Source organism: Clytia hemisphaerica, unplaced genomic scaffold, assembly GCF_902728285.1.
Source record: "Clytia hemisphaerica strain Z4C2 unplaced genomic scaffold, Clytia hemisphaerica genome assembly, whole genome shotgun sequence".
Classification (NCBI taxonomy): Eukaryota; Metazoa; Cnidaria; class Hydrozoa; order Leptothecata; family Clytiidae; genus Clytia; species Clytia hemisphaerica.
The window spans coordinates 1,073,135-1,145,223 of record NW_027103638.1 but is presented as its reverse complement, the minus strand read 5'-3'; the positions used below and the strand labels follow the sequence as shown (position 1 = coordinate 1,145,223).

Genomic DNA, 72,089 nt, shown 5'->3' with positions numbered 1-72,089 from the left:
CGATCGCTAGTCTACTGCCATGCTTTCTAGAAAAATAAGGACTATTAGTATTAAACAGTGTTTCACTTTACCTTCTAGAAAGGTATCAAGCGACTAACTATACACAAAGGTTTGTCTAAAATTATCATAGAAAGTTTGGTCTTATCTATATAAGCCAGTAATCATTTTTTGAAACAGAGCTGAGACCAATATTAATCTGGCCTGGATTGGACATTTTGATGGATATTTTCATATTTAGGCGTAAATAACATAACACCGTTGACCAACTTTTACTTTAAACGCAATTGTGCTATTTTCTCCGAGATTTAAAAAGTGAATATAATACTAACGAATATCTTTGTATTGGCTTGCTTCGTACGGTATCACACAGCCCAGAAGCCAGGAACTTCTTTTGAAAACCCATCCCGGTGGCATCACATACAACAATATCAGGGACCTTGCCACATTTATCGCAGTCGGCACTTGAGGTAAATGACACGTCAAGAAGTTTCAGATATGCGTACCAAGACGAACGGAAATTGTTGTACGAGAATCTCTTCTTCAATTCCAAATCTCCACTATCTTTCTGAACAGCCATCATAACTTCATAATAACTGAACATGGTACAACTGAAGAAATTGTTGTTAAAAAGCAATTGTTAGAAAAATCATCAATGCCATGTTCAATATATATCATAATTAGGATTTCCCTAAACAAATGAGTACGAGTCAAATTTTATCTGTAAAAGCAGAGTCGATAAAGTTTTCTTTTACCTGCATGGTGTCCTCCTGGGTTGCTTCCCCCTAGTAAAAATTGAAATTTTTCTCGAATCCCCCCTCTTTTTTTATCCCCCACCATATTAAAAAATATTTAGGCTCTCTCCTCTTTTTTGCTTTCCCCCTGTTATTTGACGATTTTGCGGTTCCCCACAAGGTTAACATAAAAATGCCTTAAATCAAGTTTAAAGTTTTCAATCAAAATTTCCAAAATTTATGGTTCCCCTCTCTTGGTTTCCCCCCATTTGAAGTTTTTCATTTTCCCCCACACTTCAAAAAATTGGCAAAATTAGAACATTTATAAAGGGGGAGGAAACTATGTACCTGTTTCCATTCAGGAAATGAAACATATAATCTCTGAGGACCGTGTGATGGATGAGAAACTTCTCCATGTTGATAATGGAATCGTCCAATCCATCATATGGCAATTCTTTGTGACAAGAAAGACACACTTTGTTGACAACTAGAAGGGATAAAATATAATTCATTAGCAAAAATTTGGAAATATGGCAATATTTTTCAATATATGAAAATTTTATTTTGTAACTTATCTCTTGTTGAACGTAGATCAAAATTATTTAATAAGTAAGTCGTCAGGAAGAAAAGACACTTTCTTTATTATGGTACTGGCAGTTTTATGCCACTTTGGTGAAAATCTTCAAAAAAATAATTTTCATAGGAGAAAAAATCTTGTTTCAAATAAAGCCGCTTTACTATAAGCCGCAATTTTACTATAATTTAGAGGACGAAATATAAATATTTAATTTGTAGGATGTAAAATTTATTGAAGTGAATGTTTTAACAAACCTTTGCATGGAAATGAATTGTTTTTGTAATATAACACCATGTCTTTTAGCGAGGAAGTTGCCAGAGTTTCTCTCTGACAGTAGAAGCAATCCTTTGTTATATCTTCACAGAAGTATACGCCATGTTCATTTCGAAGATACTCCGACGGTGGTTTCATTGTCACAGTATTCGACACGGTGAAAGGTATTTTTCGTCTTGACAAAGAGGCTTTCACCTTTGAATGGTTGACCTCACTTTGTTTCGCAAAAATCTCTTGAAGATAATCAGGCAGGTCCTTTTTCTTTTTATTTTTGATCTCTCTCATGTAATTTGTATGACAACAATGGGGCTTGTCACAAACAAAGCAAGAAAATTTGGTACCGTTGAAATGTACAACGCCTATGCTTCCTCCAGCCGTTACCACAACTGTGTCTTTAGCAAAAGTGATGTCATTCACCTCTTCAGTCTGAAAAAAAAACACAAGATCAAGCAACGATAACGCTTCACTTATTTTTATCGGTGATGGGAATCGTTGGATGAGGTTAAAATAAAAACAGGTAAACAATTGTTGATAGTTTAATAACAAGTTACTAATGCAGACTTGATTGATTTCTGTTAAATAATTAAATCTTAACAATTTCAGTTCTAAGTGATGGTAACCCTAGTCTCAATCGGTATGTGCAGTGTGTCGTGACGTTCCCCTTCTTCTANAAACATTCAAATTCAGCAACAACTACCAAGAAGTGGTGTATTTACCCCCTGATTTGCCCACAGCGACCCTGATTACAGACAATGAAAACCACAAATAACTTTCCCATTGCTCCTACTACAAAATTATCCTTGTTTCAGTGGTCAGAAATAAAATTGGTACACCCCAGTGGGCACAAGACGTCCTAAGGACGTCCTTAGAAGGTCCATTTTGGACGGGAGGACGTCTAGCGGGGACGTCTGTTGGACGTTCTATGGACGTGCAAAATGAAGTCACTTCCGTCCGTCCGAATTTGGTCCGAAAAAGACGTCCTAATTGGACGCGAAATGGACGGTATGTGGACGTTTCTTTTAATTTAGACGTCGGAAGGACGTTTTACAGACGTCACATGGACGTCTAACTGAGTCACTCCAACACGTGGACGTCAAAAGGACGTTTTACAGACGTCTTTTAGACCCAAACACGAGTGAGCTACAGACGTTTTAAGGACTTTTTATAGTCGCCATTTAGATGGCAAAACTTTCTCCATTTTTAGTTTTTATGAACGGATTGTTTTTTTTATCAAGACATTAATGACAAGACATTATATTATCAAATTCCTGATTACCAATATAACACAATCAGTTTTTTATACCCATACCTATATCGAAGACATGACATGATATATCGAAGATAATTCGTTCGCAAATCGAAAGGCAAATTTGTATAAGTATTTCGTAATATTTTCGAGAAAAATAAATAGAAATGTACAATTCTATATATGATATACATATATTACAATTATATTACAATAATAACAAGATAATTCGTTCGAAAAGGCAAATTTGTAAAAATATTTCATAATATCTTAGAGAAAAATAATTAACGATTAAATGAAAATAAAATAAATAGATACAATAGAATATGTTAACCTAATATTTGAAAAGGGATAGTTGTTCACTTCATTTACATAAAATAGGTATTTATTTGGGGTTCAATCTCTTTCCCCACTATCGAGGATAACAGAGTACTTGAAAGGTATGAACTGAAGTATCAAAACTCGACAAAATAAAGTAACGAAAGGAAAGGATTACTACAGCAGCTTTTCTAATTTTTGAAGATAATACAAAGTTTCTTCAATTTTTCGGGTCATGCGGCTGTGGTTGCTTAGCATTCTAGCTCATTCTGAGAAATTTGCTTTGACCACCTCCTCTGATATTACACCATATTTATGCTTATTGGATATCTAAAACCTTATACTTTAGGAGATAGTGAAATTGTCTAATTTCAGGGCTGGAACACTAGCAATTTGGTTAAAAAATATGTACACTAAAGTTTCCATAACTCATCGCTACAGCAAACGCAATTCTTATTAAACTTTGGAGATTTATGAAATGTCTTTTAGATAAGTAAGGTTAAAGTTACGGAAAGTATTTTTTCGACTTTACAGCTTAGGTGGGGACTAATTTTTCACTGTTTAATTAGAATCGTTGTCATTTGCAGGATTGTCAATTCCACAAGCAGCTTGGTCTGATGGCTCTGATTCTTTGTCGACCGCACGTTTAATAACATCCACCAAAAGTCTATTGATCTCATCTTTTTGGTACTTTCGAATTAATACAGCTGTAAAATAAGATATTTAAAAAGGTACAACACCCGAACAACATGTTCTTTCAATTATTTGTTCACCAATATCTTATTCAATCAAGTTCTAGGATATATTTACACTTTTTCAGTTGCAAAAATATCTACGAGAAGGTTATAAACTCCATTCCATCATGACTCTATATCATCAGTTTTTCGATTTTGGAAAAAACAAGTCCGGTCGAGCCCGTAGAACAATAAATTAATATAAGTTTCAACTAATAATGTCTTACCTTCCATACACTTTTGATGCTGCGTGCCTGTAAATTTTTTCTTCTTCTGCAGGCCGTCCTTTGAAAATTTGCTTTGTAGCTTTCTCGTCATCATAACGTCTAAAGCTTTCCGGACGGCGTCCCGCGTACACTTTCCACCAGCTTGCTGAATGATCATCCGCTAAGAGGAAAAACATATGAGTTTTTGTTTTTTTAATTATCCTTATTTTTAATTTTCCGATTCAAAATGCAGGTCGTCCTGCTCTGTGGCAATTTATCAATTTTCGAGGTCGTTATTCTCCCACTTTCAATATAGTCGTATTAAACTTTACTCGTTTTTCCTTTAAGACTAGTGTATTAAATTCACCCAACTGCCAATTTAGCTACATCATAGACAACATCGAGATATCGATTACATACCTTTGCCCTTCTCTTTCTTTCGGATCCCTCCAGTTCCGCCTCCTCTTTCATAAATTCTGCCATGGTATTCAAAGGTTCTGGAACCTCAGTACCAAAACCCGTTTCATCACTCGTGCACTGCTGATCCTCCAGGAATTGCAGAATCCGATCTTGGTTCCTTCGAATAGTTTGCATCTCCATCATAACAGAGTATTGGAATTCTGAAGGGGGTAAAAGAAAGAACTGTGATAAGTAAATGCCTAGTGTATCAATACAGTCTGAAAAACAAACAAAGAATTCATATATTTATAAACACTTGAGCACACAGAGGATCCATTATTTACTTTTTACTCTAACAAAATTAAATGATCAAAAATTTAAAAAAAAGTGCACTTCTGTGATCTTATGGACCGAATTGATCACATATGGTGTATAAAGCGAGGCTAAACTGATTTATTGTTCTACGGGCCCGACTGACCCTAAATATTGGTTTGCTTTTGACAAACCCGTACACAAATAAAGAAGGTTTTAGAACATCGTGACTCTCACTATTTCTTGCTTTGTCATTATATCTGTTTTTCAAGATTCTAAATTTATTGGAAAAAGAATGATTTCCAAAGTTGTGTACTTACGTTTGTTTGGCATTTCCTTAAAGCTCTTTCCGCCATTTCCATATTTCGAGCGTAGGTTTGACTGGGACGCTATAAAGATAATCATTAAAGATATATAACATTAGTTTTTTTAAGGCAAACTTTCACACAATGAGTTTAAATATTGACCTAACTCTTTTTGCAGTGATCGTATTGTGGAGATACTCCAGGAAAATCGAAACATTTGGATCTATGTTCAATTTTCACAAAAGATTTGTCTTGGCAGAAACTTGGAAATCATTTTGATTATCTTTCGGAAAGCAGAACAGAATTAGTATCAAATTAAATCCTCACAGTCGATAAGGATCTTCATGACCTAATTACCCGTGTTGGTGCATGAAAGAATTCAAAACAGAAAAATCTTACGGTGTTTCGCACTTTTGCCATTGCTATGGTTCGATTTTCGCGATGGTGTGTTGATTGTGCGAGAAACTATGGAGAGAGTTTGGTAAAATATCACATAATAGCTCTTCTAAGCTAATAACTTTAAAATTAGACATTTAGTTCTGATAATTTTAACTTAAAAGTAAAAAGTATATCGTCCTCAAAGTAAACTACCCCTAAAATATGTTCAAAATTAGTTGAAAGTGTTTTCTTGGGCCCGGACCAAAAGATATCGAACAAAAAATACTTGCTGTGAAAGAAAATAAGAGAGAAACTCCAAAATTATCTACCAATAATAAACTGGCAATGTTGACGTTCTTATAAAGCTCGGAAACAGAGATAGACTGAAAAGACAAAGTGGTAAACATTCTAGCTGAAGTGATCATATAACATACTTGTTCCAGAACTGTTTGGAGAATAAAGATCTTTCGGAGGATTAAGATCGTTCGGAGAACCAGAGTTGAAATCGATATCTTAAAAATGAAATGACATTTTAAATGACAATTTAATTCCGTACGTTTTATTTTTGATATTCACATGAAAACCTGGGTGTCGTTTAGGTGAAAACTCGTGACCACGCCCAGCATCATGTAAAATACCTTTAATGTTCACTCAATTCATAAAGTAGCATCGTTAAAAATCATAAAAGATCAACTTAAGTGTAAAAACTATGAATTTTATGTTACAGAAATAAAAAAACAGTGAATAAACTTACGGTGTTTTGCACTTTTGCTATTTCCACAGTTTAACGAAGTTGGTGAAGCACGAGAAACTATAGAGAGATCAAGTTTGATACAGGTATAGAAAAGCAATGTCCATATACAAAATTTTAGCGCAGCAGACAAAGACCATTAAATTCTGTCAGTATATTCTCAGGTACCTTAATAGCCGGGGGGGTTGGAATAAGCGGGGGGGGGGGTTGGTATAAAAATGTCCTGGGTGGAAAAATTTTGAAAAGGAGGCTAATACAAAAGAGGAAACTTTCAAAAACATTTTCCCAAAAATCGATGAGCGGAAAATTAATTAGTGGGGGGGACGGCTATTAGGTACCCGAGAGTAGTAAACTAAGTCAAAAGTAACATAAAATTGATAAAATCTGTTTTCTTAAATTTCTTAAATACGAAGCTATTTGGAAGAGTATTTGATTGAAAGAGTATTTGATTGAAAGACTCAATTAATTAAATGATCATTAAACATACCTGTTTCAGAAGGTCTGTTAAGGAGGTCAGGAGCGATGCAATCTTCTGGATTAAAATTGTCATCTAAAAAGCAATAAAAAGTTGTTGTATGAAAAGCTGTCGAAATTTCTTCATCTACCTGTTATGCCAATGCTCACTCATAGAGCAACACTTCAAACTACGTAAAATTACTAGAATGATATAAGACTATATAATTTTTGTAAGGTGAATGTTCTTCCGTGAGTTCAACAGAATTCGAATATACCTAGAGGCTGTCTTCGTCTTAGAAAATAAGTTTTCATTGTGAACAACAAAAAAATACCTGTTAAGTTTATCATTGACGACAATGGTATAAAACTGTCTTCAGCAGCTCTCGGTGAGTAACTGGAGCGCACAATATTTTCATTCCTTCTCCTTATGAAAAAAAAATGTTGCTATACTGAATTGTGGCTCGAGAGTATTTTGAAAATATGAAAAATCTATGTTTAGCTGTCAACAAAGCGGTCAATCAAATCTTAATATACGTACTTTTGATTGAAGGAGATAAATTTTGTGTTCCACAAGCACCGGGCAGAGACTTCGTAAATGAATTTGTGTAGCTGGACGACAGCTTGACAAATTGTGGGCTTGACGTTCTTTTCGGTTCTGAAACAAAAAAGAAACAATAAACAATAAAACAACGATATTAACGACCAAGCTTTTGCATTGTAATTTAAACTTGATGGTGGGTTTGAATACAATCTCATGTTTGTAAAAAAGAAGCAATGTTAACGGGGAATCATATCAGGGAGCCGTAAAATTTAAATTCAAATAATTCTTATACTAACCAGTAGGCTTTTTTTTGATAGGACTGTCATCTTCTGTCGTAGAATAACAACATTTTGATAGATAATTGTAGTCGCCTTGTTTGGTCTACCATCGTCCGGGGTGATATCGAAAATGAGCAGTCGATATCTATAAAATGCTCCAGACGGACTTGCGTAATATATAGCCTATGGTAGTCAAGTCCACTCCAACCTTCTCGTGGTGGGGCTGTTTAGACCGATAGGAGTGGGCGAAAGGCGGGTCAACTGGCGCCATAACCAGTGCTCCGGGCAGGATAAGCTCGTTAGCGTTGCCAGCAGTTATCCTAGGAGAAGGAAAATCTCTGATTTCAAAACCCGGGTTGGATAAACTCGTTAGCGTTGCCAGCAGTTATCCTAGGAGAAGGAAAATCTCTGATTCCAAAACCCGGATAGGGTGAGCTCGTTAGTGTTGCCAGCAGTTATCCTATAGGAGAAGGAAAATCTCTGATTTCAAAACCCGGGCAGGATGAGCTCGTTAGTGTTGCCAGCAGTTATCCTAGGAGAAGGAAAATCTCTGATTTCAAAACCCGGGCAGGATGAGCTCGTTAGTGTTACCAGCAGTTATCCTAGGAGAAGGAAAATCTCTGATTTCAAAACCCGGGCAGGATGAGCTCGTTAGTGTTACCAGCAGTTATCCTAGGAGAAGGAAAATCTCTGATTTCAAAACCAAACAACTTCTATCTCTTGGGGGTAGTCGTAGTGTCAAAGGCAGGTGTCAACATATCGACTCTTTGGCTGTGTTCACATTGCAGCTCTTTTGGTGCACTGCTCTGAGACAGAGCACTCCAAGGCAACGACAGATCCGGCCAATCATCGTTGCATCTCATCGGCTACAAGAAAACATGATAATGTCTCAAAACAGCACCAGGGTTGAAGCCCCTGAATTATCTCGTTCTATACTCATGTCTGATCGTGTCCAAAGGACTCGTAATGAAGTTGATATCCAAAACCCCTTTGGGAGGGTAAAGACTGATGTCAGAAAGAGAAAAGGACTCTTAAAACAAACCTCTTATGTGTTTATTGGTCAGCTCAACTGCCGCACCCTCAACTCTTTGTCTGCAAAAAAAGAGCTACCAATTATGGCCCTCAAATACAACATCTCAATCTGTGCTGTACAAGAACATAGAATAATGCACTCCGCTGGTGACCCGCCTATATGCACCAATACTATAGGTCCATATACGCTCTTTACAGCCTCAGCTTGGAAGTCTTCAGTTAACGCGACCATTGGCGGTGTTGGGATTCTAGTCAAGTCGTCACTTCTCAGTCTAATACAATCAATCGACAAGATTTCGGATCGCATTGTGTCTATCACATTTAAAGGCAACCCAAAAACAACAATCATCTCCTGCTATTCGCCTCATTCTGGCCACTCTGATCTTGAAGTCGAACAGTTCTTTGAACCCCTCACGAACCATCTAATATCTATTCCTCGTCACTCTTTCGTATCTGTTTGTGGTGATTTCAATGCCCATCTCAAAGGAGCTTTTTCGTACCATTCAGAAAACAACAGGAACGGTTCGTATCTACAGGACTTCATGAACGAATGCAATCTTCTCGCGTCTAATACTTGCTTTCAAAAGAGGAAAACTAGCCTCTGGACATGGAAATCACCTTCCAACCAGTTATCACAAATTGACTATATTCTATGCCGAAAGCGCTGGAGAAATAGCATCCACGACTGCCAAGCCCACTCATCATCCGATCCCGTTGGATCAGATCATCGCATCGTCGTTAGCAAATGCAAATTGAGCCTTCGCTCTACCAAGAAGAAACCTTTAAATAGACTCAACTGGAATATACTAGAAAACCCCGCCATTGCCACAGCTGTTGAAAATGAAATTCAAACCAAATGGACTGAATGTACCACAAAAGATTATAAGCACTTCTCAGAAATTGGTATGGCTGCTTGTATGAACCACCTACCAGTCAAGAAAAAGACCAAGGACAGTGAACCCATATCAATAACAAACGCACGCACACAGGTCTTACAGTCCAAAACTACCGACCTTCAGAGGAACCAGACCAATCTGAAAAACGTCTATGTCAGAGAAGAAGAAAGAAGGATAACTCATATACTCAACCAGGCAAACAAATCAGAATCTACTGATGGTCTAAGAAATGCTTGGAAACTTGTCAAGGAGTTAAGCGGGAAGAAAAAAGCAGCATCTATCTCTATCAAAAGTGACGACCCAAAAAAGTCGTGGAAAGATCATTTTGAAACCCTTCTAAACAATATTCCTAAAAACATAAATGGTGAGGCCAACGAAATTGATCCAGTGTTCCAATTGAACGAGGAAATCAATATTGATGATTTTACTCTTGAGGAAGTCAACAAGGCACTTAAACAGATGAAAAACGGAAAAGCTGCTGGACTTGATGGTTTACCTCTGGAATTCTGGAAACTTGATTCTCTCAGTACCGTTCTTCTACACTTCTGCAATGCAACCCTAAACGGTGAGCGCCCAGATGAATGGGGCCTATCCTGTATTGTACCTGTGCCCAAAAAGGGTGATTTAACCAAAGTTGACAACTATCGCGGTATTAGTCTAACTCAAGTTGCTGCCAAACTCTACAACAGACTAATATTAAACAGAATTCGCCCTGAGATTGATCAAAAGCTTCGTTTCAATCAAAATGGTTTTCGTCCGTCCCGATCGACATCATCACAAGTTCTTGCCCTTCGGCGCCTTGTAGAAGAAGTCAACAACCATAAAGTTGAAGCTGTATTAACATTCATCGACTTTAAAAAGGCGTTTGATAGTGTTAACAGAGAGTCAATGTTCAAAATCCTCCTAGCCTACGGCATTCCAGATAAGCTTGTTAACGCAATCCAGATTATGTATACCAACAACAGAGCCAATGTAATGACATCTGAAGGAGAAACCGAATTCTTTGATGTCGTAACTGGTGTGCTTCAAGGTGATCCATTAGCACCTTACCTTTTTATTATTGTGCTCGATTATGCTCTGAGGACAGCCATTACTTCTGAAGATGGATTCACTATTGAAAAACGCAGAAGTAGACGACATCATACCGAGAAATTAGCAGATCTTGACTTTGCAGACGATATATCTCTTCTAAATGAAACAGTAGTCGAAGCTGAAAACCTCCTACACAAGCTAGAGATATCAACTCAATCTATCGGTCTCTTTCTCAACGCCAAGAAAACCAAATATATGCACATCAACCCTACAACAAACGATGGCATCCAATCTGTTAATGGTATCGCCCTGGAAAAGGTTGACGATTTCAAATACCTCGGAGCTTACACAAACTCTAACCATGACATAGAGATAAGACTTGCCCAAGCTTGGTCGGCACTTAATTCACTTGAGAAAATCTGGAAATCAGAAGCTTCACTCAGTATAAAAGTGCAACTCTTCAAGTCAACTGTCGAGTCCATCCTCCTATACTCCTGTGAATCATGGTCACTAACGTCTACTCTGACAAAGAAACTAGACGGAGCGTATACGAGAATGCTGAGAAAAGTCAAAAACATCCAGTCTAATGTCCACATTACTAACAAAGTGTTGTACGGCAAGCTGCACCGATTGAGCAGTCTTATCCAGAAAAGAAGATTGCAGTTAGCAGGTCACGTCATCAGAGGAAATGAGCCGGCATCTAAACTTCTCCTTTGGCAGCCAACATTCATAACAAAGAAGAGAGGTCGTCCACACAAGACACTACTCAAAGTCTTAGAACAAGACACTGGACTTGACAAAGGCGAGATGGTTCGTTTGGCGCACAACAGGGTCAGATGGAAAGACATGGTCATGTCATCACTTTCAAGTGGATGATTTATATATATATATATATATGAAAAAAAATCAAACCATATTTTAGAAGTTAACCTAAGTTAACCTGTTTAAGTATCACAAACTAGAAGTCATATTCAAGGTCTCATACAAAAGTTCCATAAGTTATAATTGGATTAGTGTCTTTCATAGACAATGATAAAAAATTCATCCATACCATGATATTTCTTAATTTCTGCTATATCATAAGCAGGCCAAGTGGGTTCCATGGGAGCATTCTCCAAAGCCAGCTGCTTGGTGGCATATTTAGGCCAGTAAACTTTTGAATCCTTGATCCAACGTGTTGGTGCAACGCATTCCAGAGAATTACCATTTTTCTCGACGATCTTGAATAGTGCGTAGGACATTTTGCTAAAATGATGAAGAAATAAAGAAAATGAGCAAGTTCCAAAAACACATGTTACCAAAGATCAGTTTCAAAAATTGTAACTTACTATATACAAAAGTGTTTGTAATAATGAAAACGAAAAGGTATCTTTTTGGACTAAATTAAATAAAAAGTAAGTCGCTTTTGTCACTTAAAACCCTTTATATCGTGCTTAAAAGACACTAAGTTAATGTTCATTGCCATTCTTATGTAGACTACTAAGCATAAGGTGCCCTGCTTCTATAAGGTATAATGTTAAGGTCCTCAAAATGTCACACACTCAGTACTGAATTTTTTAAACTGATCCAAAATTTGAAATTCAGAGCCAAGAAGATCAGAAATTAGTTTTTCGTCTTCATTATTTTTCCTACTTTTTCAAAAAATTATTTTGTCTTGAAGGATTATTTCAAAGCGACTTGACTTGCAATTTAGAATAAGAAAGCAGCAGAGGCAAACAACTTTTTTAAAACAATATATCTTTGGAGTTGAAAGATTTCGAAAATTCCAGGACATTTTGACAAATAGCAGAAAGCTCTGACAGTAAGATATAAATTGACAAATTTTGATTAGAACAAGTGATATTTTTATGGACCTACCTGTTTATCAAAACTAATCAAGGAACATTGAAACAATGAAACACATAAGACAACTGGTCAAAATACAAAAAGATATAATGTAAGCATATCTATTGGGAGAAACTATCAAAAAGTAATTCTATGCCTAGTGACAAATAGTCTTTCAACTTACGACTTTATGAGTAAAAAGACATATCTGGTCGAAAAATTGAGTAATTTAGTTAAGAACATTGATCTATGCTTATAAATAATGATTATTATAGCTAAAGATGCATTTTTTTTTGAAAATCTGATCGAGCCATCTTTTACCTATGATGGCACTTTCATGCAAAAAATTCAAAAAAAATTGAAAAGATTAATAATCCAAAAAAAGCACCTTTGTGCAAAAAATCAATCCAGCCAATCTCTAGAAAAGCTGGTAACGAACGTACTAACCAACTAACTAACGAACATGGGTAAATTTATAGGACCTCCAGGTAGGTCTAAAAATATTCAAATATAGTGACCATAAAATAGGAAATAAATTTGTTACATAGAGAAATCCTCAAAATCATTTCGTTTGAATTGTAGCATTTGTTGTTTTTCCTTTGTTGATTATCGAATTTGAAGGAACATATGCATGTGGATACACATTTTATGGAAACGAATTTACTGAGAATTTTTCTCCGTCTCAAATTTACATTGTGTGATACAAAGTGCAATCTATTTACAACATTGAAATAATTGCAAAGTCGTCTTTATATGGTAGACAAACGCATTTCTTTTGCAACTGCTCTTTATTAAAGTTAAATTGGGACGGTTTCAAGTTGCCTTTCAAAAGGTATATCCCGAGCACTTTCGAATCGATGTTAAAAACATTGAAGTAGGATGACAGATCAGATAGTTTATAAGTATCACATCGAAATGTTCTGGTATGTCCTATTCTTTTCTTTAATTGGATTAGCAGATCAAATGCAATGAACCATGAATCTTTACCATTCGGTTCATACTTCAATACAAGTGGTTCAGTCAGGTAATAGCTTGCATCGAGCTCATCGCATCGCTTAACAATCTGACTGAGTGGGTTATTTCTTCCTCTAACAAGACGTTTAATCTTTTGAAGATGGTTTTCGAACTGGAAACATGAAAATTTAATCAAAGGTAACTGAAATCTAACTACATCATCTGGGAGATGTTCCACATTATGCACGTTATAAACACAAAATGTTTCACCGTAGTAAACATGAGAATTGTCAACGAAATATTCTAAAAGACGTCGAGATGCTCCAATGTTTTGGTTTCTAATAATGTTATCTTCTTCACTGAGCAATCGAATAGCGATGGAAAAACTAAGAAAATGCTTGAAAGCAGAAGCTGATAAATATGGTCGTAAAACTACTAATCCGGTGTACAATAAAAACGACTTAAGTTCGGTAGCTTTCCATCGATCTAATTCAGTCAAGGCTCTTGCCTTACGTGCAAATTCAGTTGGAAGCTTAATGGAATTCAAATCGTTGGAAATGGCGTTCAAATAAGCAGCAGACAACTTCCCAGCTTTGATCTTTCGGTAGGAACCTCTCATGTAATACAAAATTCGCCTGGTGATACCAAGGTAAACCAAGTGCATGGGGTCAAGAGTAATATCTTTGATCATATCGATTGGTAGGTCGGTAAGCTCAGAGATGCCAATTTGATGACGTTTTCCATCTTCGTCAGGTATAGCGTACACATTCTCGCGAAATAGTTCATCGGTACGTTCTTCATCAGCTCCTTCTTGGTCTCTATCAAATACAATTCTATTCTTGTGACTCACGCCTCTGATACCACACCTTTCACACGAAAAAAATCCAGTGTGTTGGATGATACCTTTCATTCCCGACCGTGCTGGTGCATCTGATGTTATGCAAAACAAGGAAACAGGATAATGAAGATTGTTGAACGTGATGCCATTATTAATTAAATTTTTCATTTCAACTACAAAATCATGCATGAATTCGTTGAAAGGAGGCTTGGATTTCCCGCAAAAGAAAGCAACAGAAATCGGTTTAAAATTGTGAAACTGGACGAGAATAGGCCACAAGTTGATTGTACTTGACTTGAAAAGAGGGAGACCGTCCATGTTAACAAATAAGGTGATGCAGTCCATATTACAATCATATGCCACAGTTTGGTAACCCTATTTTCAACGCCAATATAAATGTAATTTCCAAGACCCATTGCTGTTTGAGTAACTGTCCTTTGCGTTTTCAAAAGTGTTCTCTTATCCTTAGGAACATTACAGCCAAGATCTCCTACAATGCCTAGAATTTCATTTACGCAAGCTCTTGTACAGTGGTTTTTCAATGACCATTGTTTCAATCTTTCACACAAGATACTGTCGAACCCATCCTCTAGACATTCTAAGTCTGATTCTAAAGAACAGGATGAAGATTCCAAAAGAGAAGGGGAGGATGATCCACCAGATTGTTCAGATACTCCAGCAAGAAAAGCAGGTTGATCTAAGGGCTCCTCATTATCATCAACTTCAGTCCGAATGGACGTACTATCTGATACTATTAACTGAGAGCCATCAGAACTCATGTTAACATCCTCATCATCATCAGAACTCATGTCAGCATCCTCATCATCCACAACCTCATCTCTTGGTGGGATAACAGATGTATCATCGTCATCATCATTATTGAGGTTGGAAATAGCCTGAACACATTTTCTTCGATTTCTCCATGATTTCAACCTTAAAATTTAAAAGTGTATATTCTAAGCTGTACGACATCTAAAATAAATTTAAACTTTCCTCAAAACATAAAAAAGAATTTACTCTATAGTATTTCTAATATGTGGTCACTCTATTTCTTTAGAGACAGCACTTCCTACTCCTAATATTATTTATGGAAAAGATAAGGTTCAAGAGACTTCAAAAGAAACTGTACTGAAAAGTGGTCTACTGCTCGATTGCATTCTTCATACTTGTGTTTTGGGATTTTTAATTCTGAGCTTTAAAACTTGTATCTATTTCAAATGCTTAGAATATAACTAAATCACCTGTCTTTTTTCTTGTCCTTATTCATGGCATGTCTATTTGAGCTTTGTTGAATGCTGAAAGGCTGTTCAAATAGTAGTTCAAACTTTACTCTTGTAATTAGGAGATGATTAAATATGATCAGCAAAATAAAAAATAACTTTGAATGAGGACTTTTTGCATAATCAAGGGTGTGAACATACTAATATTGAACCTTAGGCAATAAATTAGAGTGAGCTGACATAATTGGTATAAAGACCCCTTTCTACACCATCCAACCAAATAAAAAAAACCCTATAAGGATTTAAATATTTCTAGATTGAGCTAAACTTAATTTAAATAAAACTCACCTCATGAATACTGTGCGAGAAATCAATTGGCTTGTGGATCAAGATATATCTAAAATCAAAATGATACTGGTCGTCATTGTCTTTTTTTGACAGCGTTAGACCTGTTCTTAGACTTCATTGTCCAAGAAAAAGGAGCATAGTCATAAAGGGAGGTATAGAGAACCTGTACAATATATATTTAGAGCTTCTCACAAGTGAAAATTTTCTAAGCTGCCTAGTTCCATCCCTAACTGGTACTGATAGAGATTTCAGTTATAAAGACATACCTTAGCGAGATCAAGGATATTCAGGGTCAGTCACTGAGAGCCACAAAATTCAGCTTGCACAACCTGAAGAAAAATTAAACACTTTGAAATATTGTAAAATCTCCAAGAGGTGAAACAACTAACATCATTTTCCTGCAAAATTATTCCTAAAACATGACTCTGGCTCTACTTAGTTAAGCATAGTGGTGGGGGGGGGGTTGGAGTTTGAAAAAGCTATAGCAGGAATGTCTCTTTTGGATTGATAAAAAAAAATCAAAACTATAGAAAAACAATAACTCAAAGGATCATAAATTTGGTTGGCTTAAAAACAGGCTGCTTCCCAAATGAGTTGTAAATTTTTTGGGTGACAAGAGTAGTTTTTTAACATTTTTTTGCCTTGAATTTTCATCAATATGATTTTTGATATTTTTTTGAAAGAATTATGACATGTTTATATAGTGATGGAATTGCACTTTTATTGCTAATTATTGAGCTATAAACTTCAGCCTTGCATAAGATCCTTCTTACCGCACTAAGATTTGTAACTCTGCTATACCCAAAAAAAAGAAGAAAAAACAGATGGAATTTGAAAAATGAGTTTGTAAAAATCAATTTGTAAGTAAGGCGAAAATAAAAAAATGTACGTGTTTCCGGAAACCGGCCGGGTAAAAAAAATATTTTTTCTGACCGTAGAGTATGGGTTCAATCCTATATGGTTCATCATAAAGAAAATCAAGTTGACCGTTCAAGCTATCAAACGTCGTTTGGTTAGATACCCCTGCTTGTAAATCAAGTTTTGTTTGTAAGTGGTTGATACATTAGTATTCAGGGCTTACTTCATAATAGGACTATTTCAATGATCTTAAGTTATCAAAAAGAGCAAAAAAATTATTCCGGCCGGCCACATGAGAACTTTTTTCATTCATCTGCATTCCGGAAACACTACATTTTTTTATTTTCGCCTAAGCACAAGATTTTTCCATAACTTCAGAAAAAAGCTCTTTCTAATAGTTGTTTTGGTGAACGTGACGGTCTATTGAATTACAAATTACTCCACGTATACATTTCTTTCCTTCAGCTAGGTACAAACAGGATAAATTATTTTGTCCCTAGACGTACTCCTGTGTTGTAAAAGACCGAAATAAACAAGAAGACATTACTATTAAAAAAAATTCTGCAGGAGTAGTTAGTTATTAGACCATCGTATTCTCCCAAATGATTATTTCATACCGGTTATCCTCAGAAAAATGGCGGAAAATTTTCAAAAAAGGTCAGGAAAACATTAGTACAATCGAGCTGGAAATCTTATGCAAAATGATTGAAGTCTATTATTGATTGGAAATTTTTTGAGCCCTTTTGTCTAATACTCAAAGTCAAAATGAACCACTCTTAATAAAATAATGACCAGTTGACGAGTATGTGCTGAGTAATATTGCCAGAGGTGAAAACTGAGCTTGCGTTGTTCTAGTTCTATTAATTAATAACATAATACATTATTAACGTACATTATCATACTGTTGCCTCCACCGAGGACAATATTTTCAGTACAGCCCTCACTAACCAGTCATTATTTTATTTGTTAACCGTTTCCTTTTTTAACTTGGTCGATTATTCGAAAAGACTGGGGAAGACGACTGAAAAAAGATTAAGACTTGTGTGAATTTCTAACGTCTGAAATGGAAAAATTAAGAAAAATGATTTCAACGCCACTCAACGCAGTGTCTATTTTCTTTAAAAAAATAACATCACAATGAGTTTTCCGATGTATATAAGCCTGTCTTTAAGAGAAAAGAACCAATCACATTGCATAAAATGTTGTGCACGTACAAGCTGGTGTTAAAAAAAAAACGGTTAACAATACGCATTTACTTGATACAAGGGCTAACTTTTTCCAATCGATTGATGGATATCAATTTATTCCAATAATCTATGGGTCATCAAGAGGCTATTTCAAAATCATCTTGAATATCGGTTATTGATGATTGTTATTTTTCATCAGTCATCTTTGCTCTAGAGGCTATTGATGAATAATCAATGAACTAGGTGTAATCAAGCCTCCCAGCCTTAAAAACCTGATTATTATCAAAATCAATTTAAGTCCAATCCATATATATATAATCTGACAACGGAAAAGTTATCGATTGTATCAAGTGAGAGTGGAGATTCCGGAATGAATAAAATATGGATGCAAAATAAAAATATTTGTGATTGCCAGCCTTTAACTTCCATAAGTTTGGTGCACAATATTTTGGTTCAAGGGTCCAATGGGCATTTCTTGGTGGTGGTATCAGGATAAATTCAATAATCATAAACCAAACAATCATCGACACCAAAAAGGACAGGGAGTTCCTTATCCCCTGAACAAAGGGAGTGCTACAGATTAAACACTGGCATAATAAACTTTAGTCTTAATATGTTAGCAGCACTATCCCAGGTAAAAGGAAAAACAAAAAACCACTCCATTTTGGAATAATCAAAGTTATAGCAGAAGAGATTTTTCATTTCAAAACAAACTTAAACTTTGGACCCACTTTCTGCTCTGAAGCTTAGTATTATCTCTTTCGGAACAAAAAAAGAAATATAAACTCACCTTTACGATGAAAAATCTGGTAGATTGACAAGCTCCACAACATAAACTCTAAAAAAGTTTTTTTACTAGTATTATTATTGAAACAACGAAATTTGATTGAAAAGTCTTTGATTGATTGATGTTCATCAGAAAAAGCGTCTGTCTATCTTTGAAAAAACTAAGATTTAATTCTCGTCGGAAGTTTTGCGCGCTCTTTTTAAATGACAGAATACAAAACCGGGGGTAAAAGTTAATGCTTTGTAAATAAAGAACAGTTTATATTAAAAGAAAATTATACAGAAAAATAAAAAATTATGTTACGAATTTAATATATAGTTTAAATTATCGTTTCAGATGTATAAGACTCGAATATTAACTCAAGAATCATGTAGTTTATACTACTTGACCCCCGTATTATTTTTATTTATGATTGAAAATCGCGCGGAACCGATGGGTTAGAAGGACGTCCGTTAGACGTCCTATAGAAGTCCGACGGATAAAGGTCCGCTACAGGCGTCTATAGGACGTCTTTTTTGGACGGGGACGGGACATGGACGGACGGACGTAATTTAGACGTCTTCAGGACGTCGGTCGGACTTTCTGTGCCCACTGGGACCATAAAACCGCTTTATGGGTGAAATAGGTCCAAAAACGATAAAAATCGCCTAAAATGGGCATTTTTACCCCCTGGTTTGTCCATTTGCACCCTGGTTTTGTTAGTTTTAAGTCAGCATTGTAATCTTTCAGGATATATTACACAACAATCAAGTTAAAACTATTTTTGATAACGTTTTAACCAAGATTAGTGGTGAAAATTGCTCAAATAAGGTAAAAACCCATAAAAATGGGCAATTTTACCCCCTGCAGCCCTGAAATAATACTAACTATTGTCTGTTTGAAATTTTTCTGATGTATTGCATCAAAGTCTATCATAACACCTAGTTTGTGTCTCATTAAAAGTTATTTGGGTAGGTCCCAGACTTAAAAAGGGTCAAAATTTAGTTAAAATAACCAAATTTTCCCTTTTTTTCCCCAGGCAAACCTATAAAAATAATTTTTCAAAAAAATTTTTTGCCGAAAATAATCATCAGCCTACCTTGAAACTTTTTTCAAAGTTTCAAAGCAATTGGTCAACTGATTGACTAGATACAGCAAATTATATCATCCCTGGAATGGCATTTTCCTTAACAAATCCTTATAAAGAGTAAAAATACCCCCTAAACTCGGGCCCAGTATGAAAAATTGACCAGGAGTTAGCTTTGGGGACCGACCATTTCCAAAACTAGGATAGTTGAGGATTCCAAAAATGTATAGTTTATCCTGTAGAATCTTGGGTTAAGCAAAAGTGCTAATTTAAGGAGATATAGGATTTGGCTCCCGGACTATTTAGGATCCCTGGTCTCTCCTCATTCCCTAGATCCTATATTCGATCAAAGACATTATGGTTTATAGAACGTCGTTGGATTTCTACTCTCATCCCAAGATTTTGAGGAGTATGACTGTTTTGATGTTCATGATGCTACTTGACTCTTCAATATGGAGTGAAAAGACTTTATCTGGAATATGGTTATTCACTGTGGTTTTAAGGAGGGTAACGTGTCAAGGCGTCAGCGCCTGAAACTGGAGGCTCCTGGTTCGAATCCCCGCTCCTTCAAATATTCCCTTCAGTTCATAGATAGTCGATCTGGTTAACCGTGGACCACGTGAAAACAATCGAAAGACCGTCTATTCACGTTCAATAATAACTCTATGTAATTTTTCAATTTTTCAGGCGGTGACAGGTGTTCATTTGAATTCACTGGATACTGGTTATTTGCACGACACTGCTCTTCACATGTTGGCCAATCATCAGAGAGACCTGGAACGAGTAGAAAAAGAAGAAGTGAGTGCCTATTTCTTTCTTTTTCTTTAGATCTTAAATTTCCGTGCTTAATTGATTAATAACACTATCATGATAAAACGTGTAGGAAAATTGTCCTCAATTACCCAAAGAATTGGAGAACTCGTAAAAATCTTAAAGCATATTTTATTGCTCTCAAGAAACCTGGACTTGATGACTAATTAAATTACTCTCGAAAAAACTGAATTTTTAGATGTAGATAGAAATTTGTGTAATCTGATAGAACACTTGTATTTTTTTATAAGCTTGAAAATGGTGATACCACCGAAATATATCGCTTGACTGTTTTTAAATTTTAAACTTTCTAAAGCAAAAAGTAATTAGGTTTTGCTTGTTTTTGCTGAAAGTCATATCGTCACATTCGCCACAACCGTTTATAGCAGAACGTCATGTGAGCAGAAAGGATGTTTTGCTATTCTATATTTCCCTTCCAATTTTTAGAGCGGTGATACAATGACTTTTTCATCCACAACCACCCAAACACCACCGCCCACAACGCCCATCCAAGATGAAGATGACGAGAGCGGTTATCAAACGTTTGATGTTCATATGAGCGGAGACGAGGATGACGAACAATCGTATTATATGCATTATGAACACGACGAATTTTAAATGTGTAGGCTCGCAATTGACCTTTTCATAAATTATTTTAAGTGCAACGGTTGCCTCGTTTTGAAACCATTTCCAAGGTGATTAAATGCCTTAAACTTCTTATGAACTCCTCTGGGAATAGATCACCATAGGAATATTTTGAAAACGAGGTAAGCGTTGCTCGTGACATAATTTATGGAAAGGTCTATCGTTTTTTTAAGGATTAAGCCTTTTTTATAGAATTTGAACACATTCAAAAATAGAAAACTCAAATCGGTGAATAATTTCACATAGGAAGCAAGTTGAAGTTGTAAAATTGCAGGACTTTAACCCGTGGTCGGCAGCCAATTGATTGACGTAACCGTTTTTGAAAGTTCGTTTTAGATATTATACCGGGTGTCCCAAAAAAACTTTAGATGTCTTCAAATGCTAATATATTGACGTATTTTTGTTTAAACACTTCGAACTTTTAAGGGTTTCTCAAGAATTCATATTTATATCTTTGTGCGAAATTTCAGGTAAATTTGATTTGTTGATCGAGAAATAGAGTAACAGGAGGTCTACAAGCAAACCTGCAGAAAAATAAAAAATTGACGTCGTTTTTTCGATTTGATTTTTTTATTAAAAAAACTTTCTTTTAATCAATGATTTTGGGACACCCGGTAGTTTGAGGGCTTCTGTGGTACATTATTTGATCAGGGATTAAGTGTTCAATTTTTTGGCATATTCAATCCACATGAACATATAGCTTCTTAATTCAACATTGAAAAGAATGACGCTAGTGATGAACTCTGGCCCTAGCCTGACAGGATTTCAATTTGGCCTGTTTTTAGTATCGAGGATTGCGAATTTTATGAGAGCGTGAACTTCTCATTTTTTTATCAAGATTTCAATAAGAATACAATCTTTTGATTTCTATATCAAAGGGACTTTTTTGTTATTGATAAAACTGCTCCATGTTAAAGTCGCTATTCTAGATGCTAAAGATCTCTAATATTGTGGACGGTGATTGAAAGTTAAGCTTTACCGGAGGAGAAGCTCTTTGAATTTGAAAGATTTATGAAGAACATTCATATTTTAAATTGTCATACAAAGGAGCATTCAAAAATGAAATTATTTTTCGAAATTTAGGGAGAGTTATAGCGGTTAAAGACAGAGGCAAATTTTAGGTATGAAAAGAATATGTTAGGATAGCCTCTAAAACTAGGAATAGCAATTCAATTTTTGTAGGTGGAATTGAAAAATAAATGAACTTGAAAAACAATATTTTTAATACTCATTTTATTTATTTCATATATTTAATAATTTTATTAGGTTTTTATCAATAGGTAATTTTTACAATAATTAATCTGTAGCTAATAATTGCAGAGCGGTGGTAAAACCTTGAAACGGGAAAGCTCTCATAAGAAAGTTTATACGTGGGTCAAGGCATCGAATCTGGTGACTTAGAATTTTTAGATTTCAGCAGACTTTATAATTAACACACATACGATTAATTTTTAGTCAATATTTATAGTAATTCTGTAACCTATTTTAAGTGGCTACCGAAATATTGAAAGAAATTCAAAAATGAAATGGATTCTATTATCATCGTGTGTTTCTGGAATTTTTATATTCGTAAGCTTTAAGACTACGCTTAAATTTTAAGAAGAAGTCCTTACTAAGGACCGGGCCGAAAACCTCGTTGACTGACATCTTCAACTGATGACCTCATCATACGGTTTGAAAACAACTCCAACAAAAATTCATTAGCTAAATAAAATTCTAACAAAATTTGAGGATTACCCTACACAGAAAATTTCTTTATTTGGGTCCCAATACAAACCCCGTTGAGATCTTAAACTTCTCTGAAATTTAGAAAATTAGTAAAATCAGATAAAATCTTAAATGTTAGTAAATATATTAATCCTCGTGACGTCATTATTATTTACATTGGAGCTAAAAAAAGAACAAATAAGTTGAAGAAATATCCCAATGGTAATAACTCATTTGATAAAAAAAACCTTTGTCCCGTTGTACATGGTACAAAAATAATAATTATTGAAGATTTGCTGGGAAAGTAGCCGTGCCGAGCATATCTCATTCGATTGTTTTATGGCTGAGCAGCCGTACCGGGTATATTTTGTTTAAAAGTTTACTTGCCAAGCAGACGTGCCGGGTTTATTATGTCTGAAAATCTGCTGGAAAAGCAGCCGTGCCGGGTGTATTTGGTTTAAAAATCCGCTTGACAAGCAGCCGTGCCGGGTCTATTATGTTTGAAGATCTGCTGGAAAAGCAGCCGTGCCTAGTATATTTCGCTCGATTGTTTTGTGGCTGAGTAGCCGTGCCGGGTGTATTTGGTTTAAAAATCCGTTTGATAAGCAGCCGTGCCGGGTCTATTTCGTTTGAAGATCTGCTGGAAAAGCAACCGTGCGTAGTATATTTTGCTCGATTGTTTTGTGATTGAGCAGCCGTGCCGGGTGTATTTTGTTTAAAAAACCGCTTGCTAAGCAGCCGTACCGGGTCTATTATGTTTGAAGATCTTCTGGAAAAGCAGCCATGCCGAGTATATTTTGCTCGATTGTTTTGTGATTGAGCAGCCGTGCCGGGTGTATTTTGTTTAAAAAACCGCTTGCTAAGCAGCCGTACCGGGTCTATTATGTTTGAAGATCTTCTGGAAAAGCAGCCATGCCGAGTATATTTTGCTCGAATGTTTTATCGCTGGGCAGCCGTGCCGGGTGTATTTTGTTTAAAAATCTGTTTAATAAGCAGCCGTGCCGGGTCTTATCTTTGATCTATAGGTCTATTTTGATTTGCTCGATTGTATGTTGATCAAGAAGTCGTACCGAGTCTATTTTGTTTGAAGGTCTGCTGGATATGCAGCCTTGCCCGGTACTTTTTGTTCGAAGAAAAATTTGACTAGTCAATTTTGTTCAAAGCTCTGCTGGCTAAGCAACCGTGTAACGTTTTAACAACAAAGCTTCTAGTAAACTTTACTAGTTGTTAATTTTGTTGATGTCTTTAAGTTTGATACACTCAATCTTCTTTCCACCTAACACAACACGATCCCTCACTTTATTGCTGGTCTTTTTTACAAACACTTTATTGATGACGGCAAAAAACACTGCATTGAGAATCCCACTCGATGATGGTAATAAATAAACTATAAACCACAAAACACTTTCGCTTTTTTGTTTGCGTTTACGTTGTATTATACTCATAACTTGATAACATCCCAGAAATCCTTGCAAGGCTATGAACAGAATGAGATACGCTGAAGCCACGCGGATTACTCGTCGAGTTCGTTTGGAATACTTGATATTGGCTTTCTTGTGACGCCTCATAATGAAGATCGAAATCACATATAATGCAACAATAAATACTATTAAGCAAACGTTAATAGGTGCAGTATAACGTCCAGCATATCCTAACCCATTTTTCGTATTCAAAATTGCTGTAACAAGAGTCAGAATTAAGACTAGGATGAAGTATAGTAGCAAAGAAAGCCGGAATCGAAATTTCGTGTAAACGCTCGAATACTCATTCAAATACTTGATATGCAAAAATCGGTCGAGTCCCATCAAAAGGGCGATGTAGGAGGCGCTATACATGGCGAACCTTGAGATACCATACAAGACAATGATACAAGAGCAATGAAGATATTTGATATACCATATATACAAGATATAGCAAGCATTCAAAAATAAGCAACATTGAAAATCGATTATCGATAAAAACATGATCAATCTCATTGATTGGTTTTTACGGAATCGTTTGGTAACTTTGATTAGAGCTGCCAGTAGTAGGTTGACCAAAATTCCAAAAACACCAAAAGTGATATATATTAGTGCTAATTTGTCTTTTGTGGATTGAGATAAATCTTCAGAGATTCGAATAATTTGATGACACATGGTTATGTTTTCCATTTTCTGTTTTTTAATTTTTCTTCTTCTTTCCAATTATTTTAGATTAGCCATTTGATTGGTCTATAACTATCCCTTCAATACTAGAATAAAGAAAATATGTTGATAAACGTTAACTCATGACCGATGTTACTGGAAAGTATATTCATGATATTCATAACGTAATGTTTTCTTATGTTTTAACCAGTAGAGGCAATAGACGATATCGGCTTAACATGAAAACTCAGATTTGATCCCCGAGAATTCCCCACAATGCTTTGCGCGGAAAAAAGTTCACGGTGAAATATAAATAGTCTATTGAAACTAGACAAAAGTTGCATGAAATTTGACAATACTGGCAAAAACGGGGGTCTTTTCGTAGAAAACATTACGTCATGAATAACATGAATTCGACCCTTAGACGATATGAGCTTTATACCTCATAACGTAAAATGGTTAAACTTTCTAATTCCCGGCTAAACTTTCCTGTCGTCCCTTTACAAAGGAAAAAAACACACTCTGGGTAGGTAAAATCCTATGAAATTCGGTGTTCTAGAGTCCGCAATAAGCCTAAAAATGTTCTTAACAAGTTCTTATTTTTGCCAATTTTTGAGTATTTCTCAGGCAAGAAAAACGAAGCCTTAAAAAATGCGCCGTATTTTTGACGACAGATTGAATCTAGCAATTCTATGAAGTTAGATCGCCGCCAGAATTCGATCCTTCAAGTCGTCCCGTCGTATACTAGAAGTCGTCCCGTCGCAATTTTCGGTAGTCAAATCATCCCAAGTTTCAAGTCATCCCGTCGCACTAGAAGTTCGCAGGTCGTAATTCTTTTAAGTCGAACCATACCAAGTTTCTAGTGGTTCCTATCAGAAGTTAACTCGTCGGAACTTGGTACATGTTCCAATCATGTACGTTTAACTGTTTTCATAAGTGTTCATGTCATCCATCAGGTATACTATGGAGATAAAAATATAACTTTATATAGTTTTTAAGCTCTAATCAATAAGTAAATTTCCACACATGTGTTTCCACCAGCTTCCATTTTGAACATTGAAGTTTTCCCTGGATGAGCACTGCACGTTAAGGAAAACTGCACACCACACGAACATAACATTATCTCCACAATATTTTGATTTTTGATATACGAAACAATAAAGTTTTTTTTCGGAATAGCCTAGAGTCCGACTCTTTGGGATGAGTCGACTGCCGAAATTTGTGACGAGTCAACTTCTGAGGCAACGACTCGACCTAAAATTTGGAATGTTTCGACTTCCGAAAGATCTTCTAGTACGACGGGACGACTTGAAGGATCGAATTTTGGCGGCGATCTAACCTCGGATCTAACTTCATACAATTCCTTTGTATACGATTGATATTTTTTTCGAAATTTAGCGGTAAATTTTACTTTCAATCTGTCATTTGTGTAAAAACCAGGCGAGCCGCTCAAGGCCGCGCAACTTTGGTAGGATTTGTTTGCTTCAAATCCTACCAAGGAGATTCAATTCTAACCCTTCGGGCTTATACTTCATTGGTCTATTGTAAACGCATTTGTACACAGCGGTAAGATCTCGGAAATCATCTCGCCGAAAATGTTTAAAAGGTTTAGCTATCTAACGATAAAAACAAGGCTTGAAATATAGCCTAGAAGCCATCGAACTCCTCCAAAACCGAAATACACGTTTTTTTTTATAAGGAACACGTTTATAAGGAACTCGAGGCTGAAAATGGTCCAAAAAATAAGGAATTGTTAAGGAACTGCTCAGGCTGAGAATAAGAAAACAAGTTTTAAGGGAAAGTATAAGATGGTTATCCAAACTTAGCAGCTATGTGAATAAGGAACTCGATAAGGAACTTTGAGGCTGAAATTCTCTGTAAAGATAAGGAACTCCAGGCTCAGACCAAAGTTAAGGTTCCTTATAAAAAAAAACGTGTATTCAATGAATGAAAGTGAAAGTACTAAAATAGCAATTTTCGCCCAAACCCTAGATTCTGAAAAACGATAAAATACACTAAAGTAAAGTCTTTAATATATTTCAACCAAGTAGATCACAAAATTCAATCTCCGACCTCTGGTCAAGCAATTTCTATCAATCAACTCATCGCCTATTTTGTTATTACGAAAAATAAATATAATCCAATAAAGGAAAAACATACATCTAAATACATCTAATCTGTTATATGTAACTACTAGCATTCTCATCCTTTGTACTATCATCTTAACTAATTAGTAGTTGAAAAATATATCCTGGTGCCATTTAAGTTCGGCTCGAAACCTATCAATTAATCTGAGTAATTACAGAGGAAGAAAAACAAAAAATTGAGCAAAATGGTACAAGCAAAATGGTACATGGTCATAACATTTTTGTTTCCTAGCGGCAATCCTGTAAAGATTTTTCTTCTGCAGATTGGTTAATTAGATAGGCTGTACGCAATCCCTCTAATATGTTTTGGAGCCTACAAATTGGTAAAGTGCCAAAATGAGACCACCATAAAGAGACTATGAAAGAACGAATAAAAAACGAGAAACGAATAAAAACGACAATAAACGACAAAAAACGACAATAACGAACGACAAAAACCGACAATAAAGAACGAAATATTTAACCCTATTAGCCCCAAGCTTTTTTGACTTTTGTATCCCCAGGGGGTGGGTAGAATCTACCACCCTCGATTATTTTCGATCTAGAAGAGCTATGGCCATGAAATTTGGTACAGATGTTCTCCATCATGATACAATTTTCCAGGAAGAAAAAAAAACTTGATGACGTCATTCAAAAATTGATGACGTCATCACAAAATTTCCACCTGTCGGAAAAAAGCCCAAATATATGGTTTACAAAAATGTCTATTACAGTCGAACCAATAAAGATATTTCGGGGAGTTTCTAAACATCGACCAGAAATGGCGACCACGACCAGCGACCACGACCGGCGACCAGATAAATTTGGGTTATCGAGTTTACCTGCTCTCTCCACCGTAGAGAACATCCAAATCAAGTCCTGATGTGGCTTTCAAATGAACCACTGAGCACGTGGCTGAGAATTACTCTAGCTAGAGAATACTAAAAGTGACTTTTGACGTTACCAGTCATTTTCTAGACAAAGTGACACTTTTTGACAAAAATATTGACAGGGTAGTTAAGTGTGATGGCTGTAAACTTTATTACACCAAATATTTTAATTGTACCGAATGAGATGCCTTTAGTATGAATAGATAGAAATTGTCAGTAGGAAAAAGCTGGGAAGGCCAGTTTTAGAGATATCAATTCATCAATTATTCTATTGTCCTTACATTGTCACAAAATAATGATCTGATGATCAAATATAAAGCTTCCTAAATAAATTCCAGCACAAATTTTGTCACTAATTAATTTGATACCGAAAATACAAAAGGATAGAAATTGACACTCTATTCAAGCTCCAAGAGCGTTGAAATGGCTGCTCTACACGTTTTGCACGTGGCTTTATAATCACTGTAGGTGAGACAGGGGTGAGCTTTACTTTTCAATTCGATAAATAAATGATCATAAGAGAAAGACTATACGGTGGAGAAAGAGGAAAAACTCGATAACCCAAATTTATCTGGTCGCCGGTCGTGGTCGCTGGTCGTGGTCGCCATTTCTGGTCGATGTTTAGAAACTCCCGATATTTCGATTCTGTTTGAAGATTCTGAAAGGTAAAAGACTGTTCTTTAACATAATTGCTGGTTTTGCAATTTCCATGAAGATTTTTTTCATAAATGATGACGTCATCATTTTCAAAAATTTTCTTTACATTTTTTAAATTTGTATTATCAATGCCTATCACGTGTCAAAATTTGAAAATGATTGAATAAATAGTTTAGAAGTTATCAGCACTTTAAAATTTTGAGTTTTAAGGATTTTAGCTGGGTTTTATGTCATGTTTCACAATAAAGGAATAAAGTCATAAAACCTGATCTGGACAAGCTATAACCCTAAAATTTTGTACAAGTACTCTTAATAAGATTTTATTAAAAGTCAGAAAGTTTCAAGTCGTTTGAAAAATTTTTCTCCGAGATATAAACAAAAGAACTCCAGCGTGGTAGATTCTACCCCCCCCCCCTGGGGCTAATAGGGTTAAGGGCTCTGGTCATAGTGAAAAATCAATTTCAGAATTTGAAGATAAAACCTTATGTTTTCGCTTCTTTGACATGTTTAAGAACAAACTGCTTTTTTTAAAATGAACTTAAGTAATTACATCATGAGTAATTAAGGAATAAGTGTGGCATGGACCTTAATAAAACGTCAAAGCGACGCTATTCATATACTTTTCACAAAAAAAGCCTAATCTCCTTGGGGAAATCATTTTATTGTTTCAAACTTTTTTTAAGTCAGGGAGCGGTCATTAAGTATAGCATATACCGGGGTGGAAGGGATTTGGGTAGGGCATGAAATTTTTTTCCCACTATTGGGCAGGATATGAAAAAACTTGAGGGCTTTGGGTAGGGTACGAAAATATTTTGAGCTGAATCTTATTCTTGCAAACCCTGAAATCTGCGAAATTTTAAAATGCCATAAAAAGGGCTCAAGTATACCATTTAGCCTTAAACTTTGCATAGTGATTTATAAATAATTATTATTATTTTCATGTATAGATCAGAACTGCTTCTGGAAGTCGATTTTCCGAGGGGTAAATCACTAAAAATTAGGTGTACGAGATTTTGATTTCTTTTTGATTTCTTTTTGATTTTTGATTTTTTTTTGATTTCTTTTTGATTTCCTTTTGATTTCTGATTTCTTTTTGATTTCTTTTTGATTTCTGATTTCTTTTTGATTTCTTTTTGATTTTTAATTTTTTTTTTGATTTTTTTTTGATTTTGATTTTGATTTTTTTTTTCATTTTGATTTCTTTTTGATTTCTTTTTGATTTCTGAATTCTTTTTGATTTCTGATTTCTTTTTGATTTCTTTTTAATTTTTGATTTCTTTTTGATTTCCTTTTGATTTCTGATTTCTTTTTGATTTCTTTTTGATTTTTGATTTTTTTTTTTGATTTTTTTTTAATTTTTGATTTCTTTTTGATTTCTTTTTGATTTCTTTTTGATTTCTTTTTGATTTCTTTTTGATTTCTGATTTCTTTTTGATTTTTTTTTGATTTCTTTTTAATTTTTGATTTCTTTTTGATTTCCTTTTGATTTCTGATTTCTTTTTGATTTCTTTTTGATTTTTGATTTTTTTTTTTGATTTTTTTTTAATTTTTGATTTCTTTTTGATTTCTTTTTGATTTCTTTTTGATTTCTTTTTGATTTCTTTTTGATTTCTGATTTCTTTTTGATTTTTTTTTGATTTCTTTTTGATTTTTCAAAAAGGTGTACGTGATTTTTTTCAGTGATTTACCCCTCGGATTTTTCAGATGGGGAATGTTAAACGAAAGATAATTTGCAAGCTAAGGGTATAAAATTATTACAAGCTGCCATCTGGTCTGTCACAAGTAGGGGTAGGGTAGGAAAATCTTCATCCAATTTTTGGTAGGGTATGAAATTTATTAGAGAACTTTTGGTAGGGTATGAAAATACGAAGTCTGCCAAAAAATCTCTTCCACCCCGGTATATGCTATACTTAATGACCGCTCCCTTAATGACAAATTATCTTTGTTTATTTAGATTATTTTGGAAAAATTTTCTATTTGACTACATCCCAAGTTATGGCTGTTTTTTGTAGGGAAATCAAGTGGAGAAAATTGCCAAAAATGAGGTTTTTTGGAGATTTTAAAGGAAAAATACATCCACCGAAATTGTATTTTTAGATACTAAATAGATACTGGGGTGTTTTGTCGTGCGATTAGCGATTAATCACTCGTAACAAAGGAGAAAATACCGTAATTTGCACTCGTCCTTCGGACTCGTGCAAATTACTAGTTTCTTCTTTGTTACGAGTGATTAATCGTTAATTGCAGGATAAAACATACGATTCCGAGGTAATCGTCAGTAAACATTCGAAAACCTCCTTTTTTTCTTTTGTTTAAAAAGAAAACATTGCAGTGTAATTTTTCTTTGTTTTCAATTAAAAGAAGCTATTGTAACGTAAAATTTCTATGTTCTTTTTTATATTGAAGAAAAAAAATTTCTTTGTTTTTTATTATATAGTAAAAAAAAGTATCTGACACAGAACTTGGGAGAGAAAATAATAAGGGGACAAAAGTGTCCCCCCGCCGAAGAGTGCAAAAAGTGGTAATAGTGCAATTAACGATTAATCGCACTCCTCTAAACCAATCAGATTCGAGTAATTTTGCACGGCTGACGATTACTAGTACTAATCACATGATAACGAGTGCAATCCGAATATAATTGCACGAGTGATTTTTTTGTTATTAATTTTCCGAGTCCGAAAGGACGAGGAAAATTCGAAACAAAAACATCACGAGTGCAATTTTCGAATTGTACAAGTTATTATGGGATTACGAGCTAATCGCACAATGGCTGTCACTACTTTTTCCCAGTTAGGAAAGTAAATCACAGAAATTACACTGAGAGTTTTATATTTTTCTCTTCTCTTTTTGTCTTTCTTTTATTGTTGTTTATTGATTTTCTTTCTCACAAAATAAATTTCGAATGTAATTAAAACGTTCGATGCAAAAAAATGTAAGAAAAATCATTAAAATCAATTTTGTAAACATTGGCGCGGCATCGGAGAGTGTGATTAACGATTACTTGCTCTCTACAGAATGCAATTAACGATTAATTGCAGAATTCCTAAGCATAACATAAGCATTATATTATGTCAGCCTAAAATATTTTTCAAGTGGTCATTTTTATCTATTTAAAAAGGTTTGGTAGAGGTCAAGTAAAAAATAAGACATTCCACGGCTTGCTAACATTCCACTGCTCCCAAAATCTGAACAAACTTTTACAAATTTTCTGAAATTTCATTAAAAACTTGGCTTGGGGTGAATCATAAGCATGATTCTTAAGCATATAATAAGCATAAACTATGCCTGAATGCTTTGAGAACTTTTAAGCATACACGAGCCTGACCAAGGGGCACACACCTCCTTATAAAAAAAAACATGTATCTTAACTTTTTCTCCTTATCAGTACACAAAATTCCAAACATTTAACATGAGTACTTTCTCTTGGACTGGAGACAATTGGATTATCTTTGTAACGCGAGATGTTCTAACTTTAGTCTCCATTAAAGATCAATAGCTGAAAGAGGCCCCAAAAATTCAGAAGTTGGGAGGAAGGTTTCTTTATATTTTTGGCGCCGCAGGCAAAAAATTTTGATGTAAGAAAGGTCAAACAGCCTAAAAGATCTTCTAAAACGGAGAAAGTTAGTCAGTATAAGACCACAAAAACCACAGCGAAAATTAATAAGTTTTGATCATTTTGGCAATCTCTCATTTTGGGGGTAAGCATTCTCTTTAACCCTTGGTGGATACACAACACTTTTCTTACTTCCGATTCAATATTGATAGAAGTTTTGAAAAAAAATCAAGAGAAAGGATGTAAAAGGGTAAAATAGAGCGCCGCAGGCGCAAAAAATTAACATTGTACTCATAAAAGGCACTATAAACGTGCCGAAGGGCGACAAATTGCCCAATTAAAACATGAACAAAATTTTGGCGCCCCCTTGAAAAGCTCTTTTGGCGCCCCTCTCAGATCTTTCTGGGAGGTGCACTGCACATCCTGTACCCCCTGCCAGGCCGCCACTGACAACATCAGCCTTTCATAAAATACATCACTCGAAAGTAAAAAATAATCATTATTTAAACCATATGGTCCAAATGTATCGTGATATTTTAGTATGTACCAAATCAACCGAAAATATAAAACAACTACGTACCCAGCTGGCACACAACATTGGTTCAACGTTCATATATCTAACATTATATGGATGTTGTGAACATTAGATTAACGCTGAAACAACATTGTGTGCCAGATGGGTAGCCTTCTTTTCCTTTTCCATTTTAAAAAACAGCACAGCACATATTATCAGATATACCACATCATAACAAGAAAGCGTATAATATAAAGATGTTATATCTATTATATCTTATCAATTCTATTTGTCTTGGGATAATGGTATATACTATCTGTATTATGATTCACTAAAAAGAATAAAATAAGGTCCTTGGACCCCCAAGGTCACAGTTCTTTACTTTTAAGTCAATTGAATAGTTTAATGTGATAAAAATTTTCACGAAATTTAATTTCACGAATTTTAAATAAAAATCGCAAAAGTTTTTAAATTTATTTTCGCGAATAAGCGTCTTGAAAAATTACGTGAAATTTTTTTCTCGTGAAAGTTAGTCGCCGATTAAATAATAAAAATCCTATTTTATGGCAGCAATAGTTATAATATTTGGACTGGGTTCCAGTCTCCTTTAAAAACGCGATTTTGGAGCTTCTAATTGGACAATCTTTTCTCAGTTCTTTTCCGAATTACAAATTGATTGCTAAATAAAAAAGAGTTTTCGCACATCCAAAAAAAGAGTAAAAATAATAATCGTTGTAGGATGTAGCTTTTTAGAACCAATTGTAGAGATCCAAAGTTACCTAATTTTGAGGTTACAAATCAATTCCAAGATACCATCAAGAATTTTCACACCTCAACTTATGGGCTAAAAGCTGGGGAATCAAAGTATTATGAATCTGTAAAATATTAGAAACATTAAATTTTTTTATAAGAACAGATTATATAAGAACACAAGGTTTCGATAGCCGAAATGTTAAGAACAAGTTAAGAACATATTAAGGCTTTGCCGACTCTAAAACAGCCGGTTTCTTAGAAGAATGGACAAAAATGGTCAAATGGTGGGGAAAATAAGAACATGTTAAAAACATTTTTAGGCTTAAAACTCAAAAAATTAAGAACATCAGAAGGCTTCAAAAATTTTGGATGTTCTTATAAAAAACGTGTATTCGAAATGATGAAATTTGAAACGAATTTGACGTTCAAGTTTTTCAGAACATGTTGGAAATAGAATTTCAAAATAATTGATATGTTTTCTATCCTTTTAGTTTTGTTTTAGCACTTGAAACTTTGACCGTCCGAAACGAACGGAACCGAAGCCCTAATAAAAGAAAAAAAAAATTTCACTTCAGCAAAATCGAAAAGAAATGAGTTAAAATTGAATAAATGATAAATATTGATAAAATAACGTTCAATTGTTCGTCTTTTGTCAATAGATCTTTTCATGAATTACGTCACGAACATCACTTGCCTCGTTTTGAAATTATTGGCAAGGTGATCAAATCCCAGCGGATTTTATTGAAACAACTTTCTATTTATTAAAAAATCATTTAATGTCTCAAGGGACATAATCACCATGCAAATTGTTTGAATCACGAGGCAAGTGATTCAAAATGTGATTCAAATGTTCATGACGTAATTTATGAAAAGGTATATTGTTCAACAAATCATCAAATCAGTCCAAGCTTACCAGCTTACCAGCTAAGTAAATAAGAAACTCGATAAGGAACTTCGGAACTTCGAGGCTGAAATTTTCTGAAAAAATAAGTAACTCCAGGCTTGGAGACAACTTAAGATTCCTTATAAAAAAAAACGTGTACCCAAGTTTATCTTTGAAATAAGAATTTATCTTCCCTGGTGAAGTAGTCTCAAATGATAAATTACTGAGAAAATTTTTGTAACTCGTGACAACATTTTAGGTTTAAAGTCGTTACAATATAACAATTAAAGGTTTTTTTATAAGAAAAAACTACATAAGAGCATAAAGCTACGATGGCAAAAATATCAAGAACAAGTTTAGGCTGCTTGCATCCTCTAACGAATTCGTGCTTCTTATACTACACGTTTTTTTTTTATAAGAACAAACTATATAAGAACATAAGGCTTCGAGGCCCAAAAATTTAAGAACATTCTAAGAACATACTAAGGCTTTGGAGACTTAAAAACATGCAATTTCTTAAGAAATTACATCAAAATGCTGAAAATAAGAACATTTTAAGAACATTTTTAGGCTTCAAATCCAAAAAACTAAGAACATCCGAAGGCTTCGAAAATTTTTGACGTTCTTATAAAAAAAAAACGTGTACTTGCGCTTTTGTAGAGGTCTGCGATTCAGAGTGGAACAAGTTAAGAACATTCTAAGGCTTCGTAGACTCTAAATAATCCAATTTCTTAGGATACAGCACAAAAATACTCTTAAAATGATGAAAATGAGAACAGGCTTTAAAAGCTAAAAAACTTAAGAGCATCGAAAGGCTTAAAATTTTTGGATGCTCTATAAGTTGAAAAACATATATATTATGTATAAAAGATTAAAAGAGAAAGAGAAAATTCAAACTCGTGAAATGCATTTCCTAAGTATTAGTGGGTTTTTTTATCAATCTATATCCGTGCTTTAAATCTTTAATTTTTTTACAGCCGTTGAAAACAATAAAAACCAAGGCATCGTTTATTAAAATTCCCAGAAGACCAAAGCCTTTTTGGTCGTAACAGGTCACAGAAAAGAAATAAATAACAAAAAAAAGTCTTTGACCTACACGCTTTTTTTATAAGAATACACTTTATAAGAATGTCCACGATGAAAATGGCCAAAAAATTAAGAATAATATAAGTATAATAGGAATATCACAATCATGGAATTTTGCTACTAAAGCTAAGAATGCCGTTTTTAGAGTATTTTCAATTATAAATTGTCAATTACCCCTAAGTAAGGCTCACTCCTTTCACAAAAATGTCATTTTATGCTTGAGACGCGTGCACTAAATTCTAATCTGAATTAGGATCCTAACCTAAGAATGCTGTAAGAATATTTTAGGATGATTTTCCCAAAAAAGTTAAGAATATCCATGGTGAAATGGATTTATACCATTCTTATAAAAAAAACGTGTACCCCCTTTAATAGGCATCATCTTTTGAGTGAAGGAACTTAGTCCAAAGTTTCTAAATTTGGGTATTTTTTTAATTCACTCATTAAGATAAGAAAGACAAGAAAAAGGATTCCAATTGTATAAATACAACAAAACAATACACAATTTTTCGAAGAATTAGAATGTTGTAATTAGAGAACAGAGGTGTTTCATTTAGGGATAACTTTGATGTACTGTTTCTTTTTCAAATACTTTAGCCCTATAATTTATTTATAATGACCCTCCCCCTCTCGCTAACCAATTAGCGAGTTTATGTATTCGAGATAAATCGAGGGGGACGGTATAAAGCAAAGCTGACATGGGGCAGAAATCGCCGTCCACTTTGCTCGACGACGGTAAAACACCAAGATACCGTCGTCTATTTAGGTGAGCAAAGGCGACATAGAGCCGTACATCAACTATCGACTTTGTTTTGTATCGATTTCACTTACCGTCGCCCTCGATATCCTCCGATACATAAACTCGGTATTGAATCCAGGCCCGGCGGAACAACCGTAAAAGTGGAAGAGCTAAAGACTTAAAACGAGATAGAATTTGCCGGGAATTGGAGAAAAAAAGTCTATTTAGCTCAAAACCAGCCTCCCCGCGCTTCTGCTGGGTCTGGAATCTCTTTAGTTCGATTTTTATGGGCCTTTCGAAGATCATAAGCGAGATGAATAAATGAAAAGGTTTACAAACTAATAAATAGAGGTTCAAATTTTACAGAGTTTGACCTTAAAAACACACAGTTGGCCTTGATAGCGGAAAATGGGACAATAAGACGTTATAGTTTTTGATCTGAGTAATAAAAAATCTAAATCTACTTTTTCTATATCAGATTTTTTGATTTCAAAGCTTTCCCAGTCGACACACAACGTCGTTTGAACGTTAATCTAACGTTGTATGGACGTCAGATGGCCGTCAAGACAACGTTGTGTGCCAGCTGGGTTACTGAACATCTAAATTTTTCCAACGATTTAGGAGAATTTGCTTTTTTTTTGAGCTAGACCAAAATTGGAGTGTGCTCGAAACTAACTAAAATGATTTTTGGTTCAATAGCTTCTCACAGAGAAAATTATATTGTGTATTATTGATATGATTTGTAAAATTAAAAAAACAAACAAAAAAGAAAGATTCTTACAAACATACGATTTGCCACCAAATACATTAAATATCTCAAACGCTGACATGTCTAACGTGACAATAATGAACGACGTTTCACGTCTTATTAAAAGCGAAGGATGATAATTTACTTTTAACAGAGCCACCTTTCCCTGTCTCCTTCTTTTGTTCACTTTTCTTATTGTTTATTGTATTGTTATTGTTTAATGCTGGTTGCTGATGGTCCCTTAGCTTTCTCGTTCCAGTCCTTTTTCTCTTCAGGGCTTAATGTTTTCCATAGTTTCATAATGGCTGGTACCAGATTATCTGTTTCTTCCCCACCTGCATTTTTTTCTTTTTCATTCTCCAAGAATAGTTGAAAGCCAGTCATTGTCCTAAAAAGAACAAAGGAAAATTAGGGAGGGGTTTATTCAAAAACTTGAATTTGAGAATTGTAAAATCATAGCCCTTGACATTTCAAAACACAACTGATTTTCCTTGAATATTTCCTAGTAAGTGAATAGGACTCAGAAAATCTTATAAAAAATTAGTGCAAACTTTTTAGAATAAACTAATATAAAAACAAAAGGCTTCGATGGCCAAAATATCAAGAACAAGATAAGGACATTTAAGGTTTTGACCTTAATTGGGACTGAAATTCAATCTTCTGAGTTTTCCAACCCTTGCAGGGACCGCCAGGTTCCAAAAAGGCACCCTTAAGGGCGGCACATATCCGTACCTTCACTTGCCTAAGTACCCCCCCCCGGGCCTCTATAGAAAATCCACAAGTAAACTCAGAAAAACTCTTACTTTCACAGTAAGACATTTCTGGCTTAATACTCAAAGAGTTAAAGCTTCGAAAATTTTGGAAGTTCTTATAAAAACATGTTGGCGTCGGAAAGGTTTTACCTAAACCACAATTGGAGAAAAAGAACATTATTACTGGACAATATTATTTTCACCCGGAGCTCTGCTTTGCTTTGCTTAAAGGGGAACTTAACATTTTTTGGAATTTTATTTTAATGGTGGGAATTAGTATGTTTATACATAAAAATCACATAAAACTCTGTTTCACCCATTACATTCTTTAAAAACTCTCACCGCTTCTCTTCAAAATACGCTTTAAAAATCCCCCTTTTTTTGTTTGCTAAAGCCAATTTACGTGACGTCACATCGTTCAGAAAGTATGTTTCTCTCTTTCCTGTTAATAAAACCCATAAAAATGTCTAAGCGATTTAAAATTTTGAAGAAAGTTTCTGCTTTCTCTTCTTCTTTCTTTGAAGTTTTTAATTGTGAAGGAGGTTCAAAATTTTTCAAAAAATGCCAAATTGTGGAACACCTAACTGCACAAATAGAAGTACAACTCGCCCTGACCATAATTTTACCTGATTCCAGCTGAATCTAGAGACAAATCTTTAAGAGAGAAATGGCTAGCACAGATAAAAAGAAAAGTGATTCCAAAACACCTATATATATGCTCAGATCATTTTGAAGCTGATTGTTATGAGAAAGATCTTGAGGTAAGTGCTTTTCTTCTTAACTACATACATATTTCTAACTTCAAAATAAACAGACGCCTTGTCGAGTTACAATCATGATATGTGTAAAATATCTTTCTCATCTTAATCCAGGCTGAACTTATGAGAGGTGAAAACAAGATGAAACTGAAAAAGGATGCTGTTCCGACCAAATCATACATAGTAACCACAAAAGCGCCGTCTATCATCAATGCAGAGAGAAAATGATAATGCAAAAAAACAGGTTTGTGAAAAAAATCATACACGAAAACGACCTTTTGTCTGTGATCACTGATGCAACGATGTTAGCTTATTGAAGGGAGGTGGGAAATTCCTCTCTTCCCACCTTCGAGCCTTATTAAAACAGTAATTTATTTTGGAATATTATGCTCATATGGAAAAGCATGGAATTCATAAAGGTATGGGTGTAATCCCATTATTGATGTTAGCGTACCTTTTTCTTGATACAGGGATGTATGAAGTTGAAGAACTGGAATATTAAATTATATTTTGCTCCTTTCTTCTCTCAGTTTATCGAGGCTGTTTATGCGACTTCCCCAGTTCCAAAAGATGATCAACCTACTATCCAAAAAAAGTACATAGACAAAGGTGTTGGCAATCGCTCAGTGAAAATGGTGAGCATCCGAACACAGTGCAATACCAGTCATTTTCCCAGCGTTCCGAATTCTGCCACCAAAAAAGATGAAAGCGTACTGAAGGTTAAGATACCAGTGAAAGTAAAGAATCCAAAACTCACAACGCAAGCAATCAACACGGACATTTCGTTCCGACCAAGCGATAATGTTTCAATGACTGTTGTTGTGAAAGATATGATGATGAATTCTTAGAAGAAACTTCCGAAGCAACACCTGATGCCCCGTTTGATAATGAGAAGGATCAAGATTTGAACCAACAGAAGAGGATAGTGAAAGTGAATTAGACCAGCCCACAAAGGAGACGAAAGCATACGAGAATACCCGACCAGAGCAAAGTGCGGTCTTTTTAGTTTTTTGGTCCTGTCTCTTACCACTGCTTCAAAGATGTCTCCATTGCAGTGCTTCTGCCACGATCATGAAAACTTTTGTCAAAGGCACGATGGTTATAGTTGAACTTTTTTGTACCAACAGCCATTCAACGAAATGGTACTCGCAACCTCTAAGCCGTGGAATGGCTACAGGAAACATCATGATTTCTGCCGGTATTTTGTTTAGCGGAAGTACCTTTCAACGGATGAAGGAAATAACTAACATTTCAAACATTGCATTCTTAAGTTGCACTACCTTCTGTAAAATCCAGAACTGTCTTTTATTCCCTGCTCTCCACCGCGTTTACACAACCAACAGGAGACTTTTGATCGACGTTCTAAAGAAGGGGAAAGAAGTTAATCTACTAGGCGATGGTCGCTGTGATTCCCCAGGTTATAGCGCTAAATATGGCACTTATACTGTCATGGATGGAACTTCTGGACAAATCCTGGACTTTCACGTTTCCCACTCAAAAATGTGCGGCAACTCAGCAAGGATGGAGCTTGATGGATGTAAAAAGGTTTTGGCAAGGTTAGAGAATCGAGGTGTGTCAATTGATAGCCTTACTACCGACAGGCACGTACAAATTAGAAAGTTTTTAAGAGAAACAAAGGACTATTTAGATCACCAATTCGATATCTGGCACCTTGCACGTAGCATAAAGAAGATGCTCCTGAAAATAGCTCGCAAAAAGTCTTGCTCTGAGATTAATGCATGGATTAAGTCCATAATAAATCATTTTTGGTGGAGCTGTGCATCCTCGAAAGGTAACGTTGACGAGTTGACCGAAAAGTGGGTAAGCATTTTAAACCACATAACAAATCGCCACACCTGGAAAGGCAACAAATTCTACAAGCGATGTGCACACAAGAGGCTTTCAAAAAAACAAAGATCAACAAAGCCATTTCTGAAAAGAACAAGTCCAGCTTTTATAGCTCTCGAAGGAGTTGTAAAATCAAAGACCATTCTGAAAGACTTAAAACATCTGACCAAATTCAGCCATACAGGAGTTCTAGAGGTCTATCACTCGCTATATAACAAGTACAGCCCTAAACGCCTACAGTTCTCCTATCGTGGAATGGTTGCCCGTGCACAGTTAGCTGTACTTGATTTCAACAGTGGTGTTGGTCTATCCCAAGCCAAAACAAAAAGTGGCAAGTGGAGGTTCAAGCAGCAGTTTTCGAGAGTCACACAATCATGGGTTATGAAGAAAATAGCATCGCCTAAAGAACGCGTGTACATGTATCAGTTAATGGACGAAGTGATGCACATGCAACTTTCAAAGGAATCCTACTCTCTTCCATCACTAGGAAATGTACCATCAAATATTGCCCCTACAGATAAACCTAACAAGGAGGAAGCAATAGAGCAGATGCGAACAAGGTTTTTAGTCTAAGAATATTTTTAAAATTGTTAGTATTTTGATAAAATATATCTTTCTTATCTCTCATCAAAAAAAATTAATGTATCTATTATTCTTTGAATTTAAACTGCACATATTTTTCGTTTGTTGACTTTTCAAAACGCTCTCTAATTTTCCATACTGCGCAAGACGGTATCACTTTTCGTTCCCCTTGTTGTAGATTATCATAAACCCAGAAAACAAACTGGCGATAGGCAGCATAACGAAATGCTTCGTTGGGAATCTTTTGAGGATTCTGGTCTTTATTTGGACCATTATTTTGTTTGTAATACTTTTTAGCGGTGATTGCTGCTTTTAGAGAATGTTTTGAAAGACAGACACTTTCAAAACCAATAGATTCTGAAATACATTGATTCCCTTCAAAATAGTCATCCTTTATTTCGTTTGTGTCTAAACAGCACAAGCTTTCCACCTCTGTTTCCATGACTTTGCAGCTTCCGCAAAGACACCAGTCTGTATTCCCTTTCCTTGGCTTTTGTTCGTCATTTGAATTATTACTAGCGATACTTTCTTTTCCTGATATCTCGTCCTCGCTGCAAGACATTTCTTGAGCACTACAGACAGGCTCAAAGTCAAAAGGTCTCAAACCATCGGGCATGGATTCGTCTGAACTTGACTCGTCTGATGACGAAGAGCTTTCTAGATCCGATTGTCCTGTTTTCGATGTAGGTGAAGGTCCTGGTTCGTTAGGCGTGTTGTCTGGTGTGTATTCGTCTTCACTTGACAGACATTTTTCTGATAAATCAGAAATAGAATACTCCAAGTCCGGACTGTCATTGAAATCGCCATCATCACTTAAATCTACAGAATACTGAAGTTGTTCAGTATCTTCTAAAACGTTTTTGACAGTACCTCTCTTGTTTCTTTTCATTTTCCAATACTTCTTTACCAGTAGTAACTTCACTGTATCTAATCTAATGTAATATATATCAAAATCTGAAGAGTTTTGAATATCTTTTAAATGACTTATTGAAATTAGATTTTAATAATCTTATATTTTAAAACGTTGAAAATTAAAGAACATTTAAAGGTTATAATAGCACAGAATAACAGATATTTTCCTCTATATATCTGTCCTCTTTTTTGGTTAAGTATTTTTACAAAAAAATCGTTTTCTGAACGATAACGCGTCATAAACAGATGTATTACCCAGACCTCTAACAAAAGACGCGCACCTTCATTTTTATCTAATAAAGAGAGATCTTATTTAAACGATGTGAAGTAAAAACGAAGGAACTGAGTGGGGAAACCTTTTGGAAACAGTTTCAAATCAATGTATGAGTCTGAAAAAATCTCTTTTAGAATTTTCAAAAATTTGTTAAGTTCCCCTAGGATTTAACATTCAAAACGTAAAACTTAATATCTGCTCATAAATACTTTATAAAGAAATGTCACAGCCTATAGTTTATTCGTATATTGATGACCAGTTAAGAAGTCACGCTGGGCTTTCCAGGAGTTTATGAAGATGCGACTCCAAAGAGAACACACCTGAACACACAATTCTTTGGAGTCGCATTTTTATGAATTCCTGGAAAAAAACAAAAGCCCAGCATGACTTCTTAGCCGTCCTTGTCCATCACCCATTGTTTTATAAGAAAAAACTATATAAGAACATAAGGCCTCGATTGCCAAAATGTTTAAACAAGTTAAGAACATGTTAAGGCTTTTCGGACTCTAACACACCCGATTTCTTAGGAAAATGGATAAAAAAACTCACAAAATGGTGAAATCAAGAACCTATTAAGAACATCATTAGGCATGAAACTCAAAAAGTCGGATGTTCTTATAAAAAAACGCCATAGGGAATTTCTGAAAGAACCTGAAAGCTTAGAACTAAACATTTAAACATCACACTATTATCATCATGAGGATGGATCGGCACTAAAATCTCAGACGCATTTATGAGTACTAAAAGGGTTTTGGAGAACTTTTCTTTTTGCATACTTACTATCACCCCATTTTAGAGAAGTGGTATTTTAATACCTATGTAATTTTCGAGACATTTGACACAGAGACCACCCAATTTGCTCTTCTCATGACATTTTTTTTGCAAAAATTGATACTTTTAAACAATGCTAATTTATGAATCGAGAAAATATTAAAGAATCGAATTCTTTTTTTTTTTAATCTGAAAAATCACGGAAAATTCTAAAAAGATTTAAAAAAAATAATTATAAAAATCATTAATTTTAGAACCGGTGTACCAAATTTTTTTTTGGTATTTTAGTTTCCTGTCGGAGACATTTCCGACTTTACAACAGAGCCAGAGGATCGATCATCTGCAAGAAAATTAACACTTGCTTTGAATATTTCTGAAGTGCAAAGCTCTGGGACTGAAAGGGTTATAAACTGACTTACGATTTCTTTGCATTATTTTCATTTTCTTTGGTATTCGGTTCTGTTTTCTTTTCTGTATTCTTTATCTTGACACTGAAGTCAATCTTCTCTTTCACTTTTAAAGACTTCTCAATCTTTCCTTGTGTGGGTATTTTGACTTTCTTGGTTTTCGATTGCGCCGCTTTGTTTATAGTCTTTGATGCTGTTGAAGAAATAGAATATAATAACGACTTCCGGGGACGGATTATTACTCGATTTTAATGGGACCAAAAATTCTCTTCGAATTATAAAGAATTCGAATTACAGAGAGTAATCTAAACCACTTTCTAGCAGTGGGGACCAAGATTTTAGCTTGAATCACGGAAAAATTCGAATAATAGAGGTTCGAATTAGAGCGAGTTGACTGTAGAAACCTTGAGGGTCAACGGGAACGTTCCGCTGGAATTTGAAAAATAGGCCCTGTCTGACGCAATTTAGACCTTGTCAGACGTAAAATTTCAATTTTATTCCAAACCCACCCTGTCGTGACCTTGTAGTATACAGTTTCAAAACTTAAATGATTTTCTACTATGTTAGATATATTCAGAACTTGGAACCTGACCACAGAGACGTCTCCGTACCTCAATTTACTCGAGTGATCCACCACCTCCCCCGGGTTGAGTTCTTATTACTAAGCATGGACAAGTTGAAGACCATCAAGTGGTCAGTCAATATACAATTGTTGCTCTCTAATTCGATCTTCAAGGAGGAATTATTAGATTTTCATCGAATAAGGGAGCTTATCGAATAATAGAGCGTCGTTTATGAGAGTTTTTTGTTGACGGGGACTTGAAATTTCATCGAATAAGGGAGCTTATCGAATAATAGAGCGTCGTTTATGAGAGTTTCGTGTTGAATTTCATCGAATAAGGGGAGCCTATTGAATAGTAGAACGTTGATTTAGAGAGCGTCATCTGTACGATCTATATAGGGTACCAACACTAAATGTCAAACAGCCTTAAAAAATATAACGATCCACACTAATGTTGTGGGGACAGTAAAGTTGCAAACTATGGGATCAGTTTTATAATAATCAGGTACAAAGTAGGGTCACGTAGTACGTAGTATGATATATAGTAGGTTATATAACGAGATATTACAAAACGGCATGTCATAAATTTTCAACAACAAGGAATAAAATATGGCGAGCAGCTTTTTTACCGATTATTGTTTCTAGGGATTATCATTTCAAAGTTTTAGGTAGAAAACACCTATTTTCTTACGGGACAGATGGGACCCAAGATAATTATCTCGAAAATAGAAAATAGAATTGATAAATGATTGAGGTAGGGTTTTTGAGCTACAGTCTCTCTAATTCGATCTTTAAGGAACTAAGAATGTTTTTTGAATCTTCAACCTCTCTCAAACAAGATCTGCACCGCTTTTGGAACAACGGATTGAATTTACAGTTGACTCTCTCTAATTCGATCTTCATCGAACCAAAAAACTAAAACTTTCTTCGAATTAGAGAAAGATCTGAATTACAGAGAGTAATTTAAACCACTTTCCAGCTGAGAGGACCAGTATTTTAGTTCGAATTACGATTATTTAGCGAATTCAAGTTTCGCGTATTATGGTTTTAGCCGAAATTTCACAGATAGAACTTTCGCGAATTCATATAAAATTTACCTTTTTTGGCAAAAAAAACTGATAAACCACGCAAAAATTTAGCAAACAGTGCAAAACGAAAAAAAACTTTCGCATTTTGAAGTTTAGTTTAATTTCAGAAACTTTCGCGAAAAAGGATCAAAATCGCGAAAAACGCGAAAGTTTAAAGTTTTTGCCCTTAAAGTATTTCTTTTACACACTTTATCTAAAGAATAAGCCTGGTACCTTGTTTTGTTTTTTGTAATTGTTGACTGTCCAACGTTTCAAAATAGTCAGTCCCTTTCGCTCCACTTTTCGTAGCAGAGTTCTCTCGTGAAATCTTAAAAGGGTTTCCTTTAGGTCGTGGAGTTGAATTTTCTAAAAAGAAAAAAAATATATAATTAGAGATCAATTTTTAAACTTTCAAGCTCAAAAGTCTTTGGGGTTCGCAAAAAAGTGTCAAAAATCGAAAAACAGCCTTCCTCGGGGTGCCACCCGGGTCGCTATGGGCTCATCCGGTGTGAATAAAAGATGGGAAAATTGTACATTTCAATGGATATCTCCTCTATACTTACGGAAATCATGTTAATTATCTCATTATTTTCTCATCTCAACTTAATTAAGGGAAAGGAAAACATCAGAAGACAGAGTGGAGGAAATAAAGCATATTTTGATCTTTTCTCGACACACTGTTATATCATTTTTTCAAAGACCACACACTCGGAGCGTCACATTATACAACTTTTGCCGGCACAATTAAGAAGAGATCTGTGGCATTTTCAAGAAGAGGCCTGTGGACGATTGATGCGGTTTTTTCTGAATTTTATATTCCTTTTCCCAAGACGTATTCTCACTGTAGACTAAATAGATTTGGTCACAAAACCAAATTTTACACCCTCACTTGGTATTGCATAGTTTCTACCCCCTTGGGTTTTGATGAACCAAAAGCAAGGGGGGTGATAAAAGCTTGACTTTCCTAAGGGGGGGTTGCCAGTTAAGGGGGGGTCTTCTTAGATAAGGGGGAACTTCCTTGAATTATGACTTTTGTAAAATCGTTTTATTTATACTGATTTTCTAAGGGGGGGGGGTTGAAATTTTAAATGAATCCTAAGGGGGGGGTAGCACTTAAGGGGGGGGGGTCCTCTTACCTAAGGGGGGTCTTGACCCCTCTAGAAACTATGTATTGTCAAAGTTGAGCTTTCAATAATTCGACTACTTAGCTGTGAAAGAGACTTTTTCATGTAACCAATACACGTTTTTAAATAAGCATAAGAATATTTTAGGGCTGGAAGGTCAAGGTGTTTTGGACTTTCGCATTTTCTGAAACATATTAAACCCTAAAATTCATCAAGACGAAATACCCAATTTCATTTAATTTAATCTTTTTTTGGAACAGGTTTTAGTAGATAGTTGAACGTACGCAACGCACTGGCGTCAACTTCAGTAGCTTCAAATTCAAAGGCCAAACAAATCAAAAGATTAGTGCCCAGACCCCAAAAATTAAAAATTTCAAAAACTTAAAAAACACCTCCAGATAGTCACCCAGGGAACAAGTGTGCAAAATTTCAGCCAAATCCGACCATTTTTGAAGTCTCCAGTCTACCCGAAAGCTTTTGTGACAGAGAGACAGACAGATACACATTTTCAGATTCTAGCTCAACTGAAGTGGAGAACAGAAAACATGATATATGAGTGAAGGTAGAGAGTCTATCACCATATTTCCCTAACACCCTACCTGGAAGTACTTGGGAATCGAACACAGTTCATTGCGGTGCAAGTCTGTGATCGAAATCACACTACTAATCGGTAGAATACTTGGTACTCACGACTGGGCGTTGATTTTGGGGGTTCTTGACTTTTAGATTGTGATTCTTGTGTTTCATCCTGTTCCTCATCCTCACTCATCATATCCTCATCATTATCTTTAGGCTGAGACGGTTTGGATTGAATTGACGACAGACTGTTACGGCCTAACCCTCTGGACAACGTTGTTGTTTTTGTTCTGAAAATATAGACCATGATGATTATTATCGCCTTATCGTTTGCTTTACTCGAAAGTAAAAGAAAGCACCACAAAACTTCTAAAGGGATCATAGTGTCCTAGTAGGTTGGCCCCCCCCCTAGAAAATGGAAAAAAAATCCCTCTCCCCCCCTTTTAAATCCCTCCCCTGAGATTTGAAAAAATTCCCCCCCCCCTAGAATTTTTTTTTTCAATTTTTGCTCTTGATGCTTCTATTCACGTTATCTCAATGAAAAATTGAAAAAAAAGTTTCCACAAAGTTTCCACAGAATATTTTTTAGATGTCAGTTTAGACTAAGTTAGCTACAGAGAGTAGAAAAAATATTTTTCCACAGTAGAAAAAAATAATGTCCCCAGATTTTTTCTCCCCCCCCCTAGACTTTTTGGGGCCATTTTTTCTCCCCCCCTTTTGATTACCCCCCCTAGATTTTTGAAAACCATTTTGCCCCCCCCTTTTCCTATTTTCTGAAAAAAAATCCCCCCCCTTTTAAAAGGGGGGGGGACACTATGGGGATTTATGAAAAAATAAACAGTAGACATTAACATTTTTAAAAACTAAGAGAAATTACCTAAATTTTGAGCCATAGATGAAAAAAAATTGACCTAAGCCAACCTTGAAAACTAATTTGGAGAACAACTTCCCAAGAAAGAATATCTACAGGGGAGAAAACACCCACCCACCTAGATCTGCGCACCGCCGTATAGGCTATTCCCCAGAAATTTTGCCGGACCTCTAATACTGACCCATTTACACGTGCGGAATTATTTTTACTTTAGCGTGTAATCAAGGCCTAACAAATCGAAGCATTATCTCGGGAATTAAAATGACAAATTTTAGGTTGGTTGTTTAGCTGACTGCTGTACGTTTTATTTTGTTTCATGCTCTCGATTTTAATTTAATTGTGTTGGGAACTTGATCTAGGTAACTCTCATCCTTGTTGTTGCAGATACATCATGAAGATGAGTAATGTTAGTTTTTACTGAAAACTTGATTTCCTAGTGTGACTAGCTGTCATTTGAGTACCACTTTCAAAAAAAAACTGACACTTGGTTTTATTTTAGTGACGACGGTCACTTTTACTGTCTCAATTCTGTAAGAACTCCATATTTTACCAAACCGTCTTCAAAAGTGTATACAAATGAACTCGGTAATTTTGAAAGTCTGAGGAACAGGCCGTGTTTTAATTAATAAAGCTACTGGGTTAAAAGCCTTATTTTAAGATTTCTAAGGCAACTCAAGTTATTGTAAACTTCAGTAATTTTTCAAGTTTTATGAAACGTTTCTAACCTATAAAAGATTAAATGTAAAGAGATAGTACTAGTGCTACCATTCAAACGACAAAAACAACATGCCAATAATGAAAGTCGTACCTTGCCGGAATATGCGGGTGTTTCTTCCCTCGATTTTCAATCGGCATTTTGGTTGAAGTTGTCTCTTCGATCTCGACATCGGAAAACTCTCCATCGCTGAGCTCCTCCGCTTCTTCGTCACTCTCCATTCCGTTTTCTTCGTCCTCCTCCTCTTGAGCTCTTGATTGAGCCAATTCTGTTAGTTTCCTAGCTACATTGATCTTTTTCATCGTACTAGCGTACTGTATAGCTAGACTTATGGAGTCTGCTGTTGGCATGAGTTTACAAATTTCGACAGCTCGGAATTCACGATCAGCTTTACAAGCAAGCTAAAGAAACGTAACATAGAAGGAGAGTTGAAAATGAACTCTTTCATGTAATACTAAAAAACCGAAAAAAGCTCAACCTGTCGAAGCTGTTTTTTACAAAGGGCTGTTTCTGGAGGTCCTTTCGGAGATTGAAAGGTACGTTTACCCCTTGAAGGCTTATCTTGGCACGATGACCTGGGAATTACACCGACTAGTTTTCAAGATTGACCACTCATGGGTTTAAAATATCTAATTCATGACCAAAGGATGATTCATGGCGACCACTACACAGAATTTACTAAGAATACTAAGAATAGACCTTTTCATAGATAACGTCACGAACATCACTTGTCTGTTTTGAAATTATTACAATGGTGATTACTCTTAGGTTCCAAATAAACGCGGGTGGTCATTTTTCGAAAATTTTCCAACCCCCCCGGACATTATCAGGACCCCCCCCCCGTTTATCAATTTTTAAGAATTTTTTCAGCTTTCAAAGAGAAGGTCCCTTATTCTGCTCTAAATAGCCTGATTTTAGCCTATATTTAGCTTATTTTTGGGTTTTCGCAAGTACAATTTCCAACCCCCCAGTAATTAGGTCCCCCCATTTATTATAATTTTGAAAATTTTCCACCCCCCCCCGTTTATTCGAACCCCCCTCCCCCCGTTTATTTGGAACCTAAAAAGTATCCATTTCCATAAAACCCCCTCCATAATCAGTATTCTTACGTACAGCGAACAGTTGCATCAATAGCTGCATGTGCTGGCGTTCAGCCGAATCATTGTCGACAGGTAAGCGAAGAATTTGTTGACTGTAATTCATATTGGATGCTTTCAAGCTGTTTTTCATTAACTCATGCTGTGAAGAAAATAAGAATAAAACATTCACCACAGTTAGTTCGAAAATAAGTTTTGTTATAGAAGTTTTACCAAGTAACGTAACTTCCGCCATTATGAAAGCAAAGGATAAAAAATTAGCCCATTCTAGACTTTCCCCGGAAGCTTCATCAATATGAATGATTTAGTTTAGAAGATATGAAATTTCTCGTTAACTTAATTAAAAATGACTTCAATATAGAATAATCTAGTTGCAAGATTTCCTGTCGTATAGGCAAAGTTGAATGAAAATGTTTAGAAAATGATCCCAGTATTCGGAGTACTGTGCAATTGAATAAATGACTGTGTGATAAAGAAAGATTTTCCTACCTCTTTTATAGACTTTTCCGTTTTCATTTCACACAGCGGTAATTGAAAGGGAATCATGGTCGGAATGGGCCGTGGTAAAAGTGAAGGGAAATTCGCACCCTTGCAGTAAATACACCTAAAAAGATATATAAAATCAAGGGTTGAAAGTGCAGCAAAATGAATACAAGAAATTATTTATCAAGCTAACAGAACACTAATTTTCTCAGAGAGTTTTTAAAGGTTTTGTTTTTAAATAAGATTAATATCGCTAAAAAGCTTCTTCACATTGAATTGACACGGATGTGGAGCAAGATTGGTCAGAAAGAGGCAATGGATTTTTTGTTGACTCAGCACAAAATAACAATCTCTAAGTCTTGAAATCACCGTTTCAACTTTTATTGAAATCCATAATGATTACCTCAATTGCGAGGACTGCTCATCAATACCAATGACCCAATAATTGTCCGATTTATTCTTTACCTACAAAATTAAAAGATATAATTATGATATGTCAAGAAGAACTAACTTATAATTGCAACACGATGCGTGTTTCATGATGGCGCATGAAATATGAAATACTAGCCGGTACCCGGCGTCGCACGCCGGTTTAGCTGTTTGCTGAACGCATTTAAAGTCCTTTGAGATGTTGGGAAGGTGGCTTAAACACGATGAACTCAAAATTAAAGGGAAGAATTCTCTTCAAAGTTTGACTCTATCCCTCCCGGGTGACGTATCTTTTAACCATATTTTGAAAAAGATTTTTATGGCAAAAAAGAACAGAAACAGAAAGGGCGTCATTCCCAAATTACACCATACCGGCGATCAGCGACGTCCGAGACGGCTCTGCAATTAGATTTTTTTTTTCTCGCTTCGCTTGCGTTATATTTGCCGTAGTTCTTGATGTTTAGGAAAACTTTGATCTCAAGATAAGCGGAGTGAAATAATAGACATGACACGCGATTCGTCGAAAAAAAGGCAGCCCGGGGAGGGGGTACTTAGGCAAGAGAAGAGTATGGGTATGGGTATGTGCCAGCCTTAAAGGTGCCTTTTTTGAAACATGACAGTTTGAAAAATCGGAAAATCAAACTTCAGTCCCGCTAAGAATTGGAAAAATAGGAAAATTTCAACTTTTTGCCCCCAGTAAGATAGAAATTTGGTCAAATAAGTTCCAAAAAGTGAATTAAAATTCACACAATTTCCCTTGTTTCTTCTCCTCTTTATTCTGCTAAGGGTCCGAGGGGCAGGGCCGAAAGTCAGCTCGCAACCATAGTCCCCCCGGAAGGCAGCTAGGACACGCAGACAAAAACGCGTGATAGATAGCGCAATTTTATGTTGCTTTTTATAAAATAACTTCGTCATAACTTCAATAATTTTTCAAATTCAACAATGACCTAGATTTACAGCAAAATAATTATCGACATACATGTTTAAGGGTCCCTTTTTAGGGGGGGTTTCAGGGGGTATCCGATTCCGCAATTCCGCCAATTTTTTCTCCAATTTCCGTCAAACCGTCTTAAATTGAACCAAAATTCCGTCACCGAAAATTCCTTTGAAATTCAATATTTTTGTCGAAAATTCCGCAAATTTGGAATATCTTTTACCAATTCCGAAATTCCGCAATTTTTTTTGCTACATTCCGTTTTTCCGCACTAAAATTGTCTGATTTTCCGTCTCCGCCAGAGAACCCAATGTCCGTAATTCCGTCTAAATTTTCGCCAAATTCCGCCACTCCGTCCGAAAAAAGGGCCGATTCCGCTCCTCCGTCAAACGTGAAACCCCCCCTTTTTACGAAGAAAGAATTCTAGTTTTTACCGCCTTTTGAATATATTTTTAATGTTGCTGTTGTTCTAACAAACTTGTTATGTGATTCTTGTGTTTTATTTCATATTTGTTCTTTTCTTTAACAGATTCTGTTTAAAAGATTTCTTTTGTTTTGAAAAGAATTCGAATGTCTCAAATCAAATAAGGTCGTTAATTACATTCGAAAACATAAAACAAAAGAAAAGAAAGAAAAAAAAAGAAAAAGTCTAATCTATCAATCAAAACAAAGTCTTTATAAAACGGCGCGAATCTGATTTAGCACATTTGTGGAGCAAGACCAAAATAAAAGTCATCTTTTGGAAGAACAAAAACATTGCGTGCGAAAACGAAAGTAGCACAGACAGAAAGAAAGAAAGAAAGACGACAAAACGACATACAGACTACCGCTATTAATATATAGATAATATTTTTTCGAATTTTCTTGAGCACTTTCAGTGCGGTCACACTAAAAAAAAAAATCGTTAAATAACACCCGTATCCATAGTAACAAGACAAAATGTAGTCTGACCGCTTGCAAAAAAATAAATCTTCTATTCAAATTTATATAATGGGTCTAATTATTAAACCGAAATAAGACATGCTCCCGAGCATGTCTTAAAATTTTGACTCTATTGTTAAAACTAGGGCCCATTTATTGAGTATGAATAGGTGCTCGAGACAAGAAAATTTGAGATCAGAAGAACACACTTTTGAAAAAAAATGTGTCTGTTTTTTTTGTGTGTGTTGTGATTTGATGTGGTTTGATTGAGTCATTGAGAAGAGAAGAAAAGTTGAGGGAGAATTGGATTTGTTAAAACAAGTATTTTTGGATGAAAAATGTCATTTCCGCCACCATACTACCATCCAACATACTATCAAAACTACCAAGCAGCAGTGCAAAATTTTCCTAACCAGGAAATGCATCAGCAGCAAAATCTGCCACAAACAAGACCGGTTTTTCCAAGTCAACAAGCTTACCAACAACCGAATCAGCCACAAACAGGATCAAATTTTCAACAGAATCAGCTACAAAGCGAACCGTCGACCGAACAACCCTCGACATCACAATCGCAAAACACAACAAGAGATAGCTGGACCTCAGAACAGACCACTACATTAGTTTATTTATGGGTTGAGAATCAAGACATGTTGAATTCGACAAATGCTAACAAAGCGTGGGGTAAAATAAGAGACGCAGTTAACAAAGTAAACGGAAAGCCCAAAAACATTACAAAATGTAAAGCCAAAATAAAAGGACTGAAAGACGCATACAAGAAGTGTAAGCGGCACAACGAGGGAAAGAGTGGTGTTGAATTTAAGACGTGCAAATTCTATCAACAATTGGATCGGGTCCTTTCAGATAAACATGTGATGACCATGCCAAATGTCAAAGAATCTGGACAATCAAAACCAGGTAATTGTTTTGTTATAGCATGATCTAAAATCTCGAGGCGTAAATGAAATGGATGTTTGTACTTTTCTTTTAATTTTCAAAATCCTTCTAAATTTGTTGATTTTAACCCATGTGAGAGATGATCGATATGATAGAAAAAAAATTTAAATTAAAATAAAATTTTGAGCATTTTCACACACCCAGTGAGTATGTTTCTTTCTAATTCTTTTTGCAATTTCCATCATCAGATTGTGCAGACGATAGAGCCGAACCTGCCGAACCAGACGATTGGACATGTGGCAAATCCATCCTCCAACAAGAAGATGAGCTTATTGAATCAGAAGATTCTGATATTGATACAGAGACGGCTTGCAGAACGGGTATCAATGACACGTTTGAAGAATCTGAGGGTACTGTCGAAAACAAGAAACCTGACGGAAATGAAAACAAGAACAAACGAAAATTGACTGATTTAAATGATTCAAAAAAGAATAAGAAGAAAAAAAAACATTCCACGAAGAACTACTTGATGTTCAGAGAGAACAAATTGATTTTTTCAAATCTTCCGAACAAAACTACACAAAATTCATGAGAGAGTTGGTGGAAAACCAACAAAAACATGACGCAGAAGAAAAAAAACGCGATAGAGATTTTTTCTTACAGTTAGGAAACATTTTATCTGGTGGTCCTGGTGGTCAAAATCAAAAGTGAAAATATTTTGGTAACACTTGTCTTATGTTTTTTTTCTAGAAAATTTAAAAGTTGAAACATTATACTGTTTTTAACGGTTTTTAGTTAATATTTTAACATTTCACTCTCATTGAACACTACATGAAAAGTACTACTCGTTTTGTTCTAAATATATTTTCAATATTGTTCTTGTTTCTTCTCCCAGCGGATAAATGTCTTGGTTAACTCGTCGTTGTTGCCTTGCTCGCCTCTCGTTTCTCAGTATGTTATCTAACATTCCATCTTCATCGATGTATTCGTCATTCATTTCTTGACAAATATTGTGTAAAACGCAGCAAGCGATAATCTGATCAGAAACATTTTCGACTTCAGCGTCAAGGCGCGTTAGTAAACATCTCCACCGAGCCTTTAAAATACCAAATCCCCTTTCCACCGTGACTCTAGCAGAGCTGAGTATTTTGTTAAACCGTTTTTCTGACCTCGTTAAAGCGGGAATAAAAGGATAGGGTTTGACTAGCCATGGAACCAGAGGGTAAGCTCCATCTCCCAGTAAAAGTGGTCGTATAGTGTTGTTATCAATCCGTTTAGTAGGATCAGTTAGAATTTCCAAGCGTTCTGCTTTTCGAAATAGCGACGTATGAGCTAACACTCGGGCGTCATGTATACTCCCTGGGAACCCAGTTGCGACATCTAGGATCTTTAGATTTCCACCAACAACTGCTTGAGTGTTGATTGTATAGCATTGCTTACGGCTGTAGTAATCTCCCTTATGTTCGCTTGCTGGTGCAGTTATTTTGATATGCGTTCCATCAATTGCCCCTACCACTTGTGGAATTTTACAGTTTGTTTCCTCTTTGAATCGTCCTATTTCTTCTCTAGTTTCATCTCTTGTAACTGGGAAATGGATAACCTGACCCGAAATCCTCGAAAGTTCCTTGTAAAAATCCCTCGTAATTGAAACAGCAGTAGACTTTGCAACACCAAAAGTTTTTCCGACTGTTCTATATGCATTTCCCGTCGCTAACCTCCATAATCCAATCGCAATCCTTTTTTCAATCGGTACAGCCCTGCGAAGTTGCGTGTCTTGCTTTGCTAACCTTGGACTCATCAATCTTACAAGCATTTCAAAAGTTTCCTTTTTGATTCGGAAATCTTGTCGCCATTGGCTATGACGGACATTATTATCAATTTCATCTCTTCTATCCCATAGATCAGTAAACCAAAATTCGTGTCTTTCAAGGGCCCAAATCTTTCGCTCGTTGCGAGCCAGAAACGGGCGGTTCATCATCAAAGCTAATCTCTTCATTCGTTTGTAATGCAGCATATTAAGAAGTGTAAAAGTACGAAATCGTTTGATTCGTTCCCATTTTTTGCGAAGAAAATGTTTGAAAATTATGAAAATTAATAAACGTCTTGCGCTCATGTTTACGTCCCTTTAATGATTAGACTGCTTGATTTTTCTCTTTTGAACTTTGCCGAAAATTGAGTTTTAAATTTAAAGCCAGACAGCGTTAAATTTGTCTAGTCTGACCGCACTGTCATTTCACGGTATATATAATATGTACAAAAAAAACATTACGTTGAAGGAAGATATTCTAACAGAAAACAAAATTGAAATTTCACGCTATGATTTTGAAAGTGGTCTCTCTAGATAAAAAAATCTCGATTTCAACCCCCCCCCTCATCAAAGCCTTATTTCAAATTGATTTAGTCCAGATATGAGGTCACGTATTCTTTTTTTCAAAACAATTGAAGTGGACCCCAGTGGCGCTATTCCTGTCTTCATTTTTTTAGGAAATTTCGGCAGTTAACAAAAATCTAATAGGATCCTATCCAAACCTTATCTAAGAGAGAAATTATTGTAAGTAAGGCATAATTCTTCAAAGAAAATAGATATCCTAGCCCAGAGAAAACTTGGTGTTTTTAAGTAAGTATCTTGAGAGAAAAGAATATAAAGGAAGGAAAATTATTAATCGGATTTCATCGTGTGTGGGAAAGACAAGGTCTGTGAGGGATACAGAATAGATTAACGAGGAAATAGTTAAGATGAGTAAATAATTTTTCTTGGAAGTGATCAAAATTTTACCAAGCGATTAATATGGTCTCATTGTTCCTAATAAGTTGAAGGCCGACTGTTATCATTTTTCGTGATTTCGAGGCTTAAATGTTCTTAAGATGTTCTTAACATGCTCTGCCTTCTTAAAGATATGCGAGGTTCTTATTTATTGTTAGGTTTATGCCAAAATTGGGCAAAGTATTTTTTTTAATTTGGTGTTAGGTCAGAAAAAATAAATAATGGACCAAAGAATGTAACATAACTTACAGTTTTCTTGGTATTTCCGATTTCAATCCACGTCTTTTGAGATCGATGGAGAAGAAGAATTTCGCCAGTGGAAAGGACAAACCCAGGTGTACCTTCAGTGGAGTATCTGACAAAAGAAAAAGAACAGATATCTATAAGGGAGACTTTTTGTTAATCACTCTCCGTCTCTTTTTCCATTGGGAATAAAGAAAAGGGGCAACATTTTCAAAATAAAGATAAAAGATTCTAAGAAGAAACGATTGCTATTTACTGAAAGTTGACGATTCAAGTTTGGGATGGGCCTTTGGGAGACTGCCGCTAAAGTAATTTGAACGGCTTACCCTAACCAAACCACAGTGGCTTCTGGCTTCATGAACAGACTTTCATCATTGACCAAACTCCACGACATCTTTTTGCAAACATATCTTGAGATTCCCAGACATTGTGTTTTGTTGAGACCTTTAAATGCAACCGGTCATAAATTTTATGGGAATTAAGTTAGTAAGTTACTAAAGTTAAGTAATATTATCTTGTAACAATTATCGCTTTCATCATTACTATATAAGGTGCATATTACTATAGAACACGTATTAAAAACATCCCCAGTCTAAAAGCAATATCTTACCAGTTGACTTGTGATATAGAAGTATCATTTCCTTCTCGTGAAGCGCGATGGAAACAACAGGACCTGGCATTTGAACAAGCTGTAATTGTACTCCGCCCACTGTGAACACACGTAGTAAGCGTCTTGAAGTTGCAACGAAAATCTGCGAGCTGTTAGCACCAATCGCCTATGTATAGAAAATAATGGGAATCAAATTCATGATATGCGCCATTGTAATGTCTTCTGACATTACATCACGAACCCAAATAAAAAATTGTCTTTACACATCCCAAACTTTCCTATACAATTCTTGCTTGACTAGAAGATAAGTGAGGCAAAAACCAAAAAGAATCTGAAAAGCTTTGGACGATCGACGTGGTATGGTTGTTCGGAAAAAGGATGGCAGTCATTTGTGGCTGAGTGCTGGTAAGTTAACTGTTCTCGTCTTGGAAATCATGGAACAGATAACAAAAAGAGACAGGCTCACAGTGTACAACACTCCACTTCGGCGAAAAGAAATTGTAGAAAAAAATAAGAAATCTTTCGAAAAGATAAAAAAAACCTTACTATGAGCAGTAGTAGTCAAAACAAGATTTTTTCATCTGAGAAACATAAAATGGATTCTACACAGCAGGTTAGTACAAATTCTTGAAATGTTGGTGATTTATGCAGAAAATCAGAAGAGACGGGAGAACTTTTAATACTGTATGAACCGAAACATACTTCAATATCTTCGTTTTCATTCATAGAAACACTCCATTCTTTGTTGCCGTCCCATGAACCAAAATGTATGCATGATAATTTACTGGAAAATGAAAAAAAAACATTTTAAAATCAATCCATACAAAGTAATGACATTGAGAAAACCATCATTCTTTTACTTCCAGTTGGAAATTTGTATGGTAGTAAAAACCTTCAATTAGCGGGCGGACACACTAAAAGGGCAACAAGTCTGATTAGAGGAAATGTTTCCCCGGCCGTTTCATAGTGAAATCTTTATAAAATATTTCAAACAGGCGGACACTCGATAAACTATTTCATAAATTACGTCAGGAACATTACTTACCTCATTTTGAAATTATTGCCATGGTGATTAACATGGCGGATTTTATAAAAACTCTCAAGGGACATAATCACCATAGTAATTGTTTGAAAACGAGGCAAGTGATGTTCGTGACGTTATTTATGAAAAGGTCTATTAGCAGACATCTCCATTTACCGGACAAAGACATTTTTCCCTCCTACTAACTTGACAATTACCTTGGAATATTATCTTGTGTTTTACAAGCAAATGCTACAATCGTTTTAGAAAGCGTTGCCATGGTATTATCCAGTACATTGGGGATATGCAAAGGATGGCTGGTGCTAGCATTATGGAATTCAACGTCTATTGAAGACACTTCTTCGTCTCTATGACAACGTATGATGCCGATTGAATTCCAAAGCTGGAAAAAGAAATTGGTCAAAACAAAAGACATGAATTTCTGAGACTGTTCAAAATTTGATTTATTTTGAGTAATTCTAATTCGTATAAAATTATAATATTATCTCCGCCCAAAAGGTTTTTAAAAATCTTTTGTTTTAAAATAATATATATGTTACATGTTTTTAATCAGTACCTATCAAACTAAAATTTTGTAAAGAATGGCTATACTTACCATAAATCTATGTTGTAAGTGTACAGGTGTCGATGAAGGTTGGAAAGCTGGTTGCATGAAAAAATCGATTTTCGCAGCGACAACTTGTTGACCTTTTGAGCTCTACATGGAAAAATAAAACATATGTTTGTTTTTAGGTTTTTATACGTTTATACGGTAAAAATCTACCCAGACTTTCGAGTATATTTTTATTTATTTAGTAGGGGAAGCATCATAGGGGACCTCAGCAAGGTCTCCTTAAAACCTCAAGACTGACAAGTGGTATACCTTGAAATTTTTATCGGTGGTAGATATTGTAGATAATTTTCTAAATTTTGGTTTGGTCTGTCTCTGCCTGTCTTGTTGGTATTTTACAATCCAGAAAGTAATTTTAGCTAAAATCAGGTATTGACTGATCAGCTGAACCACTTAAGACGAAATTTTGGCTGTAAGCTTGTATCTTCAGTACCTAACACTTGTAAATATTTCGGATCAATAGACTCAAATCCTTAGATACAGTAACCTAGGGCTAATTTAGGCAAACAGGTCTGTTTTGGGTGATCTATTACGCCAACAGGTGGATAAAAATTGACCCTGCCCAAAAAGCATATGTAGAATGCCTCACAAATTTTAAACAAAAAAGTCAAAGTGAAGCATAGTTAGAGGTTACTTTCGATATGTTATAGAAAACGTCGTCGATAATGCCGAAATTTTCACCGAAAATACGAAAATTTGGGGCGGACTAGCAAGACTTCAATGTCTTCTTCATTATATCACAGATCGAATAGCTGATTGGTTTTAAGTGACGTATAATTAGTCAATACGTCACTTTCAACCAATCAGCTAGTGGGTCCGTAGAAGACATTGTAATGGTGCATATCATGAATTGGATACTGTTGGATATATGTTTCAAAAAGGTTTAACCCCCAACCCAAATAGAACGAAGGGTTAACTGAAATTTGCCACGTCAATCGTTGGTAAAATATTCAATCAAGCCAATGTTCGGCCCTCGTCGAAATTTCGATTTGAAAAATAATTAAAACATTTAAGGTAGCATTCCAAAGTATACAATAGGCTTTTTTAATTCAAAAACATTTTGTGTTATCAACCTATTCGGAAACACACGAAAAACACCGGGCAATTGCCACTAGTTTCACTGTTTAAATTCAAAACTGGTTTTGCGTAAAAAATCACTTCATGAATATCAAGGATAATCAAGTTCGTTGCTTTAAAACAATACATGGCGAACCCACCAATGTCTTTTTACCGTTTTGTCAACTTTAGCACTAGCAATAGACGCCGAGTCATCATCCTCATCGTCAATTATTGGTTTCCGTATAGGTTCCAAGAAGCCTTCTTTAATCAAATCTGAAACAAGAAAAAAACATGTCAAAAAATTTGATCATTACATAATTGTTATCTATTTTTTAGCTCGAACTCGCGATGCTGTCATTCCAAATTTGCTCGGTCATTTGACCTGCAGGTCCATGTGGAGGATCTCAAGAGTGTAACAGGTTTTAACCTGTAAGTGATCTACTGACAGGACTGTAAATGAAAGTGAAGAAATCAATCAGTATTTTGCCAGTGCGTTGGAATTTGCCAACTGTTACATGTACATTAATGAGGAATTTTATCCTATATTTATATTACAAATGTAGTGAATCTCTTTAAACGCAAAAGACACATTTAAAAAGTTGGTCTTTAGCCATTTTAACACAGGGACATGAACAGGAAATCAAAATTTTGGAAGCCCTGTACACATCTTTACATTTATTAAACTCTAAGAGGTAATTCATGTATCACTCGCTGAGCTGGTGCGAAACACCATCTAGAAGAAAACACACGAGATTGACAGTAGTAGTTCCCTGCCGTAAAAAACGCTAACTACGCCCATTAGTTTAATGTCAACAAACAACACCACAAAAAAACTTATAAAAGCAACTAGATTTTTAAGAAATTCGCAGAAAAAAACACAGTAAACAAAGACGGCCTCAATATCCTTTTCATTAACCATGAGTCAACTTACTGAGTGAAATACTTGCTTCATCTTCTTCTTCATCTTCGTCTGCTTGATCGTCAAGAAAATTATCCATATTATTAATCCTGGATTTCTTACTGGGATTACTAACACCGTCCTCATCATCTGAAATGCCACCACCTCCACCAAGACTGAAGTTATCATCATCATCGTCGTCATTGTCAATTTTTAAGGACCTTTTTTTACCTATAGGATAATATCAAAATAGAAAAGCTTAACCATAATCAAGGCAACCTGAAGGCTCCCTTTTCCTTAGCTTAGGTAGATCGAAAGTAGGGGAGGGCGCCGCTCCTATTTCTGGATTTCTACACTAACCCTTGATCCTTCTCCTCTGGCATTCTTCTTCTTTGGAATGACACAGTAATCATCAAACCCACTACCAAGCACATTGTAGCCGAATGCATTGCATTCATTCTATGATCGCAAAGCTTAAATTAAACTCAAAATTAGACTTTAGGAATGAAGATAAGCACATAAAGAGGACTATTAGAGGCTATAAATATTAAGTAATTTTCTTTCAGGGCTTGAATATATAGGACAGTTATCAGAGGTTTTTTCAATGATGATGGTTTTCTCTGTTAGTAGACACTTATAAAGTTACAACTAAAGACAGCTGAAGAAACTCAAAACTTTTTGAATAGCCTTTCAAACAGAAATTCGGAACAATATACTTGATTTCAAAATAGAGGTTCAAAGGTTTAAAGGTTTAAAGTGACATGTGGTTAAAGAGAAATCTACCTTTTTTCTTGGCAGACGAAAGGAATATGTCTCCATCATTGGTGTCTTCGTCGTCTTTATGATTGTTAATAACAGCCGATGCTATAATATCATCGTCTTCATCTAACCCAAACTCCTGAAAACATTGTTAAAAATATTACTGATTACACTTATCGAACCTTAACGGTGTGGTCAACTTTTGAGGAGACTGGTAACGAAAAGTAGGAGTGCTCTTTTAAAAAAATGTAAGAATCCTTGCATTGAAGCAATAAAGTAACTTCAACATAATTAAGCTATTCAAATACTAGAAGTAGTTTGCACTCCACCGCAGAGACTTGTCAGACATAAAATGTCTCTATAGTTTTGACGGGAATTTGCTTGGTTTGCTTTATCAAGCTTAAAATTATTAAGAACTAAACACACTCAAATATCTTGAATCAAGAAATTGAAAGATGAATGCTGTAGTATTAAGAAACTTGAAATAATTTATTACTTTTATTCAAGAAAGAATTTGTGGAAGAAATAAAAAGTTTTAAAGGAATAATCAGATAGATATTTGGCCTACAGAAACCTCCAATGGTCCTAAATTGGTCAAACTATTTTCCAGGATTGAGATATGACAATTTGAAATCTCTAAAAATGGGTTCTTTCTTCTATTGTAGGGTTCTACAAACATATGAAATAAGGCTTACATCAACAACTTTTTCTTTTGTAGCAGATTTGATTGGGACTTCAAATACACCAAAATTTCCCTGGACAAAAAAAACAATAATTAAATAATGCTTTAAATTATGTGAAGAATTGTTTTATTGTAGAGATTTCATTCAATATCTTCTTACATTCCGTCACTTTTACATTACAAAAGCCTGTTGTTGGTCGCCAGTGACATTTTTGGTTGAAAAATCCAGTTGAAGTGGCACATACAATAAATCTAATAAAAATGAATGTCATACCTCATCATCTCCGAAAATAATTTCATTAGAATCATGTTTCCAAACCAAACATGTTATATTTTTTGATTCACTATGTTCAAATCTGAAAAAAATAAAGATAAAATTAGGATGCTTTAAATTTGGTAAAGAGTGAAGCTCCTTAGGTCTGAAAAAAACACATATAGTTTAAAGAAAAATCCAAATTGAGCATTGAGTTTTAAAATTTAAAACACCTTAAAGCAAATGTATCAAAAATAATTCATCACTTACTTTTTGAAGCATTCTTTTGTTTTTGTGTTCCAGCAGAAGATTTCTCCATTCATTGCAGATGAAATTAAATATTCACCATCATCTGACCAGCAGACATTTGACACAGGCTTTAATTTGAAAGTAATAGACTTTTTCATAAATTACGTCACAAACATCACTTGCCTCGTTTTGAAATTATTGCCATGGTGATTAACTCCCAGCAGATTTTATTTCAACTACTTCCTATTCATAAAAAAATCATTCCATGTCTCAAGGGACATAATCACCATGGTAATTGTTTGAATACCAGGCAAGTGATGTTCATGACATGAAAAGGTATATATTCACATGAAATTCAAGAAGAAACAACTGGGTGCGCAAAAAAAAGTATACAGATTTGTCAAGATACTGCGAATTAACTTATTAGAATTTTCTTATTTTATTGTACAGAAGAAGACCTAACTTAAATTTTGGTTTATAAAACTTTAAAATGATTCAGTTAATCAAAAGCTATGCTAAAATACTTTTGACCTTTCCACCTAATAAGCAAATAAAAGCTCAGTAATGGAAGAGTGCACAATAAAAAAACAAAAGTGATTTGCAGTCTGAAGAAAACATAAACATTGTTATACATTTTCCCCCTTTTAAGAAGATACAAATCAATGTGTTAACCTTGCTGTGTTGATTTTCCAATGTAAATTCTTCTTCATAATTCAAAGTGGAGATAACCTGCAAATACAATCATTTTACTTCTATCATCAGATGAAATTTTTCACTGCGTAATGAAATTAAATATACCTTATTGTGTGCATAAAAAAAATATTAAGTTGTTTCTAGGAATGAATGAGAAAACTGACTTATCACTATTCCTATCAATCTCCTGATGTATTTTTTTAAGAAAGCAAAAGAGAAAAAAAGAACACAATTGTAATACCTTTATTGATTTCTCTACAGGAATGGCCAGTAACTAAAAGAGACAAACATGTTCAAATCAAAACATTTCAGCAAATTAAAGTTCATCCTATTTTCAAATCAGCTGACTTTATGGAACACTGATGATCTTTCCATCTAATTCACTTTCCAAATAAATAAATACTAGCCGGTACCCGGCGTCGCACGCCGGTTAAGCTGTAGCTGAACGCACTAAAAGTCCTTTGAATGTTGAGCTGGCTTAAAAAAACGATCAAATGAATAAAAAGTTATCTTCAAAGTTTGACTCTAACCCTCCCAGGAGATCTTTTTCTCGTTTCGCTTGCATTAAATACGCCGTCCAGTTTTCGACAATTTGAGAAAATGTCATGGTAAAGAGGAGTGAAATGTAGAAATGACAATTCTTTAGGAAAAAGCGGGAAGGCCACAAAGAATAGTGCAACTTTGTTTTTATCAGATTTAAAAAGATAAATAAGTCAATTCTAAATTGCTTTTTTTAAACCCTTGTCACCTTGTCATAACTTTTCGAATTTAAACATGTAAAATGACGTACACAGTTTTTAACAGTATCAACCACTTGAATGTTTTTATATGAAGAAAGAGATGGACTAATTTCTTCTCTTGCTTTTTATCGCCCTTTGAATGCTGTTATTGTTCGACAAACTTTTTAATTTTTATGTTTTGATTTACATTTGAAATGTTCTTTTCTATAAAAGAAACTTGTTTTGTTTTGAAAAGAATTCGAATGTCATTAATAAATACAATCGTTAAATACATTTCAAACTAAAGAAAAGAGAAAAACAGGATCGGCCAAAGCTGGGCAGAAATTAAAATTACTAAATATAGATGGGCCTTAAATTTCAAAACAAAGTCTAAACCAGGCTCTATCCGATCTGTCAATCAAAACAAACTTATCGAGAACAAAACATTGCTTGCGAAATCTTTTGCAAATGGCGCGAATCCAATGGAACAAATTTGTGGAGCAAGAGACTAAAAGTCATAATTCTAAAACATAAACAAAGCGAAAACGAAAGTGGTGACACACAGACACACAAAGCACCGCTATTAATATATAGATTCCCAAATCGAAATGAGAAAAAATAATTCAATCTATTGAAACTTTACCTTTTTATCTTCATGTAATGACATTATACCATGATGATCAGGAACACTAAAACAAAACAAATACTTGAAATCTCAAAGAAATTTTGAATTCAAACGAGCGCATTACTTTTCACAGCAGGGAAATCATACTAGAGATCATAGATATCAACTCAACCAATTTACCTGTTGTATTTTGGTAATATTTCTAGAGTACTGCTACATTTCTGAAAAGATAAAAATACACTTAACTATTAGTTAACATAAACGCTTCTAGGTTAATATGGTCCTAATTAATTTGTATCTTGAACACAGGCATATAGATCTATACCTTTTGCTCGGCAAAAAAAATCAAAAAGATGCAAAAAGTGAATATGAATTAATTCAGATTCAGGAAGTTTTATTAGTCAACAAATTCAGATTTACATTTGCTTTGAAATTTAGGTTGGCTAAAGCAAAAAGAGAGCAGGAATTAAAATGGGTTTGATTGGAATTGTGATCAACATAATTATTCGTAAAATTCAAGGTAATCAAACCTGTTCGCTTATATTCCATAGCTTGACAGAGCCATCACAGCTGTTTGATACCTAGAAAAATAAAAGGAGTAGAGAATGGATTGTCTTAAAATTTTCAAAATGATCTTTCAAATAATCACTAGGCCTAAAAATAATCATAATTTTTTCAGACGTGTAAGGTTAAAAAAAGTACAGTATTTACCAGTGTTCCATTTCCAAGAAAACAAACACTTAAGACTGGTGCTGTATGACCTATAAGTGTTTTCTGTTCAGTTCCTTTTCTTGAAGTACATTTGATTGAAAAGTCACTAAAATTTAGAGAATGAGTTGTAATTATTATAATAACTGATTCTGAAGAAAATTAATTTAAATGATTTTCTCTTTATCTTTAAAAAATTCCTCATATCCATAACTTGAAATTTAGGACATGATTTCAGTTTCAAGACATATATATCCTCACAAAATTAATGGTTCACAATTTAGATTACTGTAAAGATTATATTGAAGAATTTGATTTCCAGCTTTTACCTAGACCCAGCAGCAATTAGACTTCTATCTTCATTGATACAAACATTGTTAATTGGAGATGTGAATCGTAACAAAACATTATCTAACTCAAGCTGAAAGAAATTGAGAATGAAGTATCCATAAGAAAAATGTAATTGTAGTTGAATGACAGAAAAAAAGTTTTTTGTGTAATTTTCAACAAGCAAAGAATGAATTTATAAAAATGGCAACTTCGTCATACCTTGGGGAGGGTGTATGATTTAACCTCATTTTGATCGTTTGAAATAACAACCAAGTCGCCCTATTATAAAAAGAAAACATTGTTTATAATCCCTAAAGGATGCTTTGTTTATTTTTTTCATGTTCCCATTTGAAAATTTATTGTTTCTCATGAGAAAATAAAGAGTTCTTTTAGAAGAATCTAATTTAATTAAAATGTTAAAATTTCTTTTAAAAGTGATTTCACCAAGATTCTGCAAGATTCAGTAATTTTTTGATAAACAATAATAGAGAGCTTTTCATAGTTTTTCATGTAAAAAATGTCTATGATTTCTTCACGTCACAGCAACTTATTTTTCTTAAATAGTTACAGTCTGTTACAGTTTTATTCTGAAAATGCAGCAAGTGTGAATCTAGTTTAACCCTCCTGATTACTGTGATCTTATCTTGTATCTGTTTATGTGCTAGTTTATTAACATTAAAAAAAATTTGACTCCCCAAGCAGCTGGTTGTGGCTGCAAAAAACAAGAGACCACTTAGAAAGCCAATTTAAAAGTGAAACAATAGTGGCCGACCCATAGCCGATAGAAAAAGAGGCAGGGCCAGTAAAAGGGAAATCTTGGCCGCTAAAAAGCCGGTATTTTACCGCTCGACTGATCAGTCTGGACCGGTCTATCCAGGTACTTAAAATCGCTTGGTGAGTCACAAATGGGTACAGGTACTTACATTTACAGCTAAAGAGGTGATTTTTGATCCAAATGAAACTGATAGTGTTTCATCATCATAAAGACCAGGATAAAGTCTAACATCTCCTTCAGCCCCAGCTGTGAGGATTAATCTAAAATCAAAGAAATAATGCAAATAAATGTTATCTACACATAAGTTGGCTCAGTTAAGGAATCAAGTGTTACTGATCAATTGAAACTATCCAGTCGAATATCATAAGTTTTTGACGCATGAAACCACGCATAACAGTATGTTACAAACCTCAAAAAGAAATTAAATGTTTTATAAAGATTTTTAAAATTTGATAGTTAATCTTTTCACATCTTGTTGAAACTTATCATATCCAATTCAGAAGTATACAATTTAACTAAAAAGATAAAAGCATTCTTACTCAGACTTTTTCAAGTAGGCCACATAAGTGGATCCTTCAATGTGTGCACTCCTCAAATCATCTAATGGGGTCATTATTATCTAGCTAAAATAGGCATAATAGAGTCATACAAAATATAAATAAATACAAAAAATCAATTCATCCGTCTTGTCAACTAAGCAAAAACCCAGAAAAAGTGTAGGACAAGCAAAAAGATCACACTATAAAGAATGTATAGCAAAAATTGAAAATTGAAAATTAAAAATCAGTTTAACTGGGAACAATTAGTCCTAAACCATGTTTGAACAGGTTTAATAAAAGAGACACTTTACTCTTATTTCTCAAAGATTTATGTTTCATTGTATTATGTTACGGTAACTTGGTTTTATTTGGACACCCTCCTTATTCTAACCAACTGAGTTTTTCATAAACAATGTAAAAGTTTGAATTAAGTTTTTGATCCAGTCACTCAAAAGTTATGAAGGGAAAAACAAAAATATTCTTCACTTTTCTTGTATAAAAAAAAATTGAATACCTTATTGGAACTAATTTTTGTGGGAATTAATTTTAGTGTTTTCGCGGTTTTTCGTCAAAATTGCGAAAATTTGAGTCCACGAAAAATTTTGTGACTTAAAAACCGCGAAAATTAATTCCCGCGAAATACAATTTTCCAATTTTATCAAAAAATTTGAAAAATCCCTAGGAAAATGAAAGAAATCTGTCCAAAAAAGGGCAAAACCGCAAAAATTCCAGAATGAAAAAAAAACGCAAGAATTAAAACCCACGAAATGCTATTTTTTGGATATTTTTTTCAACCAGCAATAAGCAAAAAGCTCGTCCCAGCTGTTGAAAAAACTACTTAAAGCACTATAGCTCTCACCCAACAAAATTGTGGATTTTAAAAATTAGATATTCAGAATCTATTAAAAATTTTGCTTTCAACGATATATAACATCAGGGGGTTTGTGAATGTGCTGGAAAGATATTGGTTCTTCAAAGGTCAATAAATGGCCCATTTTGGCTTAAAATTTGATGAAATAATGAAAATCACAAATATGAAAAAAATGAGAATGAAACATTTTTGAAAAAAAATCTGTTAGTAAGGTATGACTAAGTCTAAAATTAAATTTTAGCAGCTAAATATTACCAGATGACTTGTTTGAACATGTCATATAAACATCAAGTTGATCTCTGAACAAGTTTTGGAGAAAAGCTAATTTTAAAACGCCAACCTGGATTTTCCGTCACGGCGCAACGCAAACTTTAAAGTACACTAAAAAATTACCTTGGTGTTTTAGAGTGAATTCTTTTAGTGATTCTCAACTACTTTGTAGCCTTTATATGCCCATTTTGTAAAAATCTTAATTTTTGTGAAGCAGAAAAAATGTCTTTTCACTTTTCCTTGAAGTGTTAGCAAGCCATTATAAAAAAAGTTTGATAAAAGTCTGCAGTCAGTCGATATAATCGATAATCTTGAGTAATCGATAAATAATCGATAAGTAATCGATGGATTAGATATCGATTAACCGATAGAATCGATAGGTAATCGATACGATTTTTTCAAAGCTCGATTATTTAACGATCAATTTTGTCATCGATTGTTTATCGATTACAGATCGATTATACTTCGATTAAATTAAGTATCAATTAAAAATCGATCGGCTATCGATCACAGCTTTTGATCGATTACATATCAATCAAAAATCGATTAATCGTCTATCAAATAGTTAATCGATCAACTATCGATTCGTGATTGATTATTTATCAGATTTTAGGGAGTGGTACTTTAATTGGATTAACTTTCGCCTTCATGAGATTAAATTTCTCGATTTCTCGAATTTTCGCCATTTTCGCGAAATTAAAAGCAATATTTTTCGCTGATCTCGATTTGGATGTACTTTTGAATTGAATCCAATCGACCCTGGTAGCATAGGGCCTAGAAAAGCTACTACACTCATTTTTTTTATAAGCATACGGTAAATTTCGGCTGAAGCTTTCTCAAACCCTCTGAAAGGCTGAACAAAAAAAAGTAAAAAAAACAACAAAGTTACCGTTTTATTTAGAGAAGGGGCGTTATTGAATGGTTTGCCTTTTTGGAGGAGCATTATTAATTTGAAAGCGGGCGTTTATTCAAAGTAATACAATCGGTATGAGATTTGGCGAATTCCAGAAATTCTCTTTACTTCATTAAATACCTTATCCTGGCCCTTTTTACGCCGGACCTTATTAGCGTTATTTTTGGGCTCGTTGGTGGAATAAGGGCCGGCGTAAAAAGGGCCGGTAATGTAGTCAATAGTTCGGTCACGATCGATATATAATCGATAACAATACGTAATCGAAGATAAGTAAATAATTGATAAGTAATCAATGCATGAACGATAAGTAATCGATGGTTGTTAACAATCGATACATGATTGATAAGTAATCGATAGGTTGTATGTAGTCGATATGTGATCGATAAGTAATCGATAACTTGGAAATAATCTATCGCTGATCGATACTCAAGATTTTTTGAAGGTTAATCGGTTAATCGATATCTAATCCATCGATAGGCGCGCATTTACAAGTTTACATCCGCGGAAGTTAAGCGTGCAATTAGAAGGATTTCTCAGACTGATATAGAGCCATTCCAGGGTAGAATATCAAATTAAGTTGGGGGATTTGAAACCTAATCCATCTTAAAGAGCTTCAAAAAACAAAAAAAATGAGGGGTCATACTTCTCACCGATTATTATCGATTATTTATCAATTACTCAAGATTATCGATTATAGCAGGGGATGTCAATCGAAGCGATCGAAGCGATCGAAGGCATCGAAGCAATCGAAGCGATCGAAGCAATCGAAGTCGATCGAAGTCGCTCGAGGTAATTGGTCGAATCAATTGAAGTCAATCGAAGTGATTGTCGAATCGATCGAAGTCAATCGAAGTGATTGTCGAATCGATCGAAGTCGATCAAACCTTTAAAAAAATGTAAATCTTCGATCGACTTCGATCGACTACGATCGACTACGATTGACTTCGATTTATATTTTCTTTCGAGCGTAAAGGTCGGTCTCCACTAGCGCGCGCTGCGATAGCAACTTTTTGCTTTGAGAAAAACGAATTCGATTCGATTCGATTGACATCCCCTGGATTATATCATTAACTACGCCTGGTTTATTGTCAAAACAGCCCCTCCGGAACTGCTTTTTTCGGAGAGATGTATGACCCCTCATTTTTTTTGTTTTTTGAAGCTCTTTAAGATGGATTAGGTTTCAAATCCCCCAACTTAATTTGATATTCTACCCTGGAATGGCTCTATATCAGTCTGAGAAATCCTTCTAATTGCACGCTTAACTTCCGCGGGCGTAAGCTTGTAAATGCGCGCCTATCATAGTCCGCTCGAGTCCACCTATGTGCAATTGCACGCTTAATTTTCCACCCTGCTAGCGACTCCAGAAGTCATGCAACTTTCGTTGACGTCAAACCAAATGTTTCATTTTCCCGTGAACTTTGAACCCTTCAAACTTTTTTTCTATGTATGCTAAAGCGTTCCGGTTTTTACTAAATGAAAGCCTGTGATCTTAGCTTTCCAGCGGTATATAACACTGTGGACACGGGCTAGACGGCGAATTGGTAAAATGCCGAACGTTTTGCAACATTTTGAAAATTGTTTGCCAACGGGAGAAAAAAAAATTGCAACTATCGATGAACAAATGTGCCTGGAAACAGAGGAAAATGTATTTGAAGGCTGAAACTTTGTATGTTTATCAGAAAAAGGGTGAGGAATTCAAAAATCACATTCGCTAATTTTAGTTCTTTCATTTTCATGTAGTTTTTTTCAATTTTTTGCTTCTTTTGCATGGGAATGTCTCAAAAAAAAGTTTTTATTTCTGCCGAAATGGATTTTCTTTTCATTTGGGGTTTCTCCTTTCAGAAAAACTTATTCTTTACTCATAAGTTTTTGTTCCTCCATTTCCAGAGGCCCCTTGAAAATGGGTCCTACCACCTTTTTTGACTCATTTCAACCTTTTCCAAGCTACTTTTCTTCAAAAACAAAAATAAAACAATGCAATGTCTTCTTTTTTCAAAAAAATATATATCTTTCGTTATTTTGATAAATATACTAAATATTTTACAAATATTTTTATATAATAATATTCTAACACCATCAAAGAATTCTCCCTCCAAATTTCAGGTCTTTAGCTACACTAGAAAAAGAGATATGCAAAATTGAAGAAGCATGACTGGAAAATTTCTTTTTTTTCTTTTTTGACACATTTTTCGAATTTTTCCAAGCTATTTTCCTAACCTTTTTTTGACATTTTTAGTCAAATTTTTGACACTAAAATTTGAATATCTTTACAACCACTTATCCTCTGGAGGCCTATGACCCCTCATTTTCTTTCTTTTTCAAAGCTCTACAAGATAGGATAGGTTTTGAAAAAAATCTAAAATTTGAAAAATCTTCGGGAGTTGCTAACCCTGCTTGAAGAAGCTTCAAAAACTGATTTTTGAATTGGAATCTTCGTAAAATTTTGCGTAAAAATGACCAAGCATTCCAGATTTTTTTCCGAGAAAACTCGAGGAAAATTGTCTATTTTGAACTCGCACAAACGAAAAGTGTTTTCATTTCTTTTCTAATAACTTGTAAATGATGTATCTCAATGTAAGCAATGATTATAATACTGATTTAGATTATTTGGAACATGAAATTGATAGGTAAAAACACTTTTAAAAACCTTACAATTTGATAGCCGTGCAATTACGCATTTAAATCTCGGAATTTTAAGCGTGCAATCCCGGGGGGCACTTAGGCAAAAATAGGTACGGGGACGTGCCGCTGGTCAGGGTGCCTTTTTCAGTGTTGCAGAATTACTGACAGGGTATCTAAAATTGCAAAATCCTGATCTGACAGGGGCGCAATTTCATGATGTGTGTCTGACAGGGTCTGTTTTTGCCGTTTTTTGCAGGTAGAGGTTCTTTTGCAAATCGTTTTGACGCGGCAGTGAGCAGACCCCTGAAAGGGGCAAACAGATTTTACTAGATGTTGCAAGAAGACTTTATTGTAGATTTTGATTCAGATTTTTTATTTCAACTGTTATGTTTTGTTTCTTCCCATATCGTTGAGACATTCCGCTGTAGGCTTAGAACAGCTGTAGAACAGAACAATACTCTCAACTCTTCTGTATTAGTCTCATTGACATCCTCTCGTCCTCTTTGTAAAAGCGTCGTTTTTAAAGCTTATACTTGCAAATAGTCCCTTAAAACCTAGACTTCATCAGTTCTGATTTGAGACCCTTACGTAGGATCATATAAGATTCCGATTCCTGCTATAACATTCCACTTGCCACTTGAAAACAGATGAATAGTTAGTCCGACTAGTTGAAAACAATGAACAAGTTGGCCGATATAAAAATCAAAACATTACTTCTTTATTGCGTTTTATGATTTGCCAGCTTGGATTAATTCACTTTTTTCTGCCAGTATGCCCGGGAAAACTAGCGGAATGATCCCGGAAAAGCACCAGTAATGCTAGAGCGGGAATCAGAATCTTATGTGATCCTACGGTAATCCTGGAAACGGATATCTGAAATTTATCTGCGTTCATTATTACGTTTTTTGAAACCTTAGCGTTCCATTTGTTCTTGTACATCTATAATATTGTACCTTTCTAGCTTTGAAACACATTTTGTGGAAGTAGAGAGTGATGATTTTGAATAATATTAAAGATATGTTTACTTTGTAATTTCATAACTCTCGTCGTCAATTCTTTTGGTCAGTTTTCCAGGCAGTTAGTCACACTAGGAAATC

General features: G+C 35.0%; 4 protein-coding genes across 4 annotated transcripts in view; 1 reads left to right on the top strand and 3 right to left on the bottom strand.

The window, feature by feature from the left end:
- LOC136802758 (uncharacterized) overlaps window positions 1-2,002 on the bottom strand; it is a 4,117-nt gene extending 2,115 nt beyond the window's left edge. The window contains exons 1-4 of the mRNA XM_067059520.1: window positions 1,563-2,002; window positions 1,080-1,218; window positions 330-608; window positions 1-26 (exon numbers count right to left, since the gene is read on the bottom strand). The exon at window positions 1-26 is cut by the window's left edge and continues 472 nt beyond it. Of these exons, the coding sequence (XP_066915621.1) occupies window positions 1-26; window positions 330-608; window positions 1,080-1,218; window positions 1,563-1,866 (748 nt within the window). The 5' untranslated portion in view covers window positions 1,867-2,002. The remainder of the gene's footprint in view (window positions 27-329; window positions 609-1,079; window positions 1,219-1,562) is intronic.
- Window positions 2,003-3,566: 1,564 nt separating this feature from the next.
- Window positions 3,567-7,111, bottom strand: LOC136802757 (uncharacterized). The gene is made up of 9 exons (XM_067059519.1): window positions 7,019-7,111; window positions 6,718-6,780; window positions 6,234-6,290; window positions 5,914-5,991; window positions 5,501-5,566; window positions 5,117-5,185; window positions 4,506-4,705; window positions 4,107-4,266; window positions 3,567-3,852 (listed from the first exon to the last, which is right to left on the bottom strand). Exons 1-9 carry the CDS (start codon window positions 7,032-7,034, stop codon window positions 3,707-3,709), a joined length of 855 nt encoding a protein of 284 aa, XP_066915620.1. The 5' UTR covers window positions 7,035-7,111; the 3' UTR covers window positions 3,567-3,706.
- A 29,619-nt stretch (window positions 7,112-36,730) lies between these two features.
- LOC136802766 (WD repeat and HMG-box DNA-binding protein 1-like) lies at window positions 36,731-66,414 on the bottom strand. The gene is made up of 30 exons (XM_067059525.1): window positions 66,317-66,414; window positions 65,926-66,037; window positions 65,222-65,281; window positions 65,002-65,093; window positions 64,676-64,781; window positions 64,495-64,545; window positions 64,145-64,185; window positions 63,983-64,028; window positions 62,862-62,894; window positions 62,600-62,656; window positions 61,949-62,055; window positions 61,700-61,781; window positions 61,439-61,498; window positions 60,768-60,882; window positions 60,018-60,215; window positions 59,259-59,359; window positions 58,013-58,114; window positions 57,615-57,799; window positions 57,078-57,159; window positions 56,376-56,541; window positions 56,092-56,209; window positions 55,772-55,877; window positions 49,984-50,045; window positions 49,587-49,701; window positions 49,114-49,239; window positions 48,094-48,401; window positions 46,529-46,704; window positions 44,949-45,080; window positions 43,098-43,278; window positions 36,731-37,169 (listed from the first exon to the last, which is right to left on the bottom strand). The coding sequence occupies exons 1-30, from the start codon at window positions 66,388-66,390 to the stop codon at window positions 36,992-36,994; spliced, it is 3,372 nt and encodes a 1,123-aa protein (XP_066915626.1). The 5' UTR covers window positions 66,391-66,414; the 3' UTR covers window positions 36,731-36,991.
- On the top strand, window positions 52,121-53,413 carry LOC136802778 (uncharacterized). Its single transcript, XM_067059538.1, has 2 exons — window positions 52,121-52,779; window positions 53,007-53,413. Exons 1-2 carry the CDS (start codon window positions 52,203-52,205, stop codon window positions 53,348-53,350), a joined length of 921 nt encoding a protein of 306 aa, XP_066915639.1. The 5' UTR covers window positions 52,121-52,202; the 3' UTR covers window positions 53,351-53,413.
- Window positions 66,415-72,089: the final 5,675 nt, after the last annotated feature.

Bases quoted from the DNA above. Each gene is read 5' to 3' on its own strand.
- LOC136802757 (XM_067059519.1), bottom strand. The intron at 5,186-5,500 runs GTAAGATTTTTC...TTATCTTTATAG, and splicing joins TGGCAAAAGTGCGAAACACC to CGTCCCAGTCAAACCTACGC. The intron at 3,853-4,106 runs GTAAGACATTAT...CTTATTTTACAG, and splicing joins GCATCAAAAGTGTATGGAAG to CTGTATTAATTCGAAAGTAC.
- LOC136802778 (XM_067059538.1), top strand. From the start codon at position 52,203: ATGTCATTTCCGCCACCATACTACCATCCAACATACTATCAAAACTAC. The intron at 52,780-53,006 runs GTAATTGTTTTG...TTCCATCATCAG, and splicing joins ATCTGGACAATCAAAACCAG to ATTGTGCAGACGATAGAGCC.
- LOC136802766 (XM_067059525.1), bottom strand. From the start codon at position 66,390: ATGACCCCATTAGATGATTTGAGGAGTGCACACATTGAAGGATCCACT. The intron at 57,160-57,614 runs GTAATTGTCAAG...TTCATTTTCCAG, and splicing joins ACACAAGATAATATTCCAAG to TAAATTATCATGCATACATT. The intron at 48,402-49,113 runs GTACGTAAGAAT...ACGTTTCTTTAG, and splicing joins TATTGATGCAACTGTTCGCT to CTTGCTTGTAAAGCTGATCG.